The sequence below is a fragment of the Rutidosis leptorrhynchoides genome, chromosome 5 (assembly GCF_046630445.1).
Source record: "Rutidosis leptorrhynchoides isolate AG116_Rl617_1_P2 chromosome 5, CSIRO_AGI_Rlap_v1, whole genome shotgun sequence".
Taxonomy (NCBI): Eukaryota; Viridiplantae; Streptophyta; class Magnoliopsida; order Asterales; family Asteraceae; genus Rutidosis; species Rutidosis leptorrhynchoides.
In genome coordinates this window covers 145,447,494-145,519,582 of record NC_092337.1, presented here as the reverse complement: position 1 = coordinate 145,519,582, position 72,089 = coordinate 145,447,494, and positions in this window count along the sequence as shown.

Genomic DNA, 72,089 nt, shown 5'->3' with positions numbered 1-72,089 from the left:
AAAGTGATTAGGGTTTTGTGTGTGTTTTAAGTGTGTGTAAGTCTTGAACTATCTTGATTTCTTTAACCGGATGCAGACAGGATCTAGGTCATGGTTAGATCTTTCTGAGTGAGCTTCAATTGAGTGTTGGTTGTAGTGACCCGAACTTTTCCATGTTTATATATATATTAAATGAAATTGATATTTATATGATTAAGTGTTTCCAACATGTTAAGCAATCAAACTTGTTAAGACTTGATTAATTGAAATAGGTTTTATATAGACAATTGACCACCCAAGTTGACCGGTGATTCACGAATGTTAAAACTTGTAAAAACTATATGATGTCATATATATGGATATATATATATATATATATATATATATATATATATATATATATATATATATATATATATATATATATATATATATATATATATATATATATATATATATATATATATATATATATATATATATATATATATATATATATATATATATATATATATATATATATAGTTAACATGGCATTATGATAAGTAAAAATATCATTAAGTATATTAACAATGAACTACATATGTAAAAACAAGACTACTAACTTAAGGATTTCGAACGAGGCATATATGTAACGATTATCGTTGTAACGACATTTAAATGTATATATATCATATTAAGATATATTAATATATCATAATATCATGATAATATAATAATTTAACATCTCATTAGATATAATAAACAATGGGTTAACAACATTAAATGAGATCGTTAACTTAAAGGTTTCAAAACAACACTTACATGTAACGACTAACGATGACTTAACGACTCAGTTAAAATGTATATACATGTAGTGTATTTAGATGTATTAATATACTTTTGGAAGACTTCAAGACATATATCAAAACACTCATACTTAACGAAAATGGTTACAGTTACATTCCCATTCTTTTTTCATCAAGAATTCTAGTCGTATTCATACCCGTATTATACACAGCTACTAGACGTACTTACTATGGGTATATACCAATAGGAACTAGCATGGGATTACACTCTTGATTATGTCATGCATGACTAATCAATTTTAACTTCTACCATGAACTAGTCAACTAACTAGAACTCCTTTTAACCCCACTCACCACTTACCACTCATCATTCACTCCATTTCACTTCCAATTCTCTTTCTAATTCTCTCTCAACACACACACACACACACACTTATGAATAAATTTTTCCAGTAGCTAATCATCATCTTCATCAAAAATTACTTCAAGAATCAAGCTATAATCATCTTAGGAAGAACACTTCAAGAACATTTCGAAAATCCTTTCAAGTTTACTAGTTTACTTCCAAGCTTTCTAATCCATTCCAAGTAATCATCTAAGATCAAGAAACCTTTGTTATTTACAGTAGGTTATCTTTCTTATTCAAGGTAATATTCATATTCAAACTTTGATTCAATTTCTATAACTATAAACTATCTTAATTCGAGTAAAAAAGTCTTACTTGAACTTGTTTTGTGTCATGATCCTACTTCAAGAACATTCAAGCCATCCAAGCTCCTTTGAAGCTAGATCATTTCTTGTCACTTCTAGTAGGTTTACCTACTAAACTTGAGGTATTAATGATGTTCATAACATCATTCGATTCATATATATAAAACTATCTTATTCGAAGGTTAAACTCGTAATCACTAGAACATAGTTTAGTTAATTCTAAACTTGTTCACAAATAAAAGTTAATCCTTTAAACTTGACTTTTAAAATCAACTAAACACATGTTCTATATCTATATGATATGCTAACTTAATGATTTAAAACCGGAAAACACGAAAAATACCGTAAAATCGAATATACGCCGTCGTAGTAACACCACGGGCTGTTTTGGGTTAGTTAATTAAAAACTATGATAAACTTTGATTTAAAAGTTGTTCTTCTGGGAAAATGATTTTTCTTATGAACATGAAACTATATCCAAAAATCATGGTTAAACTCAAAGTGAAAGTATGTTTTCCAAAATGGTCATCTAGACGTCGTTCTTTCGACTGAAATGACTACCTTTACAAAAATGAATTGTAACCTGTATTTCCGACTATAAACTTATACTTTTTCTGTTTAGATTCATAAACTTAATTTCAATATGAAACCATAGAAACTTGAAACACTCAAAATGGATTTAAAACGAAGAAGTTATGGGTAAAACAAGATTGGATATTTTTGCTTGTCCTAGCTAACTTATATTGTATTATACATGTATTCTAATATATTATGTAATCTTGGGATACCATAGACACGTATGCAAATGTTTTGACATATCATATCGACCCATCTATATATATTATTTGGAACAACCATAGACACTCAATATGCAGTAATGTTGGAGTTAGCTATACAGGGTTGAGGTTGATTCCAAAAATATATATACTTTGAGTTGTGATCTAGCCCGAGACGTGTATACACTGGGTCGTGGATTGATTCAAGATAATATATATCGATTTATTTCTGTACATCTAACTATGGACAACTAGATGTAGGTTACTAACGAGGACATCTGACTTAATAAACTTAAAACAGTAAAACGTATTAAAAATGTTGTAAATATATTTTGAACATACTTTGATATATATGTACATATTTGTTATAGGTTCGTGAATTGACCAGTGGCCAAGTCTTACTTCCCGACGAAGTAAAAATCTATGAAAGTGAGTTATAGTCCCACTTTTAAAAATCTAATATTTTGGGATGAGAATACATGTAATTTTATAAATGTTTTACGAAATAGACACAAGTAAATGAAACTACATTATATGGGTGAATGATCGAAGCCGAATATGCCCCTTTTTAACTTGGTAGCCTAAGAATTTGGGAACAGACCCCCAAATTGACGCGAATCCTAAAGACAGATCTATCGGGCCCAACAAGCTCCATTCTGAAATTTGGAATGCTTTAGTACTTAGATTTTATCATGTACGATGGGTGTCCCGGAATGATGGGGATATTCTATATGCATCTTGTAAATGTCAGTTACCAGGTGTTCACCATATGAATGATTTTTATCTCTATGTATGGGATGTATATTGAAATATGAAATCTTGTGGTCTATTACTATGATTTGATAATATATAGGTTAAACCTATAACTCACCAACATTTTTGTTGATGTTTTAAGCATGTTTATTCTCAGGTGATTATTAAGAGCTTCCGCTGTTGCATACTAAAATAAGGACAAGATTTAGAGTCCATGCTTGTATGATATTATGTAAAAACTGCATTCAAGAAACTTATTTTTGATGTAATATATTCTTATTGTAAACCATTATGTAATGGTCGTGTGTAAACGGTATATTTTAGATTATCATTATTTGATAATCTACGTAATGCTTTTTAAACCTTTATCGATAAAATAAAGGTTATGGTTGTTTTAAAAATGAATGCAGTCTTTGAAAAACGTCTCATATAGAGGTCAAAACCTCGCGACGAAATCAATTAATATGGAACGTTTATAATCAATTTGAATGGGATATTTCAGTTGGTATCAGAGCGTTGGTCTTAAAGAACCAGAATTTTTGCATTAGTGTGTCTTACCGAGTTTGTTAGGATGCATTAGTGAGTCTGGACTTCGACCGTGTTTTTCTTCAAAAAACGATTGCTTAACTTTTTTGTTGGAAACTATATATTATTAACATGTAATTATTATGTGATATATTAACCTCTTAATGTGTTTGATATTGTGTGATAGATGTCTACCACTAGTACAAATCCCATCGACTCACCTAATAATAATGAAGAGTCGAATATACTTTGGGAAGATTCACAAATTCCCGAAGAGGAACCGGAAGAGGAGGAACCAGAAGAAGAGGAACCAGAAGAGGAGGAATCGGAAGAGGAGGAACCGGAAGAAGAAGAAGTTCCGGAAAAAGAAATATTGATACCTACAGTAAATCGTTTAAATAAAAGAAAATCCTCAACCAACGGACCAAAGTTAAAAATGGTCAATGGTGTTTCCGCCGAGAAAGCAAAATATTGGGAAGATTACCAATTTTCCGATGAATCGGATCCCGATGAGGATTCTGATGATGTTATAGAAATTACCTCTACCCAATTTAATATAGCAAAAGAAAATAATAAGGGAAAAGGTATAAAAATAGAGAAACCTGATTCCAACCCCGATGAGCTTTACATGTATCGGCAACATCCGTATTTCCTAAAGTGTAACAATAACCCGGGAACCTCTAAACCACCAAGTTTTTCTAAACCATTGTGGAAAACGACAGCTCGTATTAGGGAACACCATATATCCCTAGAAAATTAGGAAAGCGAACCAAGTCCGAAGAAGAAGAAACCAGTGATTCAGATTAGGGAGTTGTAATCATGTTGTGTATTACATGTATTGTAGTGTGCTTGTACTTTTATGTTCTATGTAAAAATTGCTTGTATTGTTTGTTATTTATCTTTTACAAATCTAATCCTTGTCTATTTTACAGTATAAAAACAAAATGGACGTTAAGGGTAGACAACCGAATATTTTAGAGAACCTACCAGAGGATATGATTGAGGAAATCTTGTCTAGAGTCGGTCGGAATTCATCAGCACATTTAGTTATGGCAAAATTAACTTGTCAAACATTTGAAAGACTTTCCAGAAATGCCTTAGTTTATAAAAGGCTTTCCTTTGATAGGTGGGGTATATCACATTGGGGAGACCGTAAGTTACGCCGTGTTTTCTTTAAAGCGTTAAATGCGGGGAACCCAAATGCAATTTTACGCTACGGGTTAAGAACCTATTTTGACTCAACATATCCCAACATAGGATTTCACGAGTTAGAAAGAGCTTTTAACATGCAACATAAAGAAGTATGTTATGCTTACGGGTTAGTGATGTTCGCTTCTTACCAAAGTGAGAAAAAGAACATCGGATTACAACTTTTAAATAAAACCTTTCCACAAGTGACGGATTCAGTAGTTGAGGTGAGAAACAAGGTTTTTAGATTGCTACGAGGCTGTTAGGCATTACGAATCCCTCGTCCTTTTGACGACATTACAACATGCTGCCTAGCCAATGGTCATAACGGTTACTTTCCACAATGTAGTGACCCGAACTTTTCCATGTTTATATATATTAAATGAAATTGATATTTACATGATTAAGTGTTTCCAACATGTTAAGCAATCAAACTTGTTAAGACTTGATTAATTGAAATAGGTTTCATATAGACAATTGACCACCCAAGTTGACCGGTGATTCACGAACGTTAAAACTTGTAAAATCTATATGATGACATATATATAATTATATATATAGTTAACATGATATTATGATAAGTAAGTATCTCATTAGGTATTTTAACAATGAGTTATATACATAAAATTGAGTTTATTGAATTATGAAACTCGAAACGATATATATAACGATTATCGTTATAACAACGTCTTACTAAATACATATGAATCATATTAAGATATTAATACACTATGTTTAATCATGATAAATGATAAGTAAACATGTCATTAAGTGTATTAACAATGAACCACATATGTAAAAACAAGAGTACTAACTTAATGATTTCGAAACGAGACATACATGTAACGATTATCGTTGTAACAACATTTAACTGTATATATATCATACTAAGATATATTAATATATCATAATATCATGATAATGTAATAATTTAACATCTCATTAGATATAATAAACATTGGGTTAACAATATTTAACATGATCGTTAACTTAAAGGTTTCAAATCAACATTTACATGTAACGACTAACGATGACTTAATGACTCAGTTAAAATGTATATACATGTAGTGTTTTAATATGTATTAATACACTTTTGAAAGACTTCAAGACACTTATCAAAATACTTCTACTTAACAAAAATGCTTACAATTACAACCTCGTTCAGTTTCATCAACAATTCTACTCGTATGCACCCGTATTCGTACTCGTACAATACACAGCTTTTAGATGTATGTACTATTGGTATATACACTCTAATGATCAGCTCTTAGCAGCCCATGTGAGTTACCTAACACATGTGGAAACCATCATTTGGCAACTAGCATGAAATATCTCATAAAATTACAAAAATATTAGTAATCATTCATGACTTATTTACATGAAAACAAAATTACATATCCTTTATATCTAATCCATATACCAATGACCAAAAACACCTACAAACACTTTCATTCTTCAATTTTCTTCATCTAATTGATCTCTCTCAAGTTCTATCTTCAAGTTCTAAGTGTTCTTCATAAATTCTACAAGTTCTAGTTTCATAAAATCAAGAATACTTCCAAGTTTACTAGCTCACTTCCAATCTTATAAAGTGATCATCCAACCTCAAGAAATCCTTGTTGTTTACAGTAAGATATCATTATAAATCAAGGTAATACTCATATACAAACTTTGATTCAATTCCTATAACTATAACTATCTTAATTCGAGTGATAATCTTACTTGAACTTGTTTTCGTGTCATGATTCTACTTCAAGAACTTTCAAGCCATCCAAGATCCTTTGAAGCTAGATCATTTATTATCACTTCCAGTAGGTTTACCTACTAAACTTTAGGTAGTAATGATGTTCATAACATCATTCGATTCATACATATAAAACTATCTTATTCGAAGATTTGAAAATGTAATCACTAGAACATAGTTTAGTTAATTCTAAACTTGTTCGCAAATAAACGTTAATCCTTCTAACTTGACTTTTAAAACCAACTAAACACATGTTCTATATCTATATGATATGCTAACTTAATGATTTAAAACTGGAAAACACGAAAAAACACCGTAAAACCGGATATACGCCGTCGTAGTAACACCGCGGGATGTTTTCGGTTAGTTAATTAAAAACTATGATAAACTTTGATTTAAAAGTTGTTCTTCTGGAAAAATGATTTTTCTTATGAACATGAAACTATATCCAAAAATCATGGTTAAACTCAAAGTGGAAGTATGCTTTCCAAAATGGTCATCTAGACGTCGTTATTTCGACTGAAATGACTACCTTTACAAAAATGACTTGTAACTTATATTTCTGACTATAAACCTATACTTTTTATTTTTAGATTCATAAAATAGAGTGCAATATGAAACCATAGCAATTTGATTCACTTAAATCGGATTTAAAACGAAGAAGTTATGGGTAAAACAAGATTGGATATTTTTTTGATTGTTGTAGCTACGGGAAATATTGTAACAATTCTATACAAATCATATCCTAGCTAACTTATATTGTATTATACATGTATTCTAATATATTATGTAATCTTGGGATACCATAAACACGTATGCAAATGTTTTGACATATCATATCGACCCATGTATATATATTATTTGGAACAACCATAGACACTCTATATGTAGTAATGTTGGAGTTAGCTATACAGGGTTGATGTTGATTCCAAAAATATATATACTTTGATTTGTGATCTAGCCTGAGACGTGTATACACTGGGTCGTGGATTGACTCAAGATAATATATATCGATTTATTTCTGTACATCTAACTGTGGACAACTAGTTGTAGGTTACTAACGAGGACAGCTGACTTAATAAATTTAAAACAGTAAAACGTATTAAATAATTGTAAATATATTTTGAACATAATTTGATATATATGTACATATTTGTTATAGGTTCGTGAATCGACCAGTGGCCAAGTCTTACTTCCCGAAGAAGTAAAAATATGTGAAAGTGAGTTATAGTCCCACTTTTAAAATCTAATATTTTGGGATGAGAATACATGCAGTTTTATAAATGTTTTATGAAATAGACACAAGTAATTGAAACTACATTATATGGGTGAATGATCGAAGCCGAATATGCCCATTTTGCTTGGTAACCTAAGAATTAGTAAACCGATCTACTAATTGACGCGAATCCTAAAGATAGATCTATTGGGCCTAACGAACCCCATCTAAAGTACCGGATGCTTTAGTACTTCGATGTTGTTTTTATCATGTCCGAAGGATTTCCCGGAATGATAGGGGATATTCTTACATGCATCTTGTTAATGTCGGTTACCAGGTGTTCACCATATGAATAAATTTTATCTCTATGTATGGGATGTATATTGAAATATGAAATCTTGTGGTCTATTATTATGATTTGATAATATATAGGTTAAACCTATAACTCACCAACATTTTTGTTGACGTTTTAAGCATGTTTATTCTTAGGTGATTATTAAGAGCTTCCACTATTGCATACTAAAATAAGGACAAGATTTGGAGTCCATGCTTGTATGATATTATGTTAAAACTGCATTCAAGAAACTTATTTTTGATGTAATATATTCTTATTGTAAACCATTATGTAATGGTCGTGTGTAAACGGTATATTTTAAATTATCATTACTTGATAATCTACGTAATGCATTTTAAACCTTTATCAAATAAAATAAATGTTATGGTTGTTTTAAAAATGAATGCAGTCTTTGAAAAATGTCTCATATAGAGGTCAAAACCTCGCTACGAAATCAATTAATATGGAACGTTTATAATCAATATGAACAGGACATTTCAGTTGGTATCCGAGCGTTGGTCTTAGAGAACCAGAAATTTGCATTAGTGTGTCTTATCGAGTTTGTTAGGATACATTAGTGAGTCTGGACTTCGACCGTGTTTTCTTTAAAAACGATTGCTTAATACTTTTGTTGGAAACTATATATTATTAACATGTAAATATTATGTGATATACTAACCTCTTAATGTGTTTGATATTGTGTGATAGATGCCTTCCTCTAGTACAAATCCCATTGATTCATCTAATAATAATGAAGAGTCGAATATATTTTGGGAAGATTCACAAATTCCCGAAGAGGAACCAGAAGAGGAGGAACCGAAAGAGGAGGAACCGGAAGAAGAGGAACAGGAAGAGGAGGAATCGGAAGAGGAGAAACTAGAAGAAGAAGAGGTTCTGGAGGAAGAAATATTGATACCTATAGTAAATCGATTAAATAAAAGAAAATCCTCAACCAGCGGACCAAAGTTAATAATGGTCAATGGTGTTTCCGCCGAGGAAGCAAAATATTAGGAAGATTACCAATTTTCAGATGAATCGGATCCCGATTAGGATTCCGATGATGTTATAGAAATTACCTCGACCCAATTTAATAAAGCGAAAGAAAATAATAAGGGAAAAGGTATAAAAATAGAGAAACCCGATTCCAACCCCGATGAACTTTATATGTATCGACAACATCCGTATTTCCTAAAATGTAACAATGACCCAGAAACCTCTAAACCACCAGGTTTTTCTAAACCATTATGGAAAACGAAGGCTCGTATTAGAGGAACACCATATATTCCTAGAAAATTAGGAAAACGAACCAAGTCCGAAGAAGAAGAAACCAGTGATTCAGATTAGAGGGTTGTAATCATGTTGTGCATTATATGTATTGTAGTGTGCTTGTACTTTTATGTTCTATGTAAAAATTGCTTGTATTGTTTGTTATTACGAATCTAATCCTTGTCTATTTTACAGTATAAAAACAAAATGGACGTTAAGGGTAGACAACCGAATATTTTAGAAGACCTACCAGAGGATATGTGATGTGGTAGCGTGGGGGTACGTGATAGTACTATATTTTACTACGAAATACGTTACAAATTACACAAGTTTTAATTATTTATTTACTAATGGGATATACCTAAACCTTGCTACAACACTATAGGCAGTGTACCTAATCGTACAGTAGTGTAGTTTTTAGTAAGTTCGGTTCGTTCCACAGGGAGCGGGCTTATTGCACACTATATTTTTAAACATTTATATTTGTACAAAATATATTATATTAATAATATATAAAAGGGGGTTTTTACCGTTTAATGACCGGTTTGTAGATTTTAAAACTTTAGTCGCAGTTAAAACCGAATGTAAAATAAATATAACTTAATTTAAAAAGTAAAATAAATAACGATAATGAAATTTCGATAAATAAAAGTGCAATAATTAAAAAGTACGATAATTAAAAGTGCAATTAAATACAATAACAATAAATAAAAGTGCAATAATTAGAAGTGCAATTAAATATGAAAATAAAGAAATTATGCTTATTTAAACTTCCATAATCATGATGTTTGACGTGTTGATTTTAGTTTTATGCCCATGGGTTAATTGTCCTTTGTCTTGGATTATTTAATATATCCATACGGATTTGTCCATAATAGTCCATCAGTCATAAATATAAAGAGCGAAAGCCTTCGTCAAATTATTCTTATTCCCGAAGTCAAATATTCCAACTAATTGGGGATTCGAATTGTAACAAGGTTTTAATACTTTGTTTAATGAATACACCAGGTTATCGACTGCGTGTAAACCAAGGTTTTACTACTTTGTTAACAATTACACCAATTACCCTTGAATGTAATTCACCCCTGTTTCAACAAGTCTATTAACTATTAATCCAGTTCCATGTCCAGTAAAATGAATAATTATTGGTATTTATAGATATCCCGCCCACCGTACCCAGTCAGGCGTATGTGGTTATATATAAATACGTCAAATTATAAGTTTGTATATTAAATTAACAAGGTATTGTTTAGTTAATATAAAACCCATTAATAGCCCATAGTCTAATTTCCACAAGTGTCGTTCTTTTATCCAAACCCCAATTATGGTACAAAGCCCAATTACCCAATTTTAATATTTTTAGCCCAACATCATGATTACTTCGGTATTAAATAAACATAATAATAACTTAAGTACGAGACATTAATTTAAAAAGGAGAACATAACTTACATTGAGTATTTATCGCGTAGTGTTACACGGACAGAATTTCGACTTCAAAAACCCGTAAAATAACCTTTACATAACCCGAACTAATCTAATATAAAACTACCCTATAGTATATATATTATATATATATTTATTTATTATTTATTACAGAGTATTATTATTATTATTTTTTATATTTTTACTCGGCAGAATGCATGGCCTTTTATAGGCGTTTTGATTTCTGACAGCTCCGCGAGTCGTGGAGTTTTAAGCCTGCAAACTCCGCGAGTCGTGGAGTTTGAAAATCCAGCTCACATAAATTTGGATCTTAGCTTTACCGACATAATATATAAATAAATATAATATATAAATAATTTTAAGAATTATTTAAATATTATATTATATTTATGTGCATAGTTGACTTGTAATTTTTAGTCCGTTGCGTCAAGCGTTGAGAGTTGACTCATGTCCCGGTTCCGAATTTTTGAACGTCCTTGCGTATTATTTTATATCGTGTACTTTGCATTTCGCAACTTGTACTCTTGTCATTTTTAGACGTTTCTCATCAATAAATTGAACCACTTGGATTGTATCTTGTACATTTGAGCTTTTTGGTCATTTGCGTTTTCAAATCGTCATTTTCGCCTTTTGTCTTCGCACTTATTTAATATAAACGATTACAACTTAAAATAGGACAATTACAACTAAATAATTTACATATTGGGAGGATATTGCTACTAAATATATGTTCATTTGGAGCACTATCAAATATCCCCACACTTGAGGGTTGCTTGTCCTCAAGCAATACATAACTTGAAATAATATAATACATCACACGAATCACTTCTTTATTCTTCACACTTTATACATCAATGATTTTGAGATGGCGGTATAAACAATGATAGTAACGATAGAACCATGGTTAAAGGTGGGTGTGTCATCCACAGTTGCCTCGGGTTTAGGTCAACGACACTTGCAATCAAATAGCCAATTTACTTTCGGTTTCCAAAGCAAAGTGCACATTTGAAAGGCGGTTTACAGTCCCACATGACTATGAAAATTTAGATCCATTAGGAAATTGGATCTTTATGAAAACATTTGATCTTTTGAAAATTCAATCTAGCTTTTATCCTAGACAAGTTTTCCGGAATAACCCTTCACCGGTGTTTGCAAAATATTTTTGTGGGTTGTGTGGGTTTCAGATTTGAAAATTTTAGCTCAACACTTGTGGTTTTGTGTTACCCACTTGCTAACCTTGTATTAGGAAAGCAACACGTCCAGTTCACTTGTCCCGTATATTACCTTTCGATAAACTACCGTCCGGTTGTAAAGGAAAGCGATGAACAAGCAACTGTTAAGGCAATGTCCCGTGACTTGCTTTTGATTATGGTCTATAAACGTGTCGGATGCTAGTACTATCCTTTGTAGGAGCAATAGTAAAGATCATCCTATGATTTTTCGGTCTGGCACAAGGTCCTGTCTTCGACCATGCTATGCAACCACCGTTCTTACGGTTGACACCCGATTTGGTTCAGGTGACCTAATGAATTCCAGGTGAATTCCTAGGATTTTATGTTCAATGGTAATGAACGCATTGAAAATAGGTTTTCAGAAAACAAATCGGTTTGTAATTTTGATCAAAATATTTTCTCGTTCAAGCTCGAGTTTAGATATCATTGAATTCCATGAGTTTGTAATTCTCAATCTTTAAGGTCAATCTCAAGGATTGAGTAATATCAGGCTTAAAAGCTGATTTTTAATCTTTAAGGAGATTATCCTTTCTGGGGATCTGATTATTAGTCTTATCAAGCTAATTTGCACGGTGTCCCCCCATTGTACGAGATAAATCCTTCTCATGGTTAGGATAAATCTGACCACTTGGCGACCCTGTTTGATGCTGAGGTCCGTGGATTTTCTGCTGATTTTAGTGATGACTTTTCTACATTTTTCGTCAACCTACAGCTGGTCTGGACGACAACTTCTTGACCTAAATCAAGAAGCGCGTGTCTTTTTCGGAAGACTTTACTTCCTTTTAATGATGGAATTGATTCATCGTGTAGATCCATCTTTTCTTTTCTTTCATCGGGTAAAATAGTTAATTTAGTCCAAAACAAAAGCACCTGCAATAAACTTTACAGAAACATCGGTTTTTAATTGAATAACTAGGTACATTCTCCCCACACTTAGTTTCTTTCTTTGCCTTTTTATTCTCCTTTATTCCATTTTAAATGAATTCAAGCGTTTTAGGGTGATTCTCCATTTATGTCCTTTCCGAGGTAACGATAATTTCGGTATTAACACCTAATTTTCATCGTTCATAAATATGTATAAACATGATTTTGAATTCATTTAGTTTAAAATTTTTCAAATTTTCACAAAATTTGGTAAATAAACCCAAGTGTAAACCCGAGAGAATTTATAATCCTTCCCCACACTTAAGATCATGCAATGCCCTCATTTGCATGAAATCAGACTCTAATTATAAATTTATGAGGGTGATTAGTGTAGAAAAGTGATTGAAAATACCCAGTTTGTAATTACAAAGCTCGTCGAATGATAGATGGTTCGCCTCATCGTTCATTCCTTCTTGTTTTATCACACATGTTTTTCTTCAAAAACGGTTGCTTTTCTGAACTGTTATCTAAGTTTTGAAAATACGTCTTTTACCCTAACTCATCATGCATTTTTATTAACGAGTTATGCACTAATCCGAACCCCTAATTTAATGTTAAGTGGGGTTAGACTTCCCCACACTTAGCTGACGACATGTGAAGTCGGTAGAATAAGTTCCACGAATTAAAATAGTGAGCCAGTTATTTACACCTCGGGTGGTATAAAATATATCAATGGGTTTAAAGTTTAGACCCACCCGAATATCACTACTTAATTTTTTTTAAGTGTAGCTTTTAGTAAATGGATATGTCTCTTTTCTGGTTCTTGGTCAAATGGATCGATATACACCGACATACATATTTCTATAGGGTGAACAATTCCTAACACTTCCTTTCGTTCATTCTCGGAATCAAAGTTTTCACCTCTATTACCCAATTGGGTGAAATTCGAGGTGTCAATATCTATTACAGCTTGTAGTTCATCTTTGGTAGATGACTCGTCTATTGAGAATATTGGGTTGGAAGGTTGTGGCTGGATTGAAGCAAATTCTTCTTCATTAACGGTACTTATCGGTCCCACCATTTTGGTCTCGGGGGTAAAATTTTCAATGTTATCGTTTTCCCAAGAGTACCAATTTGTCATCCTTACTTCTTCTTCATCCATAGATGGATTGATGATTTCGTCGGTTGAGGCTAATGTGTCGATATGTTGTGAAATTGCTAAAGCTGAATAAAAAGTATCATCGGGATAATTGGTGATTTCGGAGCTCTCGAATTCATCAAAATTCGATGATATGAGATTTTCTTGTACACGACTCCTCAGATCAACAGGTGTGTAATCTGATAGAGTTTTAGCTTACCGATTTACAAACTCTCTCATTTGTTCATTTTGAGCATCAAGTTCTTCGAGTTTGATTTTCATATTGTCTAATAAATTTTCAGACACGTAATTTTCCTCGTCTACTGGTTGTTGAGTTTGGAAATATTCTTGGGAATAATCCCAATTTGAATTGTATTCTTCATAATCATTCCATTCAGGTTCCGTGGATGCGTAATTTTCCATAGAAACGTAATAATAACATTCTCATGTTGAGTGATAATCTCCACAGATTTCACAACCAGTTATTGTTTCGTCATTCGTGATCCAAGATTGACCGAACGAATTGTCATCAACACCCGTTTGAGAGTATTGATTAAATTGATTTCGTATGTCATAAAGAGTTTCCAAGGCCTTGTTTTCAAAATTTTCCATTTTATTGCGATGGCCAAATTTTAGCTACAATGTGGTGCATTCACTAATTATCCTATTAGTTATAAAAAGATAAAAATTATTTAAAGTTATCAAATTAATAGACTTTTCTGCTATTGCCCACGTTTCGAATAGCGAAAAGATGTAGCAGGGAGCCAGAACCCTTTAAATCGGAAGCTCACAACTCAGCCACTAACAAATCCAACTATTACTACGAAGCAGAAAATTTGGATGTCTATCAATTTAACCACTTAAAATAATTTTTCGTTTGGAATTATTAGAGAAGAAGTAGAGAAAATTTCTAAGTCCTAAAACTAGCGTGGCGAGAAATAAGAAAGAAAAAGAGTGCGCGTCGAAAAACGTCGAAAAATAAAAATAAGAAAGATAGCGCGAAAAAATGGCGTCGCAAAATTCTAAAGCACCTAAATCTTAGTCTAAGGAATAAGCACTTAAGGGATTTTACGGCAAAGCCTAAAAATCTAGAAATAAAAATAAGCTACGACAAAATACTAAGCTTAAAACTAGATATGAACGATAAAAATACAAATATTACGATTAACCGATTAAAAAGATACAAAAATAAAAATAAGCTTAAATTTTGATAAAATTATTTATTTTTATAAAAATATTATTTTTATATATTTATTTTATAAAAGTATTAATTTATATATATAAATAAAACTAATTAAAATTAAAAATATAATTTAATTAAAAATTAAAACTAATTATATTAAACTAATAAAGTAATTAGGGTTTAAAAATAATAATAAATAATATTACTCCGTAATTAATGCGAAGTAGGGTTCCTGGGTGCGCCTGTCAGGGTGGCTCAGCGAGTCGTGGAGTTTTAAGCCTGCAAACTCCGCGAGTCGTGGAGTTTAAAAAACGTGTTTTTTTTAATTTTATATTGTTTTTCTAAAAATATATATAAATATATTTATACAAAAATAAATTAAAAATATAGCGTTTCGCCGAGTCCCCGGCAGCGGCGCCAAAAACTTGATGACGTAGCGTGGGGGTATGAAATAGTTTATATTTTTACTAGGAAATACTATTAAATACGTGAAATACCATATATTTTTTATACGAAAAGCGATACAAATTACACAAGTTTTAATTATTTATTTACAAATGGGATATACCTAAACCTTGCTACAACACTATAGGCAGTGTACCTAATCGTACAGTAGTGTAGTTTTTAGTAAGTCCGGTTCGTTCCACAGGGAGCAGGCTTATTGCACACTATATTTTTAAACAATTATATTTGTACAAAATATATTATATTAATAATATATAAAAGGGGTTTTTACCGTTTAATGACCGGTTTGTCGATTTTAAAACTTTAGTCGCAGTTAAAACCGAATGTAAAATAAATATAACTTAATTTAAAACGTAAAATAAATAACGATAATGAAATTTCGATAAATAAAAGTGCAATAATTAAAAAGTACGATAATTAAAAGTGCAATTAAATACAATAACAATAAATAAAAGTGCAATAATTAGAAGTGCAATTAAATATGAAAATAAAGGAATTATGCTTATTTAAACTTCCATAATCATGATGTTTGACGTGTTGATTTTAGTTTTATGCCCATGGGTTAATTGTCCTTTGTCCTGGATTATTTAATATGTCCATACGGATTTGTCCATAATAGTCCATCAGTCATAAATATAAAGAGCGAAAGCCTTCGTCAAATTATTCTTATTCCTGAAGTCAAATATTCCAACTAATTGGGGATTCGAATTGTAACAAGGTTTTAATACTTTGTTTAATGAATACACCAGGTTATCGACTGCGTGTAAACCAAGGTTTTACTACTTTATAACAATTATACCAATTACCCTTGAATGTAATTCACCCCTGTTTCAACAAGTCTATTAACTATTAATCCAGTTCCGTGTCCGGTAAAATGAATAATTATTGGTATTTATAGATATCCTGCCCACCGTACCCAGTCAAGCGTATGTGGTTATATATAAATACGTCAAATTATAAGTTTGTATATTAAATTAACAAGGTATTATTTAGTTAATATAAAACCCATTAATAGCCCATAGTCTAATTTCCACAAGTGTCGTTCTTTTATCCAAACCCCAATTATGATACAAAGCCCAATTACCCAATTTTAATATTTTTAGCCCAACATCATGATTACTTCGGTATTAAATAAGCATAATAATAACTTAAGTACGAGACATTAATTTAAAAAGGAGAACATAACTTACATTGAGTATTTATCGCGTAGTGTTACACGGACAGAATTTCGACTTCAAAAACCCGTAAAATAACCTTTACATAACCCGAACTAATCTAATATAAAACTACCCTATACTATATATATATATATATATATATATATATATATATATATATATATATATATATATATATATATATATATATATATATATATTATATTATATATATTTATTTATTATTTATTACAGAGTATTATTATTATTATTTTTTATATTTTTACTCGGCAGAATGCATGGCCTTTTATAGGCGTTTTGATTTCTGACAGCTCCGCGAGTCGTGAAGTTTTAAGCCTGCAAACTCAGCGAGTCGTGGAGTTTGAAAATCCAGCTCACATAAATTTGGATCTTAGCTTTGCCGACATAATATATAAATAAATATAATATATAAATAATTTTAAGAATTATTTAAATATTATATTATATTTATGTGCATAGTTGACTTGTAATTTTTAGTCCGTTGCGTCGAGCGTTGAGAGTTGACTCATGTCCCGGTTCCGGATTTTCGAACGTCCTTGCGTATTATTTGATATCGTGTACTTTGCGTTCCGCAACTTGTACTCTTCTCATTTTTAGACTTTCTCATCAATAAATTGAACCACTTGGATTGTATCTTGTACATTTGAGCTTTTTGGTCATTTGCGTCTTCAAATCATCGTTTTCGCCTTTTGTCTTCGCACTTATTTAATATAAACGATTACAACTTAAAATAGGACAATTACAACTAAATAATTTACATATTGGGAGGATATTGCTACTAAATATATGTTCATTTGGAGCACTATCAATATGATTGAGGAAATCTTGTCTAGAGTCGGTCAGAATTCATCAGCACATTTAGTTATGGCGAAATTATCTTGTCAAACATTTGAAAGACTTTCCAGAAATGCCTTAGTTTATAAAATGCTTTCCTTTGATAGGTGGGGTATATCACATTGGGAAGACCGTAAGTTACGCCGTGTTTTCTTTAAAGCATTAAATGCGGGGAACCCAAATGCAATTTTATGCTACGGGTTAAGAACCTATTTTGACTCAACATATCCCAACATAGAATTTCGTGAATTAGAAAGAGCTTCTAACATGCAACATAAAGAAGCATGTTATGCTTACGGGTTAGTGATGTTCGCTTCTTACCAAAGTGAGAAAAAGAACATAGGATTGCAACTTTTAAATAAAACCTTCCCACAAGTGACGGATTCAGTAGTTGGGGTGAGAAACAAGGTTTTTAGATTATTACGGGGCTGTTGGACATTACGAAACCCTCGTCCTTTTGACGACATTACAACATGCTGCCTAGCCAATGGTCATAACGGTTATTTTCCACAAGACCAAGGATGGGAAGTCGTCTTAGTAAAACCAGAATGCATGACTTGTTTCTGGACTTATGAACTACGTGTCTTTATTTACTTTGCTGAACAACTTGCGTATTAACTAGGTTTATCTTCAAAAACTGTCCTATATCAAAGTGTACTATATTTCATGTTATATGTAATATAGCGAAGTTGTAAGTTTGAAGAATATTTGTATGTGATATATTATTATAATCAGTTTTTCATATGGAATTGTAGCAGTTAAATTATATATTAGCTACTAAGTATGAACTTAACGGGTAGGTAGTACCCGAATTTAAACTTATAAAACGCTAATATGAAGAAAAAACTTTTATAAATGAGTTCATATTATGCTACGAAATACTATTGACTACTCTTAATATTCTGTATGATTAACTCGATTCAGTTGGCTATTTTGAAGAAAATGGCACCGATTACTTGACACACCATGAATATGAGCGAAGAGGAATTTTGTACCTTTCTTGCTGCAAACATAGCCGCAGTACAGGCTGCGCTACATACCAACAATAACTCTGAATCTAGCAATGCAGCTAACGGCGCGAGAAATCATGTAAGATGCTCCTACAAAGAATTCACTGCCTGCAAACCTTTGGAATTTGATGGAACCGAAGGACCAATTGGATTGAAACGGTGGACTGAGAAAGTCGAATCGGTGTTTGCCATAAGTAGTGTACTGAAGAGGACAAAGTTAAGTACGCTACGCATACCTTCACAGGTACTGCGTTAACGTGGTGGAACACCTATCTTGAACAGGTAGGACAAAATGCTGCTTACGCACTACTGTGGTCAGCATTCAAGCAATTGATGAACGAGCAGTACCGTCCTAGAAACGAAGTCAATAAACTCAAGGCAGAACTTAGAGAGTTACGAATACAAGGGTTCGACGTTACCACATATGAACGACGATTCACAGAGTTGTGCCTATTGTGTCCGGGAGCATTCAAAGATGAAGAAGAGAAGATCGACGCATTTGTAAAAGGGTTACCAGTAAGGATTCAAGAAGATGCTGCTTACGCACAACATGTTAAGCAATCAAAATTGTTAAGACTTGATTAATTGAAATAGGTTTTATATAGACAATTGACCACCCAAGTTGACCGGTGATTCACGAACGTTAAAACTTGTAAAAACTATATGATGTCATATATATGGATATATATATATATATATATATATATATATATATATATATATATATATATATATATATATATATTGTGAAGACCCGTCCTAATCCATCCGGACGAAGTCCATATCGATTATAAACGATTCACAACAGTTGATTACATCGCGAGGTACTTGACCTCTATATGATACATTTTACAAACATTGCATTCGTTTTTGAAAAGACAAACTTTCATTACATCGAAAGTTGACAGGCATGCATACCATTTCATAATATATCCAACTATAATTGACTTGATAATAATCTTGATGAACTCGACGACTCGAATGCAACGTCTTTTGAAATATGCCATGAATGACTCCAAGTAATATCTATAAAATGAGCAAATACACAGCGGAAGATTTCTTTCGTACCTGAGAATAAACATGCTTTAAAGTGTCAACCAAAAGGTTGGTGAGTTCATTAGTTTAACTTAAACAATCGTTTCCATCATTTTAATAGACCACAAGATTTCAGATTTCCATTTCTCATAAACATACGTCCCATGCATAGAGACAAAAATATCATTCATATGGATTGAACACCTGGTAACCGACATTAACAATATGTATATATAAGAATATCCCCATCATTCCGGGATCCTCCTTCGGACATGATATAAATTTCGAAGTACTAAAACATCCGGTACTTTGGATGGGGCTTGTTGGGCCCGATAGATCTATCTTTAGGATTCGCGTCAATTAGGGTGTCTGTTCCCTAATTCTTAGATTACCAGACTTAATAAAAAGGGGCATATTCGACTTCGATAATCCAACCATAGAATGTAGTTTCACGTACTTGTGTCAATTTCGTAAAACAGTTATAAAAGTTGCGCATGTATTCTCAGCCCAAAAATATAAAGGGTAAAAAGGCAAATGAAACTCACGATACTGTATTTTGCAGTAAAAATACATATGACGTCATTGAACAATGCAGGGTTGGCCTCGGATTCACGAACCTATATCAATTGTGTATATATTAATACGTATAATGTAAGTTACAAAATTTCATTTATTAATATGTATTATTTATATATTATAGTTTTGTAGAATTTATTCTAACCTTTATTTTAAAACGTATACTTATATTATATTTTAAGTTATATTTATATATATATATATATATATATATATATATATATATATATATATATATATATATATATATATATATATATATATATCTATTTTATGTATATATATCTATAATGATTTACGTTTATATAAATAGTGACATTAATATATTTATATACATATATTTGTGGTTAGTATTGTATTTATGAAATTTTATTAGTTTGTTATGTGAATTATTAATACAATCCTAGTATATACCATAAGTATATATATAGTGTACAAAAGATTTATTTGTTAAAATAATAATTTAGATAATAATGATTTACTAATAATAATAATAATTTTATTAATAATGATAATACTAATAGTAAAAAAAATGAAAATGATAACTGTTAATGATACTAATAATAATAACTCTAAAATAATATTAATACTAATACCATACTTATGTTAATAATAAGGGTTCTAATATTTATAAAATGATAAATGATAATCATAATAATACTAGTAAATATTAATGATGATACTGATAAATATGATATTATTAATTGTAAATGTACTGATGATACTATTATTTATAAACCGGTACAAATTCTAATATTGATGATAATAATATATTTTTATTTCCTTCATAATAATAATAATGATAATCATAATCATAATCCTAATGATGATAAAATACTAAAATGATAAGTTTATTACTAATAATAATATTATTAATACCTATCATAATAATAATAGTAATGTCTATAATACTTTCAAATATGATAACAAGTATGATACTAATAATAACAATAACAATAACAATCAAAACAATCACAATAATAATAATAATACTAATAATAATTAATATATAATAACAATAATAAAATTAGAAAAGAAAACTACCTCACATGAAAAGAGTTTCAAAAAAAAAAAAAAAAAGAAACTACCGTCCTCTGGACTCGATCTCGTGACCACATGCTCACACGCAAACACTCTCGACCATCCCACCAATTCTGATTCTCTGTACTAATATCGAATTTAAATTTTATATATAAACTGTTTTTCTTCTATTCCTCTTCTTCTCCACAAGTCTCATGGATTCAACAAAACATCAATAACCAAAAAAAAAAAAAAAAATCGGGGTTCCCTTTAAAGCTTCAAAACATTACAGAAAAAATAATAATTTGGGTTCTAAAATAATAAAAAAAAAATACTAAAGGCCTACTGCAGCGTCGGTTCTTGGAACAAAACAAAAAAAATTGATTTCGTAATAGATAACATTATAGATAATGTTTATAACACGAAATAGTTTTCTAAACATGTATAAAAACTACTGGAATCGTCAATTTGATCAGAAACATATACACGAACGCGAATTTGTCTCAAGAACAATTGTTGACTTTTTTTAAACTAAACTTTGACTTCAAAATTCAAGATCGATATAAAGATTTGAGAGTTGAGATTTTGCAGATAGATTCAAAGAAAGATTTCTAACCTTTCTGCATTTTTAGATTTTGAAACTTTATTCGAAATTGAATTAAGAGAAAAAAAAAATTGGAACGTGCAGAGAAGAAGAAAAAAAAAATATCGCTGTGCTCTTTAATCCCATTGGATTTCCTTTTTATTTGATTTGCAATTATACATAATCATGTTGTAATAATAGAGATCGGTTGATAAAAAATGGAGAAAATGTCAACACAGGTTCACGAGTTGGGAGCAGGAAAGAAACAAAAAAAATAATAATAATAGAGATAAAGGATACAGAGGTCACGCGTATAATATAGATCCCTACTGTTTTTTTTTAATTAATAATAATAATATATAATAACAATACTATTAATATCTAATAATATTAATAAAATTAATAATAATGATAAATATAATATTAATGATAATAATAATTGTAAAAATGATAATAATAATATAATAATAATAATAATAATACCATACTAATTATGATAATATTAATATTTTATCGATAATAATAATATTAGTAATAATAATCTAATTTATACATCCAATTTCATCTTTATATGATATAAAGTGATATTATGAATACAAATATTGATATTTGACGATACAAATAACATTACTACAACAACTATATTTGTATTTAAATTTAATTTATTAATATCATCTATTATTATGTAATATTTAATAATTATGTAATATGTATTGTAACATATACTGAATATTATATATTTATGCATTTTAATATAAATATATTATAATATTTATTTACATACTAATTATATTATACTTATGTATGTAATTATGAAAAATATAAATTTTTTATATATGTAAGTATTATATATATTTATTAAAATAGTACATTATTTCATCATAGATATATTATAAATTTCTACATATACATAATATAATAATTATGTATAAAATCATATATATATAGTTATATTTATGTATATATGTATACTACCATATATATAAAATCATGTTTTAAATGTTGAGTAGATGATTAATTATGTATATTAAACAATTAACTACAAAGTATAACATTGTACATTTAATATTTTGATAACGTTGGTAAAATATGTTTGAATCATTTATATACAATATACTATATATATTCAAAATGAAAATCTTTAGTTATTAAATGTTATCTTTTATAATAACAAAATTACTTAATAGTTCATTAATACTAATATAATTAGTTTTATATATAATTATTTATATTTACATTCTTAGTTACAATTAAAGGTTCGTGAATCGTCGGAAATAGTTAAAGGTCAAATGTTATCATGAAATAGTTCAAACATAATGAGACTTGGTTTAATAGACTTTGCTTATCGAGTCGAATCATATAAGATTATGTTTAAATTTGGTCGAAAATTCCCGGGTCATCACAGTACCTACCCGTTAAAGAAATTTCGTCCCGAAATTTGAGTGAGGTCGTCATAGCTAACAATAAATATGTTTTCCTGACGAATATGAGTTGATAACTTGAGTTTTATCATCATTGAGTAATATGGATAAAAATAATTCGATTATTCGAAGAGTGCAAATGAAGCTATTCACAAAAGGATGAAATGAGAAACAAAGATTTGTTTTTAACTTTTGACGTAGTCAGGTTTGAATTTAGAAAATAAGGCGCGTCTTAACTTTTGACATTGCCTTGGTTGAATTCCGGAATTTAAGGGATTTAAAGAAAATCTTGAAGATCTATAAAATCTGATTCTTCGGGATTTATGGAAATTAAGATCTCTTTAATTAAATACAGTGATCTGCCCCGATTACTACGTCTGATATTTCCAGTATAAATTAAGCTCTTCCTTTCCATTATTCTCACCATTCTTATACTTTCTTTCTTAGTTCATACATCCAAAAGATTCTGAAAATGATTAATCCAGTTCTGATCCTTGTCCTCATCCTTACTATCGCAACAATCATTCTCCTTTTCCAACTTCCACCAGAGGAATCTGCTTTCTTCTACTTCGCCCTCGGGATTATAATGTTTTTAATTCTCCCGTGTCTTTATGTTGCGATAAACATTGATATACACGGTTTGTAATTTATGTGTTGTTATCGGACTTTATATTCTCCCTTATATTTCAAAGCTCTATGCTTTTGTTTTCTCTTCCCGACTTCAAGTCAAGCGAATAATGGTCCAGAATTTATAGATATAGAGTTTCGAATGATTATAATGTTCTAAGCATGAAGGAACGTGATAGCACGATTTGATTTTCAAATTTATCAACATCACGGAAGATAGAACCATCAAGAATACATTTTCTTGATTTGTTACGGAGTTAAGTAGGATGAAAGAGTTATGTAACATGGCACATGATGACGTTATGATCTGTGAATCATCACGTTTCATTTAGAAACTCAGCATGACTTACTGTAATATAATCACGTTGATCAAGTGTCATTATATTATACTAACTCATGCATCAGTTCCCATCATTACTACAATAACATTCATATTTTAAGCTTGAAAATTTACAGAATATAGAAACTATAGTTTCTATATGATGTAATACTGATAGCACGAAAAGATTAATGATTTCAGATAAGAATAGTTATAAAAATATCTCCAGAAATATGGAGGATATTTATAATGAAAGGTACGATAATATCTCAGAATATCTAAGATCAGAGGATGATAGAAACTATTGTCTGCAAGGGTTTAGAGTAAGGAGCAAGTTATTCACTATAGACTTTAGCAGACATTGAATTATTTGGATTCTTTGAAGTCAAACTTATTCTTTGTGATTTATCCACGGCTTTCTTCATAGTTTCGCATAATCTGCTTTTCGGTACTATATTTTCTATTGAATGTTTCCAATATATTGATACACAGGAAGCACGAAGAGGTATATAATTTCGGACGAGAATATTTATGAAAATATCCTCAGAAATATCAAAGATATTGATGATGATATTTTGGAATTTCTAAGTTCGACGGTTGATGGAGAAAGATTTTCCGCAAGATTTTAACATGACTTCGGAGCAAGATATTCTCTAAAGATTTCAACGGATCCAGAATTACCTGAATCCTTTGAATATAGGATTTGGTCCTTGTATTTGTCCTTGGTCTCCTTCATGGGTAACTCAATATGTTTTTCAATACCCAATTTTCTATCGAGCGTTCCTAACACTCCTTTCTTTATCATCAAACTTTTGTCCGTTTAGACCATCTACCATTTTTCCGTTTCCTCTGCATTTAATGCTATGATATCTGAATCATCGGTTATTAATCCGAGGTGGTTTCAGGAGAATTGTGTTTTTAGATGATTAAACGCTGATGGTAATATGATGGAATATGAAAGGTTACCTGGTAACAATAAAAGAGCACGCGTATATATAAACGTTATAATAAGGTTGTTTCGTACGAAAAGTCGAAGTTGACTTGTTGGAGCTGTGACAAAATTGGCTAATTTTGAAAAGGGATCGCAAAGTTGTTTTTGTTAATAAATGCCAAAGGATCTGACGCGGCTATGTGTTGAACTTTTACTCAATTGCCGAGAGTTTCTCAGGTGCATAACTATATGCATAAATCTTTCCTTCCGTAGATGAAGTGCGGTTGATTCATCCTATCGATTGAGGTGTTTTCAAGAATCATGAAAGGTTTGAACGCAGAATGTAATCGTGAAGATACAAATGAGGTTTAAGACGAAATCAAGTGGCAAACTTGAAGAATTGTTTAGTTTCATATGTTATATTCAATATTTTAATTCATTTTAATTGTCCAATATTATTAGTCCACAGTCGATAGTCCACAGTTGACAGTGCAATCATTCATATATAGTTTAATATATAATATTTGAATTAATTAATACGTATCGTGACCCGTGTACATGTCTCAGACTCGATCACAACTCAAAGTATATATATTATTATAGAATCAACCTCAACCCTGTATAGAGAACTCGATCATTACTGCATATAGAGTGTCTATGGTGATTCCAAATAATATATATAGATGTGTCGATATGATATGTCAAAACCTTGTATACGTGTCCCGATATTTAAAGTGCGTAAAATAAATAACAGAAATTAAATGACGATAAATAAAGTGCGTAAAGTAAATAACAGAAATTAAATGACAATAAATAAAATTGCGAGAATATAAATTGCGATAAATAAATTGCGATAAATAAAATGTAATACGGAATTAACAGTTAGCTAGAAACAGTTAGCTAGGATTTTGTTAGCGTGGTTTCTTAATAAAATTTAATATTGTTATTTAGTCTGTTTCTAATCAATTTTTATTGTGTCCATTATTTCTTCATTATGCCACTTGTTGGATTCTGATATGTCAAAATTCAAATATGAAATTGAATTTGAATGAAAATAGTTATTCTTTGGTGAATGGATAAGTATCCCGGTGGTTGTAAATAGGATAGTGAATAACTGTTGAATCAGATTCGAAGAATATACAGTGTAACTTATTAATGTGAAATTTAAATATTCCTCGGGTATTACCTACCCGTTAAAATATTTTTATTATTAACAGTTTGTACAAAAGAATTTTTAATTACAATCTTTATGAAAACATATATACATATATATTTTCTTCAAATGTAATCATGAATTTAATGAGTTAACATGATATTAAACTCATTTAGTTTTCAGTTGGAACTAGAATAAATAATCTCTAAAACATTAGAGATTACATAATCACCATGTCGAACGAAGATAACTGATGTAGAATGTCATGTAGAATGATGATTATACTCGAGGTATAGATTGAGATGTTGAGGCATGTGATATTGAAATTTGGGTTGTTGGTGGTACTGTTGGTGCCGGTGATTTGGATGAAGCTGGTACGTTTTGCACCATATTTTCCAAGACTACAACTTATGCGCGAAGTTCGTTAACTTCTTCTATTACACCGGGATGATTGTCGGTTCGGACGAGCGGATGAATGAGGTTTAGAATCTGAGATAGTATATGATCGTGATGAGATACTTTGGAAATGAGAGAGAAAATGGTGTCTCGAACAGGTTCGCCGGTAAACGTTTTAGGTTCATTGTCAAGAGGTGAATTTGGTTAGTGGAAATGATCGCCTTCTTCGCGTTTCCATTGATTAAGTCGACTACGAACCCATCTCCAATTCATTCAGAATAGATGATGGCTAATTGATCGATTCATTCCGGTTACTCTGCTTTCGGAGCTCGAGTTGAAATCCATATCGAAATAGCTGTCGGAATAACTATCGAAATAGCTATCGAAATCTGATGGACTCGAACTGGTTGAGGGATTCATCTCGTACGATCAGATGAAGGATTTTCGATAAGAAATAGATTATAGGATGTAGATTAGTACCCTGCAATACATAATTTACATATGCATATATAATACTAAAATCCCATAAGCTACGGAGGAATCTACGGAAGCTGTCAGGCAAAGGTAACAATAAAAGATACGCTAAGATATGAATTTAACTATACACTGTCTATGCAATAAAGGCAGTAAGACGTGTCTTAGACTTTAAGGATGATAAGCAAATAATTTTTCGATACTAAATGATAAGCAAAACTTTTGACATGCAAACACGGTCGAAGTCCAGACTCATTAATGCATTCTAACGACTATCAGTTAGACTCACTAATGCAAAACCTGGTTCGCTAAGACCACCGCTCTGATACCAACTGTGAAGACCCGTCCTAATCCATCCGGACGAAGTCCATATCGATTATAAACGATTCACAACAGTTGATTACATCGCGAGGTACTTGACCTCTATATGATACATTTTACAAACATTGCATTCGTTTTTGAAAAGACAAACTTTCATTACATCGAAAGTTGACAGGCATGCATACCATTTCATAATATATCCAACTATAATTGACTTGATAATAATCTTGATGAACTCGACGACTCGAATGCAACGTCTTTTGAAATATGCCATGAATGACTCCAAGTAATATCTATAAAATGAGCAAATACACAGCGGAAGATTTCTTTCGTACCTGAGAATAAACATGCTTTAAAGTGTCAACCAAAAGGTTGGTGAGTTCATTAGTTTAACTTAAACAATCGTTTCCATCATTTTAATAGACCACAAGATTTCAGATTTCCATTTCTCATAAACATACGTCCCATGCATAGAGACAAAAATATCATTCATATGGATTGAACACCTGGTAACCGACATTAACAATATGTATATATAAGAATATCCCCATCATTCCGGGATCCTCCTTCGGACATGATATAAATTTCGAAGTACTAAAACATCCGGTACTTTGGATGGGGCTTGTTGGGCCCGATAGATCTATCTTTAGGATTCGCGTCAATTAGGGTGTCTGTTCCCTAATTCTTAGATTACCAGACTTAATAAAAAGGGGCATATTCGACTTCGATAATCCAACCATAGAATGTAGTTTCACGTACTTGTGTCAATTTCGTAAAACAGTTATAAAAGTTGCGCATGTATTCTCAGCCCAAAAATATAAAGGGTAAAAAGGCAAATGAAACTCACGATACTGTATTTTGCAGTAAAAATACATATGACGTCATTGAACAATGCAGGGTTGGCCTCGGATTCACGAACCTATATCAATTGTGTATATATTAATACGTATAATGTAAGTTACAAAATTTCATTTATTAATATGTATTATTTATATATTATAGTTTTGTAGAATTTATTCTAACCTTTATTTTAAAACGTATACTTATATTATATTTTAAGTTATATTTTATATATATATATATATATATATATATATATATATATATCTATTTTATGTATATATATCTATAATGATTTACGTTTATATAAATAGTGACATTAATATATTTATATACATATATTTGTGGTTAGTATTGTATTTATGAAATTTTATTAGTTTGTTATGTGAATTATTAATACAATCCTAGTATATACCATAAGTATATATATAGTGTACAAAAGATTTATTTGTTAAAATAATAATTTAGATAATAATGATTTACTAATAATAATAATAATTTTATTAATAATGATAATACTAATAGTAAAAAAAATGAAAATGATAACTGTTAATGATACTAATAATAATAACTCTAAAATAATATTAATACTAATACCATACTTATGTTAATAATAAGGGTTCTAATATTTATAAAATGATAAATGATAATCATAATAATACTAGTAAATATTAATGATGATACTGATAAATATGATATTATTAATTGTAAATGTACTGATGATACTATTATTTATAAACCGGTACAAATTCTAATATTGATGATAATAATATATTTTTATTTCCTTCATAATAATAATAATGATAATCATAATCATAATCCTAATGATGATAAAATACTAAAATGATAAGTTTATTACTAATAATAATATTATTAATACCTATCATAATAATAATAGTAATGTCTATAATACTTTCAAATATGATAACAAGTATGATACTAATAATAACAATAACAATAACAATCAAAACAATCACAATAATAATAATAATACTAATAATAATTAATATATAATAACAATAATAAAATTAGAAAAGAAAACTACCTCACATGAAAAGAGTTTCAAAAAAAAAAAAAAAAAGAAACTACCGTCCTCTGGACTCGATCTCGTGACCACATGCTCACACGCAAACACTCTCGACCATCCCACCAATTCTGATTCTCTGTACTAATATCGAATTTAAATTTTATATATAAACTGTTTTTCTTCTATTCCTCTTCTTCTCCACAAGTCTCATGGATTCAACAAAACATCAATAACCAAAAAAAAAAAAAAAAATCGGGGTTCCCTTTAAAGCTTCAAAACATTACAGAAAAAATAATAATTTGGGTTCTAAAATAATAAAAAAAAAATACTAAAGGCCTACTGCAGCGTCGGTTCTTGGAACAAAACAAAAAAAATTGATTTCGTAATAGATAACATTATAGATAATGTTTATAACACGAAATAGTTTTCTAAACATGTATAAAAACTACTGGAATCGTCAATTTGATCAGAAACATATACACGAACGCGAATTTGTCTCAAGAACAATTGTTGACTTTTTTTAAACTAAACTTTGACTTCAAAATTCAAGATCGATATAAAGATTTGAGAGTTGAGATTTTGCAGATAGATTCAAAGAAAGATTTCTAACCTTTCTGCATTTTTAGATTTTGAAACTTTATTCGAAATTGAATTAAGAGAAAAAAAAAATTGGAACGTGCAGAGAAGAAGAAAAAAAAAATATCGCTGTGCTCTTTAATCCCATTGGATTTCCTTTTTATTTGATTTGCAATTATACATAATCATGTTGTAATAATAGAGATCGGTTGATAAAAAATGGAGAAAATGTCAACACAGGTTCACGAGTTGGGAGCAGGAAAGAAACAAAAAAAATAATAATAATAGAGATAAAGGATACAGAGGTCACGCGTATAATATAGATCCCTACTGTTTTTTTTTTAATTAATAATAATAATATATAATAACAATACTATTAATATCTAATAATATTAATAAAATTAATAATAATGATAAATATAATATTAATGATAATAATAATTGTAAAAATGATAATAATAATATAATAATAATAATAATAATACCATACTAATTATGATAATATTAATATTTTATCGATAATAATAATATTAGTAATAATAATCTAATTTATACATCCAATTTCATCTTTATATGATATAAAGTGATATTATGAATACAAATATTGATATTTGACGATACAAATAACATTACTACAACAACTATATTTGTATTTAAATTTAATTTATTAATATCATCTATTATTATGTAATATTTAATAATTATGTAATATGTATTGTAACATATACTGAATATTATATATTTATGCATTTTAATATAAATATATTATAATATTTATTTACATACTAATTATATTATACTTATGTATGTAATTATGAAAAATATAAATTTTTTATATATGTAAGTATTATATATATTTATTAAAATAGTACATTATTTCATCATAGATATATTATAAATTTCTACATATACATAATATAATAATTATGTATAAAATCATATATATATAGTTATATTTATGTATATATGTATACTACCATATATATAAAATCATGTTTTAAATGTTGAGTAGATGATTAATTATGTATATTAAACAATTAACTACAAAGTATAACATTGTACATTTAATATTTTGATAACGTTGGTAAAATATGTTTGAATCATTTATATACAATATACTATATATATTCAAAATGAAAATCTTTAGTTATTAAATGTTATCTTTTATAATAACAAAATTACTTAATAGTTCATTAATACTAATATAATTAGTTTTATATATAATTATTTATATTTACATTCTTAGTTACAATTAAAGGTTCGTGAATCGTCGGAAATAGTTAAAGGTCAAATGTTATCATGAAATAGTTCAAACATAATGAGACTTGGTTTAATAGACTTTGCTTATCGAGTCGAATCATATAAGATTATGTTTAAATTTGGTCGAAAATTCCCGGGTCATCACATATATATATATATATATATATATATATATATATATATATAGTTAACATGGTATTATGATAAGTAAACATATCATTAAGTATATTAACAATGAACTACATATGTAAAAACAAGACTACTAACTTAAGGATTTCGAACGAGGCATATATGTAACGATTATCGTTGTAACGACATTTAAATGTATATATATCATATTAAGATATATTAATATATCATAATATCATGATAATATAATAATTTAACATCTCATTAGATATAATAAACAATAGGTTAACAACATTAAATGAGATCGTTAACTTAAAGGTTTCAAAACAACACTTACATGTAACGACTAATGATGACTTAATGACTCAGTTAAAATGTATATACATGTAGTGTATTTAGATGTATTAATATACTTTTGGAAGACTTCAAGACATATATCAAAACACTCATACTTAACGAAAATGGTTACAGTTACATTCCCATTCTTTTTTCATCAAGAATTCTAGTCGTATTCATACCCGTATTATACACAGCTACTAGACATACTTACTATGGGTATATACCAATAGGAACTAGCATGGGATTCCACTCTTGATTATGTCATGCATGACTAATAAATTTTAACTTCTACCATGAACTAGTCAACTAACTAGAACTCCTTTTAACCTCACTCACCACTCACCACTTACCACTCATCATTCACTCCATTTCACTTCCAATTCTCTTTCTAATTCTCTATCAACACACACACACACACACATACACACACACTTATGAACGAATTTTTCCAGTAGCTAATCATCATCTTCATCAAAAATTACTTCAAGAATCAAGCTATAATCATCTTAGGAAGAACACTTCAAGAACATTTTGAAAATCCTTTCAAGTTTACTAGTTTACTTCCAAGCTTTCTAATCCATTCCAAGTAATCATCTAACATCAAGAAACCTTTGTTATTTAGAGTAGGTTATCTTTCTTATTCAAGGTAATATTCATATTCAAACTTTGATTCAATTCTATAACTATAAGCTATCTTAATTCGAGTAAAAAAATCTTACTTGAACTTGTTTTGTGTCATGATCCTACTTCAAGAACATTCAAGCCATCCAAGCTCCTTTGAAGCTAGATCATTTCTTGTCACTTCTAGTAGGTTTACCTACTAAACTTGAGGTAGTAATGATGTTCATAACATCATTCGATTCATATATATAAAACTATCTTATTCGAAGGTTAAACTCGTAATCACTAGAACATAGTTTATTTAATTCTAAACTTGTTCACAAACAAAAGTTAATCCTTCTAACTTGACTTTTAAAATCAACTAAAAAAATGTTCTATATCTATATGATATGCTAACTTAATGATTTAAAACCGAAAAACACGAAAAACACCGTAAAACCGGATATACGCCGTCGTAGTAACACCGCGGGCTGTTTTGGGTTAGTTAATTAAAAACTATGATAAACTTTGATTTAAAAGTTGTTCTTCTGGGAAAATGATTTTTATTATGAACATGAAACTATATCCAAAAATCATAGTTAAACTCAAAGTGGAAGTATGTTTTCCAAAATGGTCATCTAGACGTCGTTCTTTCGATTGAAATGACTACCTTTACAAAAATGACTTGTAACCTGTATTTTTGACTATAAACATATACTTTTTCTGTTTAGATTCATAAACTTAAGTTCAATATGAAACCATAGCAAATTGAAACACTCAAAACGGATTTAAAACGAAGAAGTTATGGGTAAAACAAGATTGGATATTTTTGCGTGTTGTAACTACGTGAAAATTGGTAACAAATCTATATTAATCATATCCTAGCTAACTTATATTGTATTATACATGTGTTCTAATATATTATGCAATCTTGGGATACCATAGACATGTATGCAAATGTTTTGACATATCATATCGACTCATCTATATATATTATTTGGAACAACCATAGACACTCTATATACAGTAATGTTGGAGTTAGCAATACAAGGTTGAGGTTGATTCCAAAAATATATATACTTTGAGTTGTGATCTAGCCTGAGACGTGTATACACTGGGTCGTGGATTGATTCAAGATAATATATATCGATTTATTTCTGTACATCTAACTATGGACTACTTGATGTAGGTTACTAACGAGGACAGCTGACTTAATAAACTTAAAATAGTAAAACGTATTAAAAATATTGTAAATATATTTTGAACATACTTTGATATATATGTACATATTTGTTATAGGTTTGTGAATCGACCAGTGGCCAAGTCTTACTTCCCGACGAAGTAAAAATCTGTGAAAGTGAGTTATAGTCCCACTTTTAAAAATCTAATATTTTGGGATGAGAATACATGTAATTTTATAAATGTTTTATGAAATAGACACAAGTAAATGAAACTACATTATATGGGTGAATGATCGAAGCCGAATATGCCCCTTTTTAGCTTGGTAGCCTAAGAATTTGCGAACAGACCCCCAAATTTTCGCGAATCCTAAAGATAGATCTATCGGGCCAAACAAGCCCCATTCTGGAATTTGGAATGCTTTAGTCCTTCAATTTTATCTTGTCCGATGGGTGTCCCGGAATGATGGGGATATTCTATATGCATCTTGTTAATGTCGGTTACCTGGTGTTCACCATATGAATGATTTTTATCTCTATGTATGGGATGTATATTGAAATATGAAATCTTGTGGTCTATTACTATGATTTGATAATATATAGGTTAAACCTATAACTCACCAACATTTTTGTTGACGTTTTAAGCATGTTTATTCTCAGGTGATTATTAAGAGCTTCCGCTGTTGCATACTAAAATAAGGACAAGATTTAGAGTCCATGCTTGTATGATATTATGTAAAAACTGCATTCAAGAAACTTATTTTTGATGTAATATATTATTATTGTAAACCAGTATGTAATGGTCGTGTGTAAACGGTATATTTTAGATTATCATTATTTGATAATCTACGTAATGCTTTTTAAACCTTTATCGATAAAATAAAGGTTATGGTTGTTTTAAAAATGAATGCAGTCTTTGAAAAACGTCTCATATAGAGGTCAAAACCTCGCAACGAAATCAATTAATATAGAACGTTTATAATCAATATGAACGGGACATTTCATTGGTAGGTGTTCTATTCTTCTTGATCTTCCGAAGTAGTGTTGTAGAGTGATCTCTGAAAGTAGGGTTTTGGAAACCCTAATTCTAATTTTTCCTTATTTCTTGATTTTAAACTTGTGGTTTCCAGAATCCAAGAGTTTTCCATGGAGGTTATGAGTCTAAGAATACCTATTTTAAGTCTAAGTAGGTACAGTATACCTCTTGGATAGAAAAAGTGTTAAAAACCCTATTTTGGCCTTATTTTGGCAATTCTTGCTTTTGACCCCTCAATATTACAATTTGTATGATTTTTCATGTTTAAAGCTCATATTGTATCTTGTTAATATTGAGGTTAAAATACGGGTGATATCACTGTAAGTGAATGAATATTGCCTGCCTTTCATTAATATGTCGTATCATATAAATATACAGAGATCCTATCGATAGCTAACTAACAACCCTGCAAATATGGGATTTGCTATCTTTGCTAAATACATGTTTGACTATTGGTTAGTTGGTATACATGTGATGATTTAAATAAGGATATTACATGTAACAATATGTATCGTTTAATACACCCCCTCAGGTGGAACAGGAGATCGAGCGGACATTTAAACTGTTTCTGAATTCTTCAAATAAGGCACGAGGCAAGCCCTTGGTAAAATGTCAGCGATTTGAAACCGTGTAGGAACATGAAGAACACGTACTTTCCCTCTAGCGACTTTTTCAAGAACAAAATGTATATCCATTTCTATATGTTTTGTTCTTTAATGTTGCACGGGATTGCTGGAAAGAAAATTTGCACTAACATTGTCACAAAAAATGATAGTAGCTTTGGAAATGGGACAATGAAGTTCCAACAGAAGATTTCGAAGCCAACGCGATTCATACACATCATTTGCAACACCCCGATATTCAGCCTCGGCACTAGAACGGGAGAGAGTAGGTTGTCATTTAGCTGACCAGGATACTAAATTACCTCCGAGGAAATGCAATAATCTGACGTTGATCGATGTGTATCCGGACACCCACCCCAATCAGCGTCCGTGTAAGAAACTAAAGAGGAGATGGATCTTTTTGTCAGCTATAATCCATGAGAGATAGTACCACGAATATACCTAATGATGCGACGCAATGCTTGCATATGACACTCCTTTGGATCATGCATATGAAGACAGATTTGCTGAACCGCATAGGAGATGTCGGGTCTGGTGAAGGTTAAGTATTGTAGGGCACCAACTAGGCTCCTGAATTCAGTTGGGTCGGAATATGATTGACCCTTCGTAGTACTCATTTTACCGTTCGTATCAACTGGTGTTTTACCGGTTTTGCAAGTGGTCATACCAGCTCGGTTGATGATGTCCTCGGCATACTTCTCTTCACTTAAAAATATCCCATGTTCATATCTAGTAACTGAGATCCAGAGAAAGAAGTTTAGATCCCCTAGATCTTTCATGGTGAATTCGTGTGCAAATGACGAAATGAGTGTGGTACGGAGGCTGTTGGAAGATGTGACGAGAATTATATCATCAACATAAAGTAATAGATAAGCAGTATCGTTTTCATGAGTGTAGACAAAAAGGGAATGATCCGAGCTGCTATTTTGAAAGCCGATGGATGAAGCAAAAGTGGCAAAACGTTGATACCATGCATGAGGCGCTTGCTTTAACCCATATAAAGATCTCTTTAATAAACAGTCGTGATCCAGTTTTGAAGAGTCTCGAAAACCATATGGTTGATACATGTAAACCGTTTCATCAAGAGAACAATGTAGAAAAGCATTTTTGACATCCAATTGATTTATATTCCATGATTTTGATATAGCAATAGATAAAACAAGTCGAATAGTAGCTGGTTTAACAACTAGACTAAAAGTCTCATTAAAGTCAATGTTAACTATTTGGGATTGACCATCACTAACTAAACGAGCTTTATATCGTTTAATTGAGCCATCCAATTGGATTGTATGCCTGAAAATCCATATACTACGAATAACATGCATGTTAGGTGTTCGCGGATCAAGTACCCAAGTATTATTATCAATTAAGGCTTTGTATTCATCAATCATGGCCATGTTCCAATGAGGGTCGGATAGGGCATCTTTGGGTGAGCGAGGGATAGGAGAGATAGAAGTGAGTAAAGAGAGATTGAAAGGGACTTTAGGTTTGTAAATACCTTGCATGCTTCAAGTGGTGAATTGGTTGTTGATTGCTTGTTTTTGCTTACGTGTCTCTTCCAGGATTAATTTCCAACGAGCATCATAGAACGAAGGGAGTTTATCCAGTTGAGTAAAATAAGTACCAACCGTATCAAAGTTTTTATTCAATCCGACAATTAATAGGAGGACCATACGATCGTCGGTGACTTTATCACCAACATTGCGAAGTTGATCGACCAAGACTTTGATCTATTGACAATAAGCAGCACAATTTTAGAAATCATCAAGGCAGATGGTGTTGAATTTTCGTTTAGATAAATTGCAAGAGAGTTTTTATTATCGTGGAATATGTTTTGCAATCGATTCCAAGCATTTTCTGCAGTAGATTTGTCTTCAATTATTTGATTCATCAGATCATTCGAGATAGTAGCGTACATCCATTTAAGAACAAGGGCATCTAGAAGATACCATAGTGGAGTTTTGTCGGTGTTGTTAGCAGGGGAAGTGGTGGTGGAAGAAGATGAATCATCAGGAGTTGTGATGATGTGATCGATGACATCATATGCTTTGCAGTGTAGCTTGAAGAGGTGAGCCCAAGAATTGTACTGTGAATTGTCGAGGTTAAGGGTAACAGGAATTAGATTTTTGATGTTTGAAATTAAAAGTGCAGGATGGTATTGCCGCTTATCGGCCATTGAGGATGTGCAGGAAGAAAATTGATTGATTGTGTTTATAGAAGAAGGAGATGGAGAACGACTGGCCTGATACCATGTAAGTGAATGAATATTGTCTGCCTTTCATTGATCTGTCGTATCATATAAATATACAGAGATCCTATCGATAGCTAAGTAACAACCCTGCAAATCAGGGATTTCCTATCTTTGCTAAATATACATGTTTGACTATTGGTTAGTTGCTATACATGTGATGATTAAAATAAGGATAATATATATAACAATATGTATCGGTTAATAATCACCAGTAAAAATATGACCATTTTGAGTAATATCAGTTACCGATAATTAACTTCTGTAAATTGACCCTCAAAGAGCATTGTTTCTTTACTTTTATCATGACACGAATAATAATATATGATTGTAGGAGGGGTAAAGAGAGTTGAACTCATCGTGGACTATTTGAGCTTGACTTGGTAAAGGTTCGGTGAGCCAATCTCATGTGAGTTTGAATCCGAGCTTAAACATATATCATGCTTATTAATAAATATAAATAATAACTGTTATAAATATAAATATACAAATATATAATAACAGCTGTTATATATATAAATGAGTCGAACTTGAGCCGAGATCAGTGGCGACTCTATGTTATGACCTGTTGAGTCACGGGACAACGCTAGTTTGGAATTTTTTTTATAGAAAATATAATTTAAATTGTATAGGACACTACTAAATTCAAGTGTAGGATCCTAAATTTTTGTTTTGAATTTATAGTTTTTCTTTTAAGATGTATATGACACGACTAAATTAAATACTCGGACAATATATATTTTTCGAGTTTGTATTTTTTTAAAGGTAAACAACTACTAAAATAGTATTCAAATATAAATAGTACTGGAAAAAAATTTTGGAACCCCATTGAGTTCTCATCCTAGAATCGCCACTAGCCGAGATCGAGCTTATATACTATCAAGTGAGCTTTTTGGAGTATATAAACAACTTAGGGCATGTTTGGCAGCAAGCTTTTTAGAGTTATTAAGAGCTTTTGGCTTCTATATTTTATGAAAGAGCTCTTATCAAATAAAAATTACAAGAGCTTAAAACTTTTTAATAGAGAGAAAAAGCTAAAAGTTAATTGAACTAGCATTTGAAAAAAAGGTCAAAGTTTTTTGTCATTATACTCTTTATTTTAATAATTTCAGCTACCCTGTCAAATACCTAAAAACATATAATAAACTACTGGTTACTAGTTTAAGCTGCGAGCTAACAGCTACAAACTAACAACATATAAGCTAAAAGCTACCTTGTAGATTGTCAAACTGCAAGAAAATGGTTGTACAAAATTTAACAACTTGGAGGTAACAACTAACAAGAAAAGGACTAGACTCATACTCGCATATTCACCAATTGTGGCTGCAAATTTGGACCACCTTCTGCCATATCAATCCCGCGACACTTTTATTTATATAACTTTAATTAGTTGCCGAATCTGATAAATACTAATATATCGATCGATCACAACGTGTCTGTTATGTTTTATAGTATTTGAAAAGACGAGATATGATCATTTCAACTGTAGTGACCCGGGAAATTCCGACCAAATTTAAACTTGAATCTTATTTGATTTCGATACGATAAGCAAAGTCTGTAATGTTGAGTCTCGAAAACTTTGGAACAGTTACATGAATGCATTTGCCCTTTCGACCAGTTCCGACAATTCATGAACAATTAATTGTAAATAGATATGTGTGTATGTATATATAAATAATAATTCGAAATATAATTTGAAGTATTATATGTTGTTATTAAAAATTAATGAAATAAAAATAAGATATTATAATAATTATTATTTAAAATATATCTCTATATATAAATAAAGCATATTAAAAATAAATATTAAATGATTGTAATACTTGTTTGATGTTTCGATTGATATTAAGCAAGTTAAATTCAAACTTATGTAATTTTAAAATAAACGGTGATTCGAAAATGAGTTTTATAAATTTTAGGCTTATTAGTAATACAATTAGAAGTTATTGGTTGAATTTTAAAAATTTTTATATTTTACTTAGGGTTGGGAGTGAATAATTAATGTAATTTTTATTTAATAGTTAATGACCGAATATTATACCAAAATGACTGAAATAAATAAAGATAGTTATTGTATAAATTTAGAATTTTTCTGAATACTTTTATACGCCAATAATTAACAATGGAGCACGATATAGCACACCGTGCAAAATAGAATATCATATGAGTGTCTTAATTGTACGTTTAATTTTTTTTTCATCAACAACTTGTTAACCATGTCATCATAAGCATAGTTATATACCCGTGATTAGTTATATACCCGTAATTGAAGTAATAATTATAAGTTACTGTGTTTGTTTCATTACCTCCACTATCTATAATTTTCAATTATACAAAAATATATATATATATATATATATATATATATATATATATATATATATATATATATATATATATATATATATATATATATATATATATATATATATATATATATATATATACAATTACATAAACAAGAGACATATATAATGGGTTAGATATTAAACATACATATCATCACCTCACTTCACTTCTGCGTAAACCTTCCATCTTATCACCATTTATGCCGCCATCAACCTCCATCATCTCCGGCTACTGCAGCTACCATAAACCGCCACCTCCTGCTACCTTGAACCATCACCTTTCCGTTCTAACACCACCACATCAACTCATCACACCACCATACATCCGTCACCTCATCACCACCCTCCCTTACTCTCTCTCTCTCTCTCTCTCTCTCTCTCTCTCTCTCTCTCTCTCTTAATTCACAACTCGAAAACCCAACAAACCACTACCACCTTCATCGTCATAACCGCTACTTCATTTTTTTTCTTTGCATTTTCTTCCTCTACTCGACTTCCAGCCCAAACAACGAGGACCTCAAATCATCCATTTTTACTGCTGCAGTGAATATTATTTTTTTTTTCTCTGATTTGCAACCCAATCATTGAAAAACCCATATGCTCGACTATTAATTGTAGCAGCTGGTACCTATTAACGCGTTGATGTTAATAACTAGTCGATTGATGATGATAAAGATGGAGGTATATTTTATGTATATATATTTTATATGTTAAAGAAGATGATGAGTTGTAAATAAGAAAATGTTGTGCTTGTTGTTTTCGTGCTACCGGTCGAACCCCACCAACACTTTTTCCATCAAGATTAATTGCAAATAAATGGATGATGAATCATGTAGTTTAATGGGTTATTGCATTGGGCTATTATGTTATTATAGTTGGGCTGTGAATCTTGGGCCGTGTTTATTTCCTTGTGACAGTGGATTGAGATCCACTTTATATTGGGTCGTATGATGATGAATATGATTGTATGATGTAACGAGGACGATGAATTATGATAATTATGGGAACGATGTGATGATGCACGATGATAATCATAAGATGATGGATGATGTCGATGGTAAAGGATTATGATGCATGATGATAATACTAGTGATAATAAAACTGTGAACAAGATGATAATGATAATGTTTGAGTATGAACCGAAGACCCCACCTATGGGGCTGTTTCCTATTCGCGGTTACTAATCTACGAAATCAATTATTGAATCTTAAATCAATATTGGATTGGATAAATTTGTTCATGGGCTTAATTAATAGGCCAAGTTTTAATTAAATGTTGGGCTTATGAAATCTGTTGTTGGGCCAAATTTTGTTTGGGATGAAAATCGGGTTATATACAGTAGGGTTAGGATAATTTCAGAAAAATCGGAGATGGAGGAGTGGTTTAAGGATGTGTTAGGTGAGCGAGAGGTCTCGGGTTCGAGCCCCGTCTCTGACAAACTTTTTTTTGAGAAGCTTACACTTGAGGTAGTTATTAAATTTTTATTTTTTTTTTACTCCCTTACAATTATTATTGTTATTATTATTATTATTGTTATTATTAATACTATTATAAATATAGGTATTATGACCATTGTTATTATTATTATTATTATTATTATTATTATTATTATTATTATTATTATTATTATTATTATTATTATTATTATTATTATTATTATTATTATTATTATTATTATTATTATTATTATTATTATTATTATCATTATTATCATTATTATTATTATTATTACAACAACAAATATTATTGATCTAAAATATGATTATCTCATATCTATACTAATATTACATAGTTTTATATTTTTAAACAAAATATTATTTTTATTAAGTGATACATAATATATAAATATATTATACAATATAGATAGTAATATGATTATATATGTAAAAATTAATCTTAATACATTATAAACTTAGTTGATTAATATTATACGTGTTAATATATGAATGATATAGGTTCGTGAATCTGAGGTCAACCCTACACTTGTTAAATGACGCCATATGTATTTTTACTACAAAATACATTAGGTGAGTTTCATTTGCCCTTTTTACTCTTTACGTTTTTGGGCTGAGAATACATGCAAATGCTTTATTAACTGTTTTACAATATTTATATGCGTGAGTTTCATTACTCCCTTTTTAAATGCTTTCGCAATATATATTTTTGGGACTGAGAATACATGCGCTGTTTTTATAACTGTTTTACGAAATAGACACAAGTAATTGAAACTACATTCTATGGTTGAATTATCAAAGTCGAATATGCCCCTTTTTATTAAGTCTGGTAATCTAAGAATTAGGGAACAGACACCCTAATTGACGCGAATCCTAAAGATAGATCTATTGGGCCTAACAAACCCCATCCAAAGTACCGGATGCTTTAGTACTTCGAAATTTATATCATGTCCGAAGGAGGATCCCGGAATGATAGGGGATATTCTTATATGCATCTAGTTAATGTCGATTACCAGGTGTTCAATTCATATGAATGATATTTTTGTCTCTATGCATGGGACGTTTATTTATGAGAAATGAAAATCTTGTTGTCTATTAAAATGATGGAAATGATTATTTATGTTAAACTAATGAACTCACCAACCTTTTGGTTGACACTTTAAAGCATGTTTATTCTCAGGTATGAAAGGAATCTTCCGCTGTGCATTTGCTCATCTTAGAGATATTACTTGGAGTCATTTATGACATATTTCAAAAGACGTTGCATTCGAGTCGTTGAGTTCATCAAGATTATTATTAAGTCAATTATAGTTAGATATATTATGAAACGGTATGCATGCCGTCAAATTTCGATGTAATGAAAAATTGTTTTTTCAAAAATGAATGCAATGTTTGTAAAATGTATCATATAGAGGTCAAGTACCTCGCAATGTAATCAATTGTTGTGAATCGTTTATAATCGATATGGACTTCGTCCGGATGGATTAGGACGGGTCTCTACAGTTGGTATCAGAGCGGTGGTCTTAGTGAACCAGATCTTGCATTAGTGAGTCTAACTGATAGTCGTTAGGATGCATTAGTGAGTCTGGACTTCGACCGTGTCTGCATGTCAAAAGTTTTGCTTATCGTTTTTGTCGTAAATCATCTGCTTATCATCCTTAGAAAATTACCTGTTCATTATTCTTAGTCTAGACATGTTTTACTGCATTGATTTCATGAATAGTGTATAAACAAAAATTCATATCTTAGCATATCTACTAATCCATATCTTAGTCTATCTGTCACTATAGACTTTATCTGACACGTTTCCTTAATTTTCTCCGTAATTCACGGGATCTTTGGAAGTATGAATAGATATTCTATATATAATTAGAATATCATTCGATATTCGAAAATCATTTCATATCAAAACCCTTTAACTGATCGTGAGAGATGGATCCTATACCTAGCTTGGATTCCATTAGTTCCGGAAGCGATTTCGAGATGTATATTGAAGCGGACACAGAAGTCAATGAACCAGAAGTGCCTCAACCATTTAGTTATTTTTCTTTCTGGAGGAGATGGGGGTGGGTCCGAGACTTACTCACTCGATGGAGAAATGAAGAAGGCGAGCCCTACCGTGAACCAAACTTACCTCCTAACATTGGAGAAAATGATGTACTCACTGGTGAACCTATGCGCAACACTGTATTCACCCTTCTTGCTAAAGTTTTTCACCTCGAAGGTCGCATTACTGCAATCTCAGAAAATATTCAACCTCTACTTCCGAATACCAATCGAAGGGGAATATTAGAAGAAGTTAGGGAACTTCGAATTGATAATCAAGATCTATCGAATCAGATGAGTGGATGGATAGAAATGATAGAGGGTAGGATAGAAAACCTGACAAGAATGGTGCGTGATTTACAAGCTATACTTACTACACCAACATCATCACCAACCTTAGCACCAACAACACTTGTAGCACCGACAGCAACAGTACCACCATCAGCAGCACCAGCAGCATAACCAGTACCAATAACAACAACATCACCACACGTCTTAACCTCACAATCTATACCTCAAGCATAATCATCGTTCTACGAATCGTTCTACATAAACTATCTTCGTCCTTCGTGGTGATTATGTAATCTCTAATGTTTTAGAGATTAGGTACTCTACTTCTAGTTGTAAATCTGATGAGTTTAATATCACATTGACTCATTAAATCCATAATTACGTCTGAAGAAAATATATATGTATATATGTTTTCATAAAGATTGTAATTAAAAATCCTTTTGTACAAACTGTTAATGGTGAAAATATTTTAACGGGTAGGTAATACCGGAGGAATATTTAGATTTCACATTAATAAGTTACACTGTACATTCTTCGAAGCTGATTCAACAGTCGTTTACTATCCTATTTACATTCACCGATATACAAATTCGTTCACCGCAGAATAACCATATTCATACAATTTCATATTGGGATTTTGATTTATCAGAATCCAACAAGTGGCATAATGAAGAAAACATTTGACAAAATAAAATTTGTTAGAAACAAACAAATTAACTATGAGGAATTTTATTAAGAATCCACGCTAACTGTTCCTAGCTAACTGTTCCTAGCTAATTGTTCCTAGCTAACTGGTTACATTTTATTTATCGCAATTTAATTATCGCAATTTACATTCTCGCAATTTACATTCTTGTAATTTTATTTATCGTCATTTAATTTCAGTTATTTACTTTACGCACTTTATTTATCGTCATTTAATTTATGTTATTTATTTTTACGCACTTTAAATATTGGGACACGTATACAAGGTTTTGACATATCATATCGACGCATATATATATTATTTGGAATAACCATAGACACTCTATATGCAGTAATGATCGAGTTCTCTATACAGGGTTGAGGTTGATTCTATAATAATATATATACTTTGAGTTGTGATCGAGTCTGAGACGAATACGGGTCACGATACGTATTAATTAATTCGAATATTATATATTAAATTATATATGAATTATTGGACTGTCAACTGTGGACTATCAACTGTGGACTACCAACATTGGACAATTAAAATGAATTAAAATATTGATTATAACATATGAAACAAAACAATTCTTCAAGTTTGCCACTTGATTTCATCTTAAACTTCATTTGTATTTTGACAATTACAATCTACGTTCAAACCTTTCATGATTCTTGAAAACACCTCAATCGAGAGCATGAACCAACCGCACTTCATCTACGGAAGAAGAGATTGACGCATATAGTTATGCATATGAAAAACTCTCGTAAACTGAGTAAACGTTTAACACATAGTTGTACTAATTCCTTTAGTGTTATTATTACCCAAAATAACTTGGTAATTCCTTTCAAAGTAGCAAATTTTATCACAGCTCCAGCAAATCAACTTCGACTTTTCATTCGAAACAACCTTATTATCACCTTGATTTATATGTATGCTCTTTTATTGTTACCGGGGAACCTTTTATATTCCACCATATTACCGTCAGCGTTTAATCATCTAAAAACACAATTCTCTTGAAATCACCTCAGATCGATAACCAATGATTCAGATATGGTAGTAGTAAATGTAGAGGAATCGGCAATCAGTACTTTGAAAACTCACAGCATATCTACATCAACAGTTATATGTATAACATTTATCTCTTAGAATAATGATCTTCCATTCTGAAATTCTGAAAAGCACCCAGTCTGCGAACTAATACTTTGAATTTTGAAAATTTGAATGAAGCAACAAAAACTGTAAACGACCTTAATCATCGGAAGTTTGATGATAAAGAATAGAATGTTGGAAAAGCTCAGAAAAGTTGGAACTGGAAAACGGATTGAGCTAACCACGAAGAAGACCAAGGACAAATACAAGGACCATACTCTATATTAAAAAAAAAAAAAAACAAAAATCCAGGTAATGATGGATCTGTTGAAATCTTTAGAGAATATCTTGCTCCGAAGTCATGTTAAAATCTTGCGGAAAATTTTTCCTTATCAACCATCGAACTTAGAAATTCCAAAATATCATCATCAATATCTTCGATATTTCTGAGGATATTTTCATAAATATTCTCGTACGAAATTATATACCTCTTCGTGCTTCCTGTTTATCATTATAATGGAAACATTCAATAGAAAATTTAGTACCGAAAAGCAGATTATGCAAAACTATGAAGAAAGCCGTGGACAAATCACAAAGAATAAGTTTGACTTCAACGAATCCAAATGATTCAATGTCTGCTAAGGTCTTTAGTGAATATCTTGCTCATTACTCTAAACCCTTGCAGACAATAGTTTCTATCATCCTATGATCTTAGATATTCCGAGATATTATCGTATCTTTCATTATAAATATCCTCCATATTTCTGAAGATATTTTTATAACTATTCTTATCCTAAATCATTAATCTCTTTGTACTATCAGTGTTACATCATATAGAAACTGTTAGTTTCTATATTCTGTAAACTTTCGAGCTTAACATATGAAAGCTATTAAAGTAATGTTGGGAAATTGATGCATGAGTTAGTATAATATAATGACACTTGATCAACGTGATTATATTACAGTAAGTCATGCTGAGTTTCTAAATGGAACAGGATGATTCACAGATTATAACGTCATCATGTGCCATGTTACATAACTCTTTCATTCTGCTAAACTTCTGAACATATCAAGAAAATATATTCTTGATAGTTCTATTCTCAGTGATTCAAGTAATTTGACAAAACAAATCGTGCTACTACCTTTCCTTTCTACCTTGTATATTATGATAATTCGAAACTCCATACCTATAAATTCTGGACCGTTACTTGCGAAAAGTAAACAAAGGCATGAAGCTCCGAAAAAGAAAGGAGGTATAAATCGCAGCAAATAAGAGAGAGCATTAACTGTGGATGATAAAGATTATAGGAGACAGAAGCAGGAACACCGAAATATAAGAGAAAATATATAAAGCTCAATAACAACACGAAAATTACAAACCGTAGATATTAATATGAATAGCAATATAAAGACACGGTATAATTAAGAATAGTATCACCTCGAGGTAATGGTAGAAGTAAACAGTTTCGTTTGGTGGAAGATTGAAAAGAAGGATGACAGAAATGATAATTAGAAAAATATCAAGGATTAGAACGGGATTAAGCATTTTCACAATCTTTTGGATATATGAACAAAGAAAGAAGGTATAGAAATGGTGAGAATTAATGGAACGGAAGAAGTTCATTTATATAGAGGAGATACCAGACAAAGCAATGAGACAGATGATCGCATTTAATTAAAGAGATCTTAATCTCCATAAATCCCGAAGAATCAAATCTTTTAGATTTCGAAGATTTTTTTTTAATCCCTTGAATTCCGGAATTCAAACCTGACTACATCAAAAGTTAAAAAATAAATATTTGTTTCTCATTTCATTCTTTTGTGAATAGCTCCACTCGTACTCTTCGATTAATCAAATTATTTTATCCATATTACTCAATGATGATAAAACTCTATTTATCAACTCATATTCGTCATGAAAATATTTTTATAGTTAGCCATGACGACCTCACTCAAATTTCGGGACGAAATTTCTTTAACGGGTATGTACTGTAGTGACCCGGGAAATTCCGACCAAATTTAAACTTGAATCTTATTTGATTTCGATACGATAAGCAAAGTCTGTAATGTTGAGTCTCGAAAACTTTGGAACAGTTACATGAATGCATTTGCCCTTTCGACCAGTTCCGACGATTCACGAACAATTAATTGTAAATAGATATGTGTGTATGTATATATAAATAATAATTCGAAATATAATTTGAAGTATTATATGTTGTTATTAAAAATTAATGAAATAAAAATAAGATATTATAATAATTATTATTTAAAATATATCTCTATATATATAAATAAAGCATATTAAAAATAAATATTAAATGATTGTAATACTTGTTTGATGTTTCGATTGATATTAAGCAAGTTAAATTCAAACTTATGTAATTTTAAAATAAACGGTGATTCGAAAATGAGTTTTATAAATTTTAGGCTTATTAGTAATACAATTAGAAGTTATTGGTTGAATTTTAAAACTTTTTATATTTTACTTAGGTTTGGGAGTGAATAATTAATGTAATTTTTATTTAATAGTTAATGACCGAATATTATACCAAAATGACTGAAATAAATAAAGATAGTTACTGTATAAATTTAGAATTTTTCTGAATACTTTTATACGCCAATAATTAACAATGGAGCACGATATAGCACACCGTGCAAAATATAATATCATATGAGTGTCTTAATTGTACGTTTAATTTTTTTTCATCAACAAATTGTTAACCATGTCATCATAAGCATAGTTATATACCCGTGATTAGTTATATACCCGTGATTGAAGTAATAATTATAAGTTGCTGTGTTTGTTTCATTACCTCCACTATCTATATTATTCAATTATACAAAAATATATATATATATATATATATATATATATATATATATATATATATATACAATTACATAAACAAGAGACATATATAATGGGTTAGATATTAGACATACATATCATCACCTCACTTCACTCCTGCGTAAACCTTCCATCTTATCACCATTTATGCCGCCATCAACCTCCATCATCTCCGGCTGCTGCAGCTACCATAAACCGCCACCTCCTGCTACCTTGAACCATCACCTTTCCGTTCTAACACCACCACATCAACTCATCGCACCACCAATACATCCGTCACCTCATCACCACACTCCCTTACTCTCTCTCTCTCTCTCTCTCTCTCTCTCTCTCTCTCTCTCTTAATTCACAGCTCGAAAACCCAACAAACCATTACCACCTTCATCGTCATAACCGCTACTTCATTTTTTTTTCTTTGCATTTTCTTCCTCTGCTCGACTTCCAGCCTAAAGAACGAGGACCTCAAATCATCCATTTTTACTGCTGTAGTGAATATTATTTTTTTTCTCTCTGATTTGCAACCCAATCATTGAAAACCCATATGCTCGACTATTAATTGTAGCAGCTGGTACCTATTAACGCGTTGATGTTAATAACTAGTCGATTGATGATGATAAAGATGGAGGTATATTTTATGTATATATATTTTATATGTTAAAGAAGATGATGAGTTGTAAATAAGAAAATGTTGTGCTTGTTGTTTTCGTGCTACCAGTCGAACCCCACCAACACTTTTTCCATCAAGATTAATTGCAAATAAATGGATGATGAATCATGTAGTTTAATGGGTTATTGCATTGGGCTATTATGTTATTATAGTTGGGCTGTGAATCTTGCGCCGTGTTTATTTCCTTGTGACAGTGGATTGAGATCCACTTTATATTGGGTCGTATGATGATGAATATGATTGTATGATGTAACGAGGACGATGAATTATGATAATTATGGGAACGATGTGATGATGCACGATGATAATCATAAGATGATGGATGATGTCGATGGTAAAGGATTATGATGCATGATGATAATACTAGTGATAATAAAACTGTGAACAAGATGATAATGATAATGTTTGAGTATGAACCGAAGACCCCACCTGTTGGGTTGTTTCCTATTCGCGGTTACTAATCTACGAAATCAATTATTGAATCTTAAATCAATATTGGATTGGATAAATTTGTTCATGGGCTTAATTAATAGGCCAAGTTTTAATTAAATGTTGGGCTTATGAAATCTGTTGTTGGGCTAAATTTTGTTTGGGATGAAAATCGGGTTATATACAGTAGGGTTAGGATAATTTCAGAAAAATCGGAGATGGAGGAGTGGTTTAAGGATGTGTTAGGTGAGCGAGAGGTCTCGGGTTCGAGCCCCGTCTCAGACAAACTTTTTTTTGAGAAGCTTACACTTGAGGTAGTTATTAAATTTTTATTTTTTTTTACTCCCTTACAATTATTATTGTTATTATTATTATTATTGTTATTATTAGTACTATTATTGTAACACCGGCCATTTTTTTATTTTTATTTTTTTAACACACAGCGGAAGACTTTATTAACAAACACACTATTCGTCACGTCATTACGTTTAAGTTTACACAACGGTGTTACGTTATCACAAAACATTATTTCTACAAAAGTCCACATCAGAGTTGGGTTGTCAAACATGTCTTCTGCAATAGCACCCTTCCCGACTAACAGTACCTAAACCTGCAAGGGAAGAATATGTGGGGGATTAGCGCACCGCTAAGTGAATGGAATCTATCTAACAGATATAGCTTAAGCCACACACAAGCTATATACTAACAACAACACTTGCTAACTACCAACTAGCATACAATAAGACAATACGAGGATCAGCGGCTTGTACGAGCACACGACTCCCAGCTGATCGGGCCTGAGTCTACCGATAGTCCCTGCTACTCAATTCACAGTATAGTTATCCAGATGCAGGGGGTGCATCGTTCACACTATACTCCACAATTAGTAGCCTATGGACCCAACCTCCCCTAGGCACGGTTGACCTCATACGGACTCTAACCTCTCCTAGGCACGGTCTCGAGTCCCCAGTCTCCCTAGGCCCGACTGGTGCCATTCACACAGTGTACACAAAATTCACATACAACATCAGGCAACGATATTATTATTCTAACATGGCAATTTCTACACTATGCATGGTAAAAGAGTCAACCACAGTAGCATGATATGCTACTTAAACTCTATCCGTAGATAGACCCACTCACCAATTACCATCAACTGCTCAGTTATTATTTCTGAGCTTCCTCCTTGTCCTTATCTCCTGAGAACAGCAAAAACCAAGTTAGAATAGTGTTCCCATCAAGATTAGACACACTGACAGCGAATTATAGCAAATTAGTAAAAATTTGCGTCCGCTAAAATTTTCATGCTTAACACTTATGCACTTTCAAAATTTACATCCTGAACACCAAAATACAAACGGGCAGCATAACAGCTATAATTCAACACTTAGTAAAAATTTCACTGCCTAAGACCATCGGTCGATGGTCCCATCCATCGGCCGATCGTCAACACACCATCGGTCGATGGTCTCCCCCAATCGGTCGATCGTCAAAATTACATCCGCTGGATAGAAGTCCTACACCATCGGTCGATGGTCTTGTCCACCGACCGATCGTCCCTCACCATCGGTCGATGGTCAACGACCATCGGCCGAAGGTAGTTCATCAGCTGCAGCAACAGCAAAGTGACGGGTTTCAACTCAAAATCACCAAATCTCAACTTTGGACACGTTTTTGACCTCAAAACTGGTTACATCTTTTACACTAGACATTTAGAAACATAAACCCACAACTTTTATGCACAAACAACAATAAATTGAATCAATTTTACACAAAACCCCATTTTAACAAAAACTAACTTAAAACACCCATTTTGACACTGATTTGATCACGAAATTAAACAAACTTTACCTTGTTAGAATCACAACAACACAAGGAACGATTTGACACTAAAATCAAGCTTCAATTCGAGATCAAATGATTTAGGGTTGTTTGAAGGAGGTGAAGTTAGGTGAGAGTGAGTGAGAGGAAGGTTCAGGAGCAATTGAGAGGAAATTAGCTGGTCTCACACTTAATTTGGGGTTAAAATCCCATACCCCACAACACACGGGTATTTACCAGTTATCTGATATCTTTCGCACCAGATTAGGTAACCCAAACGAGGTCCAAATAAAATAATCAAACCTGTTCTGGGACCCTTGTCACAAACTGGTCACAACACAATTATATTAAAATACTAATAAAATAATTAAAATAAAAAGCACTTAAGACTAAGCACAAACCCTAAAGGCAAAAATAGACAACTTACAACTAGCCCGGGTTTCAGTCTGTTACAAATCCACCCCCCTTAAGGAGATTCCGTCCTCGGAATCTGGTCTTGGTCAAACAAATAAGGATAGCGGTTTCTCATCAATTCTTCCGTTTCCCACGTAAGATTAGAACCCAAACTGTGTTTCCACTCGATCAATACCATCGGTATCTCTTTATTTCTCAACTTAGTCACCTTTCGGTCAACTACACGGACCGGCTCTTCCACCAATTTCTTATTCAAATCGACCCTTAAATCTTCTAAAGGAAGAAGTTGTGTTTCATCATCGACTTTACACTTTCGAAGATAACACACGTTAAATGTATTATGAATACCGGCTAATTCTGGCGGAAGATCTAGCACCACAGTCTGATCATTCATCACTTCACTGATCAGAAATGGACCAATAAATCTCGGTGCTAACTTACCACGTTTACCGAATCTGATAACCCCTTTCCACGGCGAAACTTTCAGATACACTCGTTCACCCACACTAAAAGTTACCGGACGTCTACGCGGATCAGCATACATTTTCTGCCTATCTCTAGCGGCTTTCAACTTTTCTCTCGCAATTGCAACTTTTTCAGCTGTCATTTGAACAATTTCGGGACCTGCAAACTGCTTCTCCCCGGCTTCTAACCAACAAGTCGGAGTTCTGCAACGACGACCGTACAACATTTCATAGGGCGGCATTCCTATACTCGAATGATATGAATTATTATACGCGAATTCGACCAACGGTAAATGTGTATCCCACGAACCACCGTATTCTCACACACAAGCCCTTAACATATCCTCCAAAGTCTGTATCGTTCTTTCACTCTGACCATCTGTCTGAGGATGATAAGCTGTACTTAAATTCACACGTGTACCCAAATTTTGTTGAAGACTGTTCCAAAAATTCAACACAAATCTGGAATCTCTGTCTGAAACGATCGATAACGGCACACCATGTCGACTAACTATTTCTTTCACATACAAATCGGCTAACTCACTTAACGAAGCTGTCTCACGAGTAGCAAGAAAATGAGCACTTTTAGTTAGACGATCCACTATTACCCAAATCATATCATGTCGTTTCTGAGTTCGAGGTAATTTGGTCACAAAATCCATCGTTATATGTTCCCATTTCCACTCTGGAATCTGTAACTGACGTAGCGAACCATAAGGTTTCTGATGTTCTGCCTTCACTTGAGCACAAATATGACACTTTGCGACATATCGAGCGATATCTGTTTTCATTGTCGGCCACCAATACACTGTTTTCAAATCATGATACATCTTATTACTACCCGGATGTACTGTCAGTCTGGATTTGTGAGCTTCCGTCATGATTAAATCCCTCAAATCTCCAAGCTTAGGCACCCAAACACGATTGTTTAAGGTCTTTAGTCCACGTGAGTCATCAATTAAGTCCACTTTTCGTTTGGTCATTTGTTCAGATTTAATATGTTCGTCCTCTAAAGCACAGGCCTGAACGGTTCTTAAGCTGTTAATCAAATCTGAAGTTATATTCAAACGAAGGAATTTCACATTTTCACTTGACTTTTTACGACTTAGCGCATCTGCAACCACATTTGCCTTACCCGGATGATATTTAATTTCACAATCATAATCTTTGATCAACTCTTGCCACCGTCTCTGACGCATATTCAATTCTTTCTGTGAGAAGATATATTGCAAACTCTTATGATCTGTACAAATAACACAATGAGTTCCATACAAATAATGTCTCCACAGTTTCAAAGCAAACACTACTGCAGCCATTTCAAGATCATGCACTGGATAATTCTTCTCATGAACTTTCAACTATCGCGAGGCGTAGGCGATTACTTTATCTCTTTGCATTAATACACAACCCAACCCAGCATATGATGCATCACAGTATACCACGAAGTTGTCTGAACCTTCTGGTAAAGCTAACACTGGTGCCTGACACAGTAGCTGTTTCAAAATCTGAAAAGCCTTTTCCTGTTCATCAGTCCATCGAAAGGCTACATCTTTACGAGTCAACTTAGTCAATGGACCCGCTATTTTAGAGAAATCTTTGATAAACCTGCGATAATAACCAGCCAATCCCAGAAAACTCTTAATCTCAGTCGGAGTCCTCGGAGAATTCCAATTCATTACCGCTTCTATCTTTGTCGGATCAACTTTTATACCCTCGGTACAAATCACATGACCCAAAAACTGCACTTCACGTAACCAAAATTCACACTTTGAAAATTTTGCAAATAGTTGCTCACGTTTTAACAAGTTCAAAACCAACCTCAGATGTTCAGCATGTTCACTCTCTGTTTTCGAATACACCAATATGTCATCAATAAACACAATCACAAACTTATCTAAGAATGGACGACACACTCTATTCATTAGATCCATGAAGACTGCTGGCGCATTCGTCAACCCAAAAGGCATGACAAGAAATTCATAATGACCATACCTAGTTCTAAATGCTGTTTTCGATATATCTGATTCAGCAACACGAACCTGATGATATCCGGATCGTAAGTCTATCTTAGAAAAGAATGAAGCACCCTGTAACTGATCGAACAAATCATCTATTCGAGGTAACGGATATTTATTCTTCACAGTTCTTTTGTTCAATTCACGATAATCAATACACATACGCATTGACCCATCTTTCTTTTTAACAAACAATACCGGAGCACCCCACGGTGAAGAACTCGGTCGGATAAACCCACGATCTAATAGTTCTTGAATCTGTGACATCATTTCACGGATTTCAGACGGTGCTAATCGGTATGGAGCTTTTGCAACTGGAGTTGTTCCAGGAACCAATTCAATCTTATATTCAACTTCCCTTACCGGCGGCAGACCTGGTAACTCATCTGGGAACACTTCGGGAAATTCTGATACTATCGGAATATCGGCCACTGTTTTCTTTTCTTTCTTTGCATCAATCACATATGCAAGAAATGATTCACAACCCTTTGCCATCGACTTTTTCGCTTTCATCATGGTTATCAACAGAAAATTATACCCGCCCCGCTCCCCTCGGGCCACAACACGGGTTCCATCGGTCAAACGAAAGGTAATCATTTTCCTATCGCACTTAATATTAGCCCTAAGCGAGCTCAACCAATCCATTCCTAGTACTACATCAAAGCTAGGAATAGGTAACACTAAACAAGTCACCGGGAAAGACTTCCCTTCGATCTCTATACAAACCCCAGTCACATAGGTTGTGACGGGTGTGGTCTTACCATCAGCTACTTCTACACTAACCGGCTTGGGTAACACAGTAGCTGGTAAATTCAACTTAGCACAGAAATCTAGGGACATAAAACACCTATTGGCACCACAATCAAACAATACGCGAGCAGGTATTGAGTTGATTAGAAACATACCGGTGATTACTTCGTCGGTTGCCACAGCATTTTCCACCGACATCTGAAAAGCTCTAGCCTCTGCTGTTGGAGGGTTCTTCCTCTTCTGCCCACTCTAGGCAGTTGACCCTCCAGCTGATGCTGAACGCGCCCCTGACCCTGCCCCGGAACTACCACTTTTTGACGGACAACTAACTGCATGATGCCCTGGTTTGTGACAAGTCCAACACACACTATTCGGATACGGACATGCTGAAGACTCATGCCCAACAACACCACACTTTAAGCATCTTCTTGTAGCCTCAGAACACTGACCACTGTGAGAAGATCGACACGTGTGACACCAATTCCCTTTACCTGATCCAGATCCAGTACTACTCTGACCACTTTTACCCTTCGATTTAAACCCACTAGACTTCTTAAATTTAGATCCTGATTGACCAGATACTTGTCCACCTTGTTGTAGCACATTACCAAACATTCTGTTTCTGGCAGCCTGAACATCACTTTCTACCATCTTAGCCATCACAACAGCTTGAGACAATGATGTAGTTGTTCTAACAAAAGTTCTGTACTCAGGCAGAATGATATTAACAAAATGTTGGATACGAGACGCTTCGTCTGGCACCCATTGTTGAACAAACCTCAGTTTATCCATAAACTTCTCTACTACCTCATCGATCGTCATTTGAGGTGTCATCTTCATTTCAAGAAATTCAGTCTTGATTCGGTTCATATCAAACGGATTACAATACTGTTCACACACCTTTCCATGAAACTGCTCCCAAGTGATCATACTCACTTGTTCTTTCGGTATACTGGAAATCAAGGAATCCCACCAAATCATAGCCCTACCTTTCAACATTCGACTAGCATATGTCACTTTCAGCTCGGGTTCACACTGGCACGCTTCAAATACCCTTTCAATTTCTCGCAACCAATTGAGAGTTACAGTCGGATCAGTACTTCCAGAAAACTCAGAGGGTTTGCAATCACGGAAGTTCTTATAAGTACATCTTTTGGGTGGTTGCATGTAAGGTTGTTGGAACATTTGCATTTGGTACGGGTTCATCATCATGGGATTTTTGTAAGTAAAGTGTTTTGCGGTGGCATATAATATTGGTTAGGTATTTGATTCTGAAACTGGTTCTGGTGCACATTAGGTATCGTTTGGGATTGCGCGGTTGGGAATCCAGGTGGTGTATCTTCATTTCCAGAATGCCTTGCCAATTCAAGCTCATTAATTTTGTCCTCAGCCTCTTTTAGCTTACTTTCTAATTGAAGGATGTAACTACTCTGATCATCATCAGACTCAACACCCTCTTCTGGTGCTCTGAATGTTCCGGGGTTAGATGGGCCAGTTGCGTTTCTATCAGCCATACCTGTGCTACAAAACAGCTTACACAAAAGCTTAGGGGATAACAGTTAGTTCAATCACAACTAACACACGTATATCCTATTTTCACTTAGCCCCCACTCCCACAGACATGTTTGACTTGCCTCGGGGTTTGGGAACAAAATACGCGCACGTATTTGCTGCCAAACCAGGCTCTGATACCAACTTGTAACACCGGCCATTTTTTTTTTAACACACAGCGGAAGACTTTATTAACAAACACACTATTCGTCACGTCGTTACGTTTAAGTTTACACAACGGTGTTACGTTATCACAAAACATTATTTATACAAAAGTCCACATCAGAGTTGGGTTGTCAAACATGTCTTCTGCAATAGCACCCTTCCCGACTAACAGTACCTAAACCTGCAAGGGAAGAATATGTGAGGGATTAGCGCACCGCTAAGTGAATGGAATCTATCTAACAGATATAGCTTAAGCCACACACAAGCTATATACTAACAATACCACTTGCTAACTACCAACTAGCATACAATAAGACAATACGAGGATCGGCGGCTTGTACGAGCACATGACTCCCAGCTGATCGGGCCTGAGTCTACAGATAGTCCCTGCTACTCAATTCACAGTATAGTTATCCAGATGCAGGGGGTGCATCGTTCACATTATACTCCACAATTAGTAGCCTATGGACCCAACCTCCCCTAGTCACGGTTGACCTCATACGGACTCTAACCTCTCCTAGGCACGGTCTCGAGTCCCCAGTCTCCCTAGGCCCGACTGGTGCCATTCACACAGTGTACACAAAATTCACATACAACATCAGGCAACGATATTATTATTCTAACATGGCAATTTCTACACTATGCATGGTAAAAGAGTCAACCACAGTAGCATGATATGCTACTTAAACTCTATCCGTAGATAGACCCACTCACCAATTACCATCAACTGCTCAGTTATTATTTCTGAGCTTCCTCCTTGTCCTTATCTCCTGAGAACAGCAAAAACCAAGTTAGAATAGTGTTCCCATCAAGATTAGACACACTGACAGCGAATTATAGCAAATTAGTAAAAATTTGCGTCCGCTAAAATTTTCATGCTTAACACTTATGCACTTTCAAAATTTACATCCTGAACACCAAAATACAAACGGGCAGCATAACAGCTATAATTCAACACTTAGTAAAAATTTCACTGCCTAAGACCATCGGTCGATGGTCCCATCCATCGGCCGATCGTCAACACACCATCGGTCGATGGTCTCCCCCAATCGGTCGATCGTCAAAATTACATCTGCTGGATAGAAGTCCTACACCATCGGTCGATGGTCTTGTCCACCGACCGATCGTCCCTCACCATCGGTCGATGGTCAACGACCATCGGCCGAAGGTAGTTCATCAGCAGCAGCAACAGCAAAGTGACGGGTTTCAACCCAAAATCACCAAATCTCAACTTTGGACACGTTTTTGACCTCAAAACTGGTTACATCTTTTACACTAGACATTTAGAAACATAAACCCACAACTTTTATGCACAAACAACAACAAATTGAACCAATTTTACACAAAACCCCATTTTAACAAAAACTAACTTAAAACACCCATTTTGACACTGATTTGATCACGAAATTAAACAAACTTTACCTTGTTAGAATCACAACAACACAAGGAACGATTTGACACTAAAATCAAGCTTCAATTCGAGATCAAATGATTTAGGGTTGTTTGAAGGAGGTGAAGTTAGGTGAGAGTGAGTGAGAGGAAGGTTCAGGAGCAATTGAGAGGAAATTAGCTGGTCTCACACTTAATTTGGGGTTAAAACCCCATACCCCACAACACACGGGTATTTACCAGTTATCTGATATCTTTCGCACCAGATTAGGTAACCCAAACGAGGTCCAAATAAAATAAACAAACCTGTTCTGGGACCCTTGTCATAAACTGGTCACAACACAATTATATTAAAATACTAATAAAATAATTAAAATAAAAAGCACTTAAGACTAAGCACAAACCCTAAAGGCAAAAATAGACAACTTACAACTAGCCCGGGTTTCAGTCTGTTACAATTATAAATATAGGTATTATGACCATTATTATTATTATTATTATTATTATTATTATTATTATTATTATTATTATTATTATTATTATTATTATTATTATTATTATTATTATTATTATTATTATTATTATTATTACAACAACAAATATTATTTATCTAAAATATGATTATCACATATCTATACTAATATTACATAGTTTTATATTTTTAAACAAAATATTATTTTTATTAAGTGATACATAATATATAAATATATTATACAATATAGATAGTAATATGATTATATATGTAAAAATTAATCTTAATACATTATAAACTTAGTTGATTAATATTATACGTGTTAATATATGAATGATATAGGTTCGTGAATCTGAGGTCAACCCTACACTTGTTAAATGACGCCATATGTATTTTTACTACAAAATACATTAGGTGAGTTTCATTTGCCCTTTTTACTCTTTACGTTTTTGGGCTGAGAATACATGCAAATGCTTTATTAACTGTTTTACAATATTTATATGCGTGAGTTTCATTACTCCCTTTTTAAATGCTTTCGCAATATATATTTTTGGGACTGAGAATACATGCGCTGTTTTTATAACTGTTTTACGAAATAGACACAAGTAATTGAAACTACATTCTATGGTTGAATTATCGAAGTCGAATATGCTCCTTTTTATTAAGTCTGGTAATCTAAGAATTAGGAAACAGACACCCTAATTGACGCGAATCCTAAAGATAGATCTATTGGGCCTAACAAACCCCATCCAAAGTACCGGATGCTTTAGTACTTCGAAATTTATATCATGTCCGAAGGAGGATCCCGGAATGATAGGGGATATTCTTATATGCATCTAGTTAATGTCGATTACCAGGTGTTCAATTCATATGAATGATATTTTTGTCTCTATGCATGGGACGTTTATTTATGAGAAATGAAAATCTTGTGGTCTATTAAAATGATGAAAATGATTATTTATGTTAAACTAATGAACTCACCAACCTTTTGGTTGACACTTTAAAGCATGTTTATTCTCAGGTATGAAAGAAATCTTCCGCTGTGCATTTGCTCATCGTAGAGATATTACTTGGAGTCATTTATGACATATTTCAAAAGACGTTGCATTCGAGTCGTTGAGTTCATCAAGATTATTATTAAGTCAATTATAGTTAGATATATTATGAAACGGTATGCATGCCGTCAACTTTCGATGTAATGAAAAATTGTTTTTTCAAAAATGAATGCAATGTTTGTAAAATGTATCATATAGAGGTCAAGTACCTCGCGATGTAATCAATTGTTGTGAATCGTTTATAATCGATATGGACTTCGTCCGGATGAATTAGGACGGGTCTCTACATCAACTGGCGTGATGTATCAATGTTAGAGAGAAGCAGTTGTGTGAAGTTTGTACGTACTCGTTTATATGCAATCTGTTAAATTATTGATCATTGTTAAATAAAAAAGTTTGTACCTTTTCTACAAATAATAAGACAAAAATTACGGGATTTGTCCTTAATTTTTGTCCAAAATTGCATGTTAGGGATTAAAGTCTAATTTTGACTTAGGTGACCCTAACGTTTTCATATATAACGCGGTTGATCCCCAATACGGACGATTGTGAATCTAATCCCGTTAAGTGTTAACATGTGCCTAGAAGGGTATTTTCATCTTTTTTTTTTTTTTTTTTTTTTTTTTTTGGTGGTGCTGGTGGTTGTGGAGGGTATGTTTATTCCGATAGTTTTGGTGGTGGCTGAAAAGATAGATTTTATATTGTAGATTTGCAAAGGAAAAACAAAGCATGTAATTGTTGATTTGCAAAAGAAAGAAAAAAACAAGCAAAGGTAAAACATTTTGTTGTGCTCTTTTTGGGTATCTCTCAAGCCTTATAGGTCTAAAAAAATAGAGATTAAGGTGTTGATTTTAACGAAGTTAATTATGTTTATGGAATATGCGAAATATATATATCCTTAGGAGATTGGCTCAGGTACTAAATATTTTGGAAAAATTGAATGCGTGAGAGATGAGAAAGGACATGTGAATTTGGTAGGGATTACTTCTAAGTTTGAATTTAAGATTGATAAAGAACTTATGATATTTTAATTTGAAATGGTGAAAGGATTTGGGGATAGATAAACTAGGGTCTGCTATTTTTTATAGAGATAATGAAAGAGATGACATAAAAAGATAAATAGTAAAATTACCCTCATGTGCCTCACATATGTTCTACTTAACGATATATTTTTTAACGCTCGTTGAAGTCAGGGATCAACGGGATATCATGTGCAAACGTCAAAGCATCCAAATCAAAAATAGATTTAAGTCCCTAACGTGCAATTTTGGAAAAAGTTCAGCTACCAATCATTTTTTCATCCAACAATAATAATGCCGACAACTTGAAGAGAAGATTAGGTTGTATGATTTGTGAAAGTGTTAATCGATCGAAAAATTACCTTTTGGTCTAACATCTAATACCAAGAATTCATTTTACATATATTAAAACTAAAGGGGTAAAATGGTAAATATTTTTTCCACAATCTTAATGTCAGTATGCATCACAATTAACATTAACATTATTTTGGAACAACCCAACAACACTTTAGTTGATGTCTCTTTTGGTTTTTTGGTACCGACGATTTCAAGATCAAAATTTAATGAAACTTCAAATATAAATTATATTTGAATGCTATCTTAATTGTTATTTACTTTCAAAAAATTAAAAATTAAAAATTAAAAATATATATGGATACGACTAGTTAAATTTAGTAGTGTCTTGTATATTTTAAAAGAAAGACTGTAAATTCAAAAAATATATGAAGCCCCGTACAGTTAAATTTAAAGGTATTCTATATATTGTAAAAATATTTTTTACATAAAATTTTCAAATTAGTGGTGTCTCGTGACTCCACGTGCCAGTGGATATAATCGCCATTGTTTCTTGGTTGTTTCCGTTGGGGTTGTGTGGCTTGTGTGGCTCGGTTCGCTTCTAGATAGTATGTTGGTTAGTTCGGTAAGTTGTAGTTTTTGTGCCGCTTTTTTATTACGAGGCTTTGTTGAGGTCGTTCTTGATTTGTATGTTTCTAGGGGTTTTTTTTTTACGAAAATTCTTTTATTATATATTTTTTATTTTTGGTAAAAAAAAATTATACCAAACAATTAGTACTATACACAATATATATAATTATGGTTTTTCCCATATTACAAGGTGATCTGAGACAGCCTCCATTTATGAGTATTTGATTTTTATGTCTAACTCGCCTTTTTTTTTTTAATGTGTGTGAAGCAACTTTTTGGAGTTAATTAATATTTTTAAGGTTATACTCCTAATTAAGATGGTTAAGAATAAGGTTAATGACATGCACAAGAAGACAAATAAATAAGCTTTGGTAGTTCAAACTGCAATTTTGGAATCGCGGAAACAGAAAACCATTATTCTGGTTTAGACCAATCCCAACCATGATGCCGTCATAGGCATTTCCTCAACGCCACATCAGCTTTCTCTCTTCTCCTTTCTCACCACTTCTTCTCATAACACTCCCATAACACACGATTGCCAACCATGACATACTTCCTCAAATTTTATTATTATTATTATTATTATTATTATTATTATTATTATTATTATTATTATTATTATTATTATTTTCGTTATTATTATTATTTATTATTATTATTATTATTATTATTTTCGCTATCATTAGTAATTATTACTATGATATTTTCTTTATTAGTATTTTTAATGGTATTTAATTTATCAATTATTAAGTTAGATAAAAATTAAATTTAAATATATAATTAAAGTACATAACCGACCACTTTTTTTAAACAAAACAAAAAAACAGGAAAAAAAAGAAAATACGTGTCCACAACCACCGCCACAACTTCTCTTCTTCTTCTTGTTTCCTCCACACCATTTTCATACCTCCATTTTTAAACTCCATTTCTAACATAACAAACTATCAAAATAAGGAAAATAATAAAAAAAAAGTACAAAAGAATGAAAAAAGGGAAGAGAACTCGTGCTCACTTATGCTTCCGGATGAAAAATTCGAGGGCGATTTGGGGTTTGTCCTCGGAGGGCGGCCGAGGGCGGGCACAATGCCATCGGCGCCCTCCGATGAAGTTGTTGATGACACCTCTGAGGGCTTACCGGTGGGAATGGTCTTATATGCTCATCGACTCAACAACGATCCGTTTTTATTTTTATTTTTTTATTGTTGTGAAAGGCCTCATCGATCAGAGCTTAGATGAAGAAATATGAGTCAAATTTTTATATAACATATTAGTTTTCTGAAATCTAAGTTTTCGATGTGTTAAAACATAGACTCGATTATGGTGAGAGAGATGAGAGAGAGAGTAACCAGGAGAGAGAGTGAAAACAAGAGAGAGAGTGAGGTGAGGGCTGACAAGGCAAGGGAAAAGGATGGTACAACGGTACTACGATCGTCATCACAAGTGGTCAAGTAAAAATCATCTTACATCGTTCAAGTTTTTCAATGTCCCGGAAGGTTGGAAAGTGGTTGATCTTTGGAAGGCTTCCAAACCTTATGGGTCGGTACGTGATGTCTACATACCAGTGAAAAGGTTAATGGTAATCGATTTGCGTTTGTTAGATTAGCTTACGTGAACGATAACGACAGTTTGCTAAGATTACTTGAAGGGGTTCGTTTCAGTGGAGTTCAAATCAGACTGTTCAAAGTAACAAACAGAAACCCTAAAACTACAAACAAATATGGGAGGTGCTCAACCCAAAAATCTAGCGATGATGTTAGATCAGTGGGCAACAAGTTTCGAGATGGGAGAAGATTTACGGAGGTTGTAGGCAACGGTGGTGATGATGACTTAAGGTTAATACTGAACAACAAGAAGGCAAACATTCATGTTTCAACGAAAGAATACTAAAATGGAAAAAGTAGTGGGGAATAAAGAAAGTCGGTGTGATGTGTCAAAAGTGTGTGCAGTAGTGCTTAATTTGAATTTCAATTTTTAAATTTATAAACCTTTTATTTAATACGCTTTAACACCCTAACGAGCAACAAACCCGATCAGATGTAGTATTTTAGGTTATCATCCCAAGAGAGCGTAGATGCGTTTTAAGTTTGTTTATTATTTAGCTTAGCTCTTATTAAAGAACTAATGATAGATTTTTATGTGTTTTGAGATTGTAGATTCTCATCTCTTAGAAAAAAGATGATTTAAAGTAAACAAAATAATGACATAAAATAACAAGGAGTTGAAGATTCAAAATAAACAATTATAAATAAAAGCAATTATATGAACGAATAACTCATACGGGAATCATATTAGGCAAGTTTAATAACTTATATTAACACAAATCAAGATAACAATCATAGACCAATCATTATCCATAAGCAGGTTAAGACAAGTGTTGCATATCATTCAATAGGCATGACTTAAAGCATATGCTAGACATGTGATGTGCATGACTAACATCTCAATTCATAGTATTCAATTCAATTACATGATACATATCAACCTTATGATGCGGATCAACATGCAAATAGACTGACAAATTATATAAGCTATTAAACAATCAAGTAGATCAACTCAAGTTACTAGCTGAAAGTCAATTATTACTTGGTTTTCATGCAATCATTATTTAAACACATTTAAACAGAGGATCTTCGACTAAGCCTAACAATATTAAACTTTATTATATAAGCATAACTTAGATTCAACAGATTTATCACTATTATGTTGTTTAACTTAGTTGCATGCAATTCAATTTGGCCCTTATTGGGACTCTTTTGCTGCCTCAGTGGTCCATGCTCATTATGTCATATGGTAGTGGCTATAAGTTTGCAATCGTTTCACCATTTTTGGCGTTTACTTCCTATTTAAACAAGTAGTTCGATCTCGAAGTTGAGAGTAGTTCTATTAGTATTTTAAGATTAAGTTAATAAAAATACATAAGTTTGACTAAGAATTTATACCTCCAAAAAATTTTTTAATTTGTACCCATTTTTCAAGTTTTTGGGAAAAATTTGTATCTTTTCAAACTTTTAAGTGATTAATCACTTCCCTCCCAACACTTAAATTCTGCAATGTCCCCATTGCATTCATAAATTAAAGTAAAAATAAATGAAAGACATAATTAAAAATAAGGGAAAGAGTGATGTTACTTGATTGTAGGATCGAAGAATAATTGCGGAATACTTGCGAATTTCTTTGGATTCAAAATAAACAACTTGACAAGAATTGTTAAACAATGCAAAATATAACACAAACATAATATTCTATTATTAACTTTATCACTTCATCACTTTAACAATTAGGAGCTATATTGTTCTTACATTCATAATTAAATATAAATAACGAAACAAAACATTCTTAAAACATAATTCTAATAAACATATAGGGATAAGTAGTTTTGATTATAGAGTCAGTTGCGCGACTCATTCTTCCATCGGGATCACTCCTTAGGCTTATTCTCTCCACACTTGTTTTTCTCAATCTCATTTAACATTTTAATTTGTTCTATAAAACTCAATGTGGTGTTAAGACTTTTGTGGAATGACATTTCAAACTGAACATTTAAATAATGAATTCTCCTCCTCACTTCTCCACTAATCTTATATTGCTCTTTCAAAAATTCTGTTACTATTTTATCAACAGTGAGATCATCATCATCATCCTCTTTATCAACTTTATCCATTTTTACATTTGTTCATGGAACTCTAGATCGAGGGACTAATGGAATGGATTCAATAAGAGCACCATAACGAATTATCAAAGTATTTTTTTGCATAGTTAATGGTGGCACGAGCGGTAGAAACGGTGATCCTAAAATTAAAGGAGTTAAAAGATCTTCTTCCATGTCCATAACCACAAAATCAACTTTGTAAAAAGCATAACCAACGATGATTTCAACTTCTTTAACGATTCCTAACGGCTTTTGCAAACAGCTATCGACAAAACAAACAATCGCTTTGATAGGTTCCAAAGATGGCAATCCTAAGCGATTGTAGACATTAACGGCATCACATTAATGCTAGAACCAGTATCGGCTAATCCAATAAAAGGAATGGGACCACGAATTAAGCAAGGAACTTGGAATTCTCCTGGATTAACACGCATAACAGGAAACTCGTTTATTTCAGATGGTTCTAATGGCTCAACAGTGAATGAATAAAGAGGGTGGAAACCTTCTTTTCTTCTTTCTTCTAGTTGCTTCATAGTTTCAGCTAACCAATCTTCATTCTCAGATTTTTCACTAGTAACTTCATCATTTTCACTAGATTTTTCATTAACCTCTTCTCCTTCATCAAACAATTCATGCATAAAAATAACATCATCACGATCAAGACCTTAAACTTTAGCATCTTTTGATTTATATTCTTCATCAGCAGTTAACTTCTTAATTTCTTGATCATATTCTTCTTCTCCCATTTCATATTCCCATAAGAATCTTAAACCAGGTTCATAAGTTTCAACCCGTTTTACCTCTCTAATCTCTTTAACATTCTCAAAATGAACCTCCTTAGAGCTTTCAGATTCAGCTGGAACTTTTCCTTCGACAAATTTGAATAACTTAATAACATTGCGTTCTAAGTTTTGGATGGACGCTTGATGATTATTTTGCAGTTGGGAAAGTTAAGCTTTAATGTTATCATTAGCTTCATTTTAATTCTTGATGAAAGTTAGGATGCTTTCTTCAAGATTAGACTTCTTTTCAGATTGAGTATTAGGAGACGAATTTGGAATGAAGGGCGCTCTAACAGGAAAGAAACCAGTTGGGTTTTTATTATTAGCAGGATAAGGTATATTATAGTTATTATGGTAGTTTGAATTTCCTCCTTGTTATTGGTTCACATAAGAGACGTTTTCAACCTGCTTCATAGTGAGACTAGTAACAGAATCTTTCGTAGCATGGAGACCTTGGAATTTTTCACAACCTACCTTAATTATATGCATCTCTTTTGTAAGCTTTTCTATTTCCCTTCCTTGATTACCCAACTGCGCATTCATAGCTTTAATCATATCTTCAGAATCATAACTAACAGATTTGACAGAACGGGAAATGTCTAAGTCTTGGTGCCATTCATGAGAATGAGCAGCTAACTTATTGATTAACGATTCAGCTTCTTCGGCAGTTCTACCCATGATATTTCCTCCAGCAGATGTATCAATCTCTCTCCTCATAGCAATATCACAACCTTTGTAGAAAGTAGTTACCTTTTTAAACGTATCCAACCTATATTGTGGACAACCCTTAAGCAATTGACCAAATCTAACCCAAGCAGAATAAAGTGTCTCATTAGTTTTCTGATGAAAATTAGCAATTTCAGTTTGAAGGGTGACAGTTTTGGATGCGGGAAAGATAAGAGTTAAAATTTTTTTAACCATAGTATCTCAACTAGTGATATCTCCTTCAGGCAACAAATTTAACCACTCCTTAGCTTCATCTTTCAACGACCACGGGAACAAACGAAGATAAATTGTATTGCTTTCAACATTAGTGATATTAAGCAGATTACAAATATCCTTACAATTTCGAATGTGTGCATTAGCATCTTCATTTTTAGTACCCCAAAATTGGTTATCCTTAAGCAAGTGAAAGATAGGACCCTTAATATCAAAATTTTCTTTTATAACAAGTTGAGTAATGGCGTTGAGACGACCCGTCCTAATCCATAAGGATGAATACAATAACATATGATTACATCGCGAGGTATTTGACCTCTATATGATACATTTTACAAACATTGCATTCATTTTTAAAAGACAACCTTTCATTTCATCGAAAGTTGACAGGCATGCATACCATTTCATAATATTCAACTTATAAATGACCTAATCTGTCATTTACTTAATAATAATCTCTATTGAACTCAACGACTTGAATGCAACTCCAAGTAATATCTTTAAAATGAGCAAATGCACGGCGGAAGATTTCTTTCAAACTTGAGAATAAACATGCTTTAAAGTGTCAACCAAAGGATTGGTGAGTTCATTAGTTTATCAAAATTGATCATTTCCATAATTTTAATAGACCACAAGATTTCATTTATTCAATAATCATACACTCGTAAGTGTTTAAAATTCATTCATATGGATTGAACACCTGGTAACCGACATTAACAAAATGCATCTAGAATATCCCCAAACATATAAACAAGGAAGTACTAAAGCAATTCAAATTCTCTGACTGGGGCTTGTCAAGGCCCATAGATCTATCTTTAGGATTCGCGTCAATTGGTGACAATTATAATAAACACCAATTCTTAGGCTACCAAGTTCAACAAGGGCGATATCCGGTATAACAATTCAACCATAAAATGTAGTTTTGATTACTTGTGTCTATTTCGTAAAACATTTATAAAAGCGCATGTATTCTCAGTCCCAAAAATATATATTGCAAAAGCATTTAAAAAGGGAGCAAATGAAACTCACAATACTGTATTTCGTAGTAAAAATACATATAACGTCATTGAACAAGTGCAAGGTTGGCCTCGGATTCACGAACCTAAATTAAGTATATATATTTATATGTTGGTTAATATTTGTCTAACAATTTAAGTCAAGTCATAGTGTACCACAATCCTAATGCTCGAGACTAATATGCAAAAGTCAACAAAAGTCAACTTGACTCAAAAATGATTTCCGAAAATTTATACATGATTATTATATAGTTTAAATATCGTCGTTTTATATTTTTAAATATATTTTTAACAGATTTATTAGAGTAAATAATATAATTCATTTATTAATAAATAGAATTTCATATTAAAATTTATATAATAAAAATATACTTTTATATATTTTAATTAATAAAATTTATAAAGTTCATTTAATATCATAAAAATAATATGATAGATTTTATTAATGTAATTATATTACCCGTAGTAAAATATCTTTGTATCGTATATTTATTTGATAAAATAATATCGATAATAATAATAAGTAAAAGTTACATTATTTTTTAATAATAATTATTGTTATTCTATTAATAAATATATCAATATTTATATTTACTAAAACTGATATTATGATAAAATAATAATTCTAATTATGATAACTTTAATATTTACGATAATTTTTAATATTAACTTTAAAATAATAATTTTAATTTAAAAATGATAATAATTATGATATTTTATAATAACAATGTCATTTCTGTTAAAATGGTAATGATAGTTTTAATACTAATAATACTTTTAATAATAATAATAATAATAATAATGATAATGATATTTTTATCTAAATCAATATCTTACGATATTTTAATTTCATCATGATACCTATACTCATTATTTCCTAATCGATTCGTTTAATAGCTTTTAATCATCTTTTATATCGTGTTCATATTAATGATAATAATAGTAATCATAATAATTAGATGTTACTAATATTAGTTTTAATTATAGTAATACTAATAATAATAAATATTATGATAATATTAATGATAATAATAATAATAATACTAATTATAACTTTAACGATAATAATGATAGTAATAATAACAAAAATAACAATATTTAATGATAATACTTTTTATTGTTAATAATAATAATAATAATAATAATAATAATAATAATAATAATAATAATAATTAGATAAAAACTATAACGACGATAATTACGACGATAATAATAATCATTTTTAATAATAATACAAAAATTCAATTGACTATAACTTCTAATCCGTTCATCGAAACCCTTCGATATCTAAATGAAAAGTTCTTAATTTTTCGCTAGCTTTCCAACGACATGCATATCTTATACCTTATATCAACCGCATATGTAACTAATTCAGGATTCAACTTAACCTATCTAACGACAATATCAAAAAATACAAGCATGCATAATCCTATAAACTCGAGCACTAGTCAGGGATACACTATTAATATATAAAAGTTAAGTTATGAGTGCTCACGTATCAATATTGAGATTCAATATTACAGGAAAGGTACGTAGATGCAACTGAGATGATAAATACTAAATTGACCTCACGAGCATACCCCTGATCCATACCCATAACCTCTATAGCTATAACCCATAATTTCGTTAGCTCTATCCCACTCATAAAAAAAATCCATTTTTTTGAAATAAACCGCTCATGACCTCGTCGTAGTATTTTATGTATAAACTAATAATAATACTAATACTACTAATAACTTTTTTCTTAATAATAATACTAATAAGATTAATAAACTTAATATTAATAATAATAATAATATAAATATAAATAATAAGAATGATTTCAGAGTGCTTGATGAAAATGAATCTCTTAAAATTGAAATCGCTCGATTTATAGCAATTGACACCACCTACCCCCTCATGCGATCGCATGGGAGGCAAGAGGAGAAGCCATGCGATCGCATGAGCTTATCATACATCACATTTTGATTGCAAATCTCCACCGACACTCTTTAAATATTATTATATATAAATATTATTTAATTTATATAATTAATTATATATTATATTATATTTACGTGCGTAGTAAAAATGTAATTTTTGTTCAAATAACTCGTACATTGTCACTCGACTCATGTACCACTTTCAGTTTTTCGAACGCCCTTTCGTACGTTTAGAAAACTAGCCTTTTACGTTACGCGACGTGTACCCTTATTAATAATTTGACTTACTCATCAATAAATTTCCTTATAATAAATGTAACTCATAAAATTGAGCGTTGTGGTCATTTGCTTCTATAAATCAGTGGCTCGTTGTTGGTCAAAATATATTATTTTAAATCAGGACGTTTTATGACTAAGTTATATATATTTATATTTAAATAATATTATTTAACTCTTTTAGAAACATATATATATATATATATATATATATATATATATATATATATATATATATATATAATCAAAACACTTTGTTTTTTAGTTAATATTATATATATCCTTGTCTAGAAATTTGTATATATATATATTTACTCAAAATTTTTATTCAAGGATGTAACGTACAGTTTTCTAAAAAAATATATTTTCGAATTTTACTATATATATATATATATATATATATATATATATATATATATATATATATATATATATATATATATATATATATATATATATATATTAGAAGGTTTTTAATAGTAGGACTTGTTTTATCGTAAAACGATTTCATTTAAGAAATAAAGTCGTGTATAAGGTATAACGGGTTTCCTGTTTTTAAAATTTACAGTTTGTTTATGAATCAAAAGTTAAAGTTCATTGGATAGTTATTTGTATGAAATCTTTTCCAATGTAAAACGTTGATTTTTATTTTATAAGTTATCTATATCACATAACTTTACTTTTATCTTAAATAATATTAAAGTTAAATAGTTGGCGTATATAGATAGGACATCGAACAGGAACTACACTATTTTTTTGTCTAGTTTCCGTTAATTGATACCTTTGTTTTTATTTGAAAATCATTTTACCAATAATTCCGAATATCGTTAAAAAGAATAGATTTCTCAAATCATAGTGGACCTCTCAACAGAGACTCGTAATCACAATTCAATGTATCTGATAATTCAATCATTTGATATTATCTTTTAATTCTATTGATAATCATATTAAAACAATTACGTTCATGTAAAGTATTATACGTTTAATACATTATTAACGATCTCTAGTTATAAATAATATATATACGTATATACATATTCATATTCAATTATATAATGGTTCGTGAATCGTCAAAATTTGGTTAAGGTTAAATGAATGTATGAACACAGTTTACAATTCTTGAGATTTAACTTAACAACTTTGCTTATCGTGTCGGGAACATATAAAGATTAAAGTTTAAATTTGTTCGGAAATTTCCGGGTCGTCACAGTACCTACCCGTTAAAGAAATTTCGTCCCCGATATTTGATAGAGGTCGTCATGGCTAACAATGAGAATGTTATTATGACGATCATAGAATTTTATCATGTTTAAGAAGTATGAATAAAATAATTCGATTACTCGAAGCGTATGTATGAAGTTATCGTAAATGAATGAAATAAGATAGTAGTGATTCGTCATATCTTTTGACGTCATCACGATTGATTTTCGGAGTTCAAGGGATTTGGAGAAAATCTTCGTAATAAGATTTGATTTATCGGTAATCAAGGGAATTGGGATCCGCTTTAAATGCGATCATCTGTTTTGATTGCTCTGTCGGATATTTTACTATAAATCCACTTCCTTCATTTCTTACAACTCACACCTTCCATTCTTTCTCCCTCATCTCATATTTTAAAGTATTCGTCAATATGCTCCATCCAGTGTTGATTCTTGATATAATCCTAACTTTCATATCTGTCATTCTTCTCTTTCATCTACCACCGGAGGATTTTATTTACTTTTGCTTTTACCTTGGGGTTATAGTATTTTTAATTCTCCCGTGTCTTTACGTTGCAATACGTATTGATATACATGGTTTGTAATATCTAGGTTATTGTTAGGTTTTATATCTTCTTTTATATTTCTAAGTCCCTGTTTCTGTCTTCTATATTCATTGTTATCCACGATTAATGTTCCCTTCTATTTGCTGTGATTTATACTCCCATTTCTATTTCGGAGCTTTATTCTTTCGTTTCCTCTTCTTGCGATTAAGCATCACTTGTAATGGCTCAGAATTCACAGATATGAATTTCGAAATGAACATAGTTAATGTTTTAAGAAGGAAATTGTAATGGCACGATCTTGATTTGTCAAATTACCAGAATACCTCGAAAAAGACCGAATCATCAAGAAATATTTTCTTGATATTTTAGAGGTTAAAGAGAATACAAGAGTCGTGTAACATAGCACATGATGACGTTATGATATGTGAATCATCACGTTCCATTTAGAAACTCAGTATGAATTACTGTAATATAATCACG